We start from the raw sequence: 72089 nt of genomic DNA, 5'->3' as shown, positions 1-72089 counted from the left end.
TCATACGTGATGGTAGCAGCTGCAGTGCGGTACAGTACGGCTACTACACTATTTGTATATGTTAAGGAGTCTCGTGGCCTGCGAGAAGAAACTGTCCCTCAAGCGATTTGTGCATGCTCTTGGGACCCTGTATCTCCTCCCTGTGGGTAGCAGGGAGAACAGACTTGTGGGGGTGGTTTGTGTCTTTGATGATCTTCATGGACCTCCTGAGGCACCGCTGGTTGTACAGATCTTGCAGTTCTGGCAGCTCACATCCTGTTACGTGCTGGGCCACGCGCCTCACCCTTAGCGCCCTGCGGTCCATGGTGGTGCAGTTCCCATACCAGGTGGTGAAGCAGCCAGTCAGCAGGCTTTCAATGGTGCCTCTGTAGAAGTCCCTGAGGATTTTTGGCCTTAGCCCGAATTTCTTCAGGCGTCTGAGTCCGTGTAGTCGCTGTTGGGCCTTTTTCACAACAGTGGCGGTGTGGTTGGCCCATGTCAGGTCCTGGTGGATATTGACTCCCAGGTACTTGAAGCTGTCCACCCTTTCCACCACTGTGCCGTTGATGGTGATTGGGGGGTGGTCCCCAACTGGTCTCCAACTGCCACCACCACCTGTCATCTCCAGGAGCTGGAGATGACAGCGAGGCCCTCTACAGGAAGGGGCAGAGCATGTTCTTCCTGAGGAGGCTGAGGTAGTTTAATGTATGTAGAAAGCTGCTACGGTTGTTCTACCACTCTGTTTCCAATGTCTTCTTTGCCGTGGCATGTTGGGGGGCTAACACCAGCATGAGGGACACTGGCAAACTGAACAAGCTGGTGAAGAAAGCCAGCTCTGTAGTTGGAGCTGAGCTGAGCAGTCTGGAGGCGGATCGGAGAGGCAAGGACGAGGAGGAAACTACACGCTCATTCCCCCAGACACTCCACTAAGGGCTCAAGTAACAGTACATTTGCGTTGCTTTGAAAATGTTTTATATTTTAATAATTTACCCTAATGTAATAATAGCATTTCACACATCCAGCACTTTACCAGTCATACCCAGCCTCGCCTGTGCTGTTACAATATTAATAAAAGTGGTCCTCATTTGTGAACATTATCTTGCTGAACACAAACTGTTTCTTAAACTTTTGTGAACCACAGACCTGTGCTATACAGTAAGTTCTGGACTGATTTCTGTGATACTCTATGGGGAGTGAACAGACTATACACTCGTTTTGTGGCGTCCCGGTGGCCTGGTAGAGCGCGGACCATAAAGGCTTACTTCTTCGTACGGGTGGTCCTTTGCCGCATGTCATCCCCTCTCTCTCTCCCCACCTTTGCTGTCTGCCTAACTGTCCTGTTGATAAAGGCAAAAAATCCCCCCCCCCCCCAAAAAAAATAATGTAAAGATTGTGCCGTTACCATGCCACAGACTAACAGAGACATTCACCTTGTTGCCGCGGGCCCTCTTAAGACTTCAGAGTTGCCGTAGTTTCCGGGGTAGCTCAGTCCTCCTGTTCAGCAAGCTACAAGTGAGCATGTTTAGCCATCATGACAACATGTATTGTTCGTTGATAGGACTAGTTGTTGCAATCCCTATAGTGTCCATCACTTCTAATTCATGGGGAGTTCTTGAAAGATGGCTGCTATAAGGCTTTACCACCGGGACACATCGTCAGTTGTGTGCCTCAGCATCACAGGGTGTTTTCGGCCGTTTATCACAAGACACCCTCTGCTGAGGCAGGCCCACCACAGGTTGATCAAGCCTGGGTGTGTGTCCCTCTGCTGAGGCAGGCCCACCACAGGTTGATCAAGCCTGGGTGTGTGTCCCTCTGCTGAGGCAGGCCCACCACAGGTTGATCAAGCCTGGGTGCGTGTCCCGGGGTTAGCTGTTCGCCTTAGCAGCCCAGATGGTGTCGTTCCTCTTCAACCACAGCCAATGACTCGTCCTCTCAGCGGTGTTGGCCAGCTCTTTGATGGCTCTTTGATACATGGTTGAGTGTCGAATAAATGCAGTTGGATCATAAAGCACATACTACATACAACCTCACTTCACAGGGCTCTATCTTCTCCCTGGCCTTAAATTTGCGTTTATGGCTTGGCCTAGTGCTAATAGTGGGCGTGGTCAGGCGCATTCCCTAATTTTTCCTCACCGCTAAAGCCGGCGCTAACCATTTAACCACGCCTTTTTAAGCATATAATTATTCACAGCTGTGGCCATCGGTGACCTCCTGTAAACCAATCACATTCTTCCCTTCCAAGCTCCAATCCAGGAGAAAGCGAATCCAGTCCGGTTGCGGCTGCGTGCTGTCATCTGTTCATGCCAATTTGGATATCTCAGCGCATCACAGATCATAGCCTGAATAAAACGATTCAACCTACAGGCAAATACAGATCTGATCAGCAGGGCTGATGGTCTCCCTGTACAAGAACGTTAACTATCGGTGACATTCCTGATACCATCCACTTCCATGATCTTTATATGTTGTAAAAGCATAACTTTCACAATAGTGAACAAGCACCCCCACTCGGCTCATTCAGGGCAGGCTTAGTTTTATAAATGTGTAGGCTACCTAGTAGGGTCATCTGTGGCACTTCCGTGACCGTGGAGAGCGAAGGTCCGTTTCTCAATGGATTTGTCATCTAGGAGGGTTAATAAACAAATTTAGCCGGGGTGTATTTTTTAAAAAGGCGGGGAAAATATTTGAGAGACCAAAATCCAAAATGTCTGCCGTGGAAATTAACTTTTTAATGGTTTGACCTACAATGATGCACAATACATGGTTTCAGAGCTTATTCTGGTCAAGGAATACATATTTGGTGTTTATATAATGATTTGACTTATTTTTTACCTTCAAATACAAGATGGCTGCCAATTTTGAGCTCTAAAAGGCAGTTTTTTTAAAATCGTCATAGAGCCTTCATATTAGGCTTGAATGACAGGTCTTCTCATGATGAGTTGAATAATATACAGTATAAGTACACAGAAGTAATCTCTGAGGTCATTAAAGTCAATGTTTGTGTGTAAACAACAGTTGCTGATTTGCGGTTTCCCATTAAATAGGGTAGGCTACTGAGAATATGGTGTCCAGTTCATTCCATCACATTTTCATAATGAACCAAAAACAATTTTGCACTATAGCCTAACATAAAATAGTATTCTGTATGCAAAGCTAGCAAGGTTAGTTGCTTGAGCTGAATTTAAAGGTCAACTCAAAACAAACAATGAAATTAACTTTGAAATTAAAACTGAATCCTAGGCTATTAAATTTCATCAGCACACAGTAAAGGAAACTTGTCTTTGAACTCAGCTGACTGTCTAGTCCTAACTAATGTTAACATTACACACTTTAAGACACTTTGTTTGAGGATATAAAAGGAGGTACGGTGGTGTAGTGGTAAGCACTATCGCCTCACAGCTCGAAGGTCGTGGGTTCGATTCCCACCTGGGACGATGTGAACGCTGAAGGAATGCGTGCCCGTCCGCATGTCCTCGAGTGCCCACCGCCCGGGTGGGGTCATCAAAAGGGCCTTTCTGTGTGGAGTTTGCATGTTCTCCCCGTGCCTCCCGGGGGTTTCCTTCATATAGGAACCCCCTTCACCAAAAACATGCAATATCCTGGTTGCTAATGTGGTTCCTCCTCTGGTCGTTAAGGGGGTTCAGAGGGAGGGGAACTGGTTGGAATAGTGTGAACCTCCCACGTGCTATGTCCTACCGGTGAAGCTTCCCCTGTCAGGTGAAAAGAAGCGGCTGGCTAACTGCCCATGTCTCGGAGGAAGCATGGAGCCAGTTTCGGCTCTCCCCAGATCGGCAGAGGGTGGAGTAGCAACCAGGATAAAGAAATTACGTTAGCACTAATGGGGGATAAAAATGGGATAAAAAAATCGGGGGGGGGGGGAATATATAAAAAAGAAAAAGAAAACTTTGTTTGAGGTTATCAACGTTATTCACTAGTCTAAAGATAGTTCTACCATCAAGAACATATAAAACAAAAGCAAAAACAATTTTTATTTGCAGAAGTCATCATTGATATTTGGTGTTAGCTAAAGTTAGGTAACGTTATTATTTTTAGCTAAAGTTAATGTTATCTGTCTCCACAATTCTGTCAACTGACATATGCATTTGCTTTTGAAAATAAACAGCGTATAACAGCAATATAATATAACAGTAATATAATAGCGAGTTGCTTTCCCTCCCAATGAAAGACAAAGCACACAATGTCCTATGAATGTGTCCTAAAATGTGACAAGCCTTGCAAGCCCACCGATACAATAAATCAAGGCAAATGGGACAGCTTACAATTAAAAGCCCAAGACTGGTCAGGACTTGATAAATTTGATGATGTTCACACCACCACCTCCTGGGAAGATGGGGCAACCAATCGGTACATGCATTCGTCATGTTATATTTCTATTTAATCTTCAGTTATGCTTAAGCAAGCCAGGCTGTTTATTTTCAAAAGCAAATGCATATGTCAGTTGACAGAAGTGTGGAGACAGATAACATTAACTTTAGCTAAAAATAATAACGTTACCTAACGTTAGCTAACACCAAATATCAATGATGACTTCTGCAAATAAAAATTGTTTTTGCTTTTGTTTTATATGTTCTTGATGGTAGAACTATCTTTAGACTAGTGAATAACGTTGATATCCTCAAACAAAGTCTCTTAAAGTGTGTAATGTTAACATTAGTTAGAGAAAAAGCGAGCTCGCGCAAGTGCTGACACTGACTGCTTCACAGACTGACTGAGCTAATCTGAAAATGCTTGACTGAAAAAGGGCCGTTGCCTACCAACAAGGTCAAGATTAAAAGTCCATACTCTTAACAAAAACAAAAACTTCACTGAAAAGGGACATTGCACAACAGGGATTAGGACTAGACAGTCAGCTGAGTTCAAAGACAAGTTTCCTTTACTGTGTGCTGATGAAATTTAGTAGCCTAGGATTCAGTTTTAATTTCAAAGTTAATTTCATTGTTTGTTTTGAGTTGACCTTTAAATTCAGCTCAAGCAACTAACCTTGCTAGCTTTGCATACAGAATATTATTTTATGTTAGGCTATAGTGCAAAATTGTTTTTGGTTCATTGTGAAAATGTGATGGGATGAACTGGACACCATATTCTCAGTAGCCTACCCTATTTAATGGGAAACCGCAAATCAGCAACTGTTGTTTACACACAAACATTGACTTTATTGACCTCAGAGATTACTTCTGTGTACTTATACTGTATATTATTCAACTCATCATGAGAAGACCTGTCATTCAAGCCTAATATGAAGGCTCTATGACGATTTTGAAAAAACTGCCTCAAAATTGGCAGCCATCTTGGATTTGAAGGTCAAAAATAGGTCAAATCATTATATAAACACCAAATATGTATTCCTTGACCAGAATAAGCTCTGAAACCATGTATTGTGCATCATTGTAGGTCAAAGCATTAAAAAGTTAATTTCCACAGCAGCCATTTTGGATTTTGGTCTCTCAAATATTTTCCCCGCCTTTTTTAAAAATACACCCCGGCTAAATTTGTTTATTAACCCTCCTAGATGACAAATCCATTGAGAAACGGACCTTCGCTCTCCACGGTCACGGAAGTGCCACAGATGACCCTACTAACCTGCTGCTCCTGCACATCACAGCACAGGCTAAATGCTGTGACATAAATATAGCCTACATTATGTAAAGTCATGGCATAATAAATGTGTTTTTATTGAAAAACTACATGTACATGTAGATAGAGTAAGCTAAGTCTTGTTGGAGCGGACATCACAGTACAACCGTGTTACGGTTGTCACTCGACTATACCACGTTGTTTTTGCGATGGATATACGTCCTGGATTACATGTATGCTTCACATAGGGTTGTGTTTTGATTTTTATGCTTTATTTTGTCCAATATTGAAATGTTCTAGAATTGCATGTTGTGTTAACATAAATATTATGTCTATCTACCACTTAGCCTACTTAGGCTGATTGTGTTGCTTTTTCTTGTCAAAATGTATTAAGCCTCAATGCATGCTGGGAGAGATGCACATGTGTGTCTGTGTGTGGCGTTTGGTAGGGGAGCCGGCGCCATAGGTGTAGTCCCGGTGTAACGCGTGGGAACGGCGTTCCCATACTTCTCCAAGGGGTGTTTTGTGTGTGTCAGTGTGTGTGTGCATGTCGAGCCAATAAAACGAGTGAAACTTGACAACGTTGTCATTCGTCCTATATTTAAGGTGGGCTGAATTATTCACACAGCATCAACTCGCGGCTTGAAGAAAGAAGGAAACATTCCACCTTAACTATATTTAAGGTGGGCTGAATGATTCACACAGCATCAACTCGTGGCTTGAAGGAAAAGGAAACATTCCACCTTAACTAGCTACAGCGCGGGGGAAACCTCAGTTTAATAAAAGCTATACTGAAACATACTGGCTTTTTCAGCATCAAAATATATTTTTTTCCACCAGTACCTCACTATAACAAGTAAAGATGAAAAAGGCAGCCAAACATCCTTTCATTTTTCGGACCAGCTGCTAAAAAGGTATGTTTACAAGCATGAAGAAACAATGTTAAAAGCGTGTTTCTTTTCAACGCGGTTGAATCAAAAGTTAGCATTAATCACCCATTGCAATTTGCATCGCCAGATGCCAGTTGCCTTGTGCAACTTGTGTGATCGCTGGTTGAGAGATTGTTTAGCTGTTTGTGTTGATAACTGACTCTGCTCTGCTGTGCCCATATACGTATTTTAGTTTCAGAGCTGCAAATGTCACGGGCTTCTGCAGTGTTTATAGAGGACACAAGTTAGTCGTGTGTCAGTGACAGTGGTTTGCAGCACTTGAGGAATCCGTGAGTTTGCTCGTTTAATTCGTTGATATAAGCGATTGCCCGCCCCGAACGATTAATTAATGAATAGGCTGCGTGAACGTTAGCGTGTGTACGTGCGCGGGGGGGGCTATTTTGGGACCTGTGCGTGTGCAGGTGCTCCCCATATACATGTAGGTGCGTTCCCCCACTTCTCTAGATAGCACTACACCTCTGGCCGGCGCACTGAATAAGGCCTGGTTTTGAAAAGCGCTATTAAAGCTCTAAATTAACGCCAGTTGGGAAGATCGCTTTAGGGTGCATGGTATTTAAGGCCGAAACGCCCATTCTGGCCTATTCTGGCACTGCGCTACGCCTCTTCCACGTAAATCGCATTTTGGGGCGTAAAAACATGACGCTATCTTCCCGAGTCACGGGTAGGCAGGCGCAAAGCATGTTTTTTTGCATTTAACGCCAGTTTAGCGTCTAAGGCCAGGGGGAGAATAGAGCCCACAAGCTATGACCATACTTTCACCAGTTTTTACACTAAAGTGGCTTAAGAACAAACTGCCTCACTGGGTACCATACATGATCCAAAAATACCTTATCCGGTAGATACTCCATATCAAAGTGTAGCATGACAGATTTCATCTCATATTTTTCCTCATCTACTTGAACAAACCTTTTCATTCTAAAGCTTTCTATAACTCCTTCACACTCCTCAAATCTCCTTGCATCCACTTTATGTGACACTCCATCGACCACACCCTTTATTGGAGCTTTCTTACCTAGCTGGAACACGTCCTTCCCACCACCAATCTCTGTGATTTAATTCTTTCCATCTGGGACTTTGACCGTCCAACTATCAAGTCAGATCTTTAAACATCAACCATTCTTACTTCCCCACCTCATTCTTCATCCACCGTCCCACTCTGTGCTTTTCTGACAAAGCTCCACTCCACTCCAGTCCCTGCCCCTACCTGCCCTAGAATCCACTCCACTCCACTTTTCCCTTTCTCTCTCGCTACTACATTCAAATCTCTACTTCGATTTCCGCTCCATCCGCTCCTCCTCCTCTGTTACTGTAGTCAAATATGTGTCTCCACTGTGTCTTCTCATTCCTCTCCTCTGTCTCTACTCCACAGACTCCCAACAGACCTCACTGTACGCCCTGCGGTTATACTCCATCTCTTCCGTCTCTTATCATCGTTCGTAGTTCAATGATGATGTAATAGACCTTCTATGCTAATGAGCTCATAGACGATGTGACATCATCACATCATCAATGATGTCATAAATCCGCAATGATGTCATAGACATTGTGACATTGTCAGTGATGTCATAAATCCTTCCCGGCTGAGGCTATATAAGTGGTGGGAGGTTGGGTAATGGCCGCCACAACTAGTAGTAGAAGATTCCTCCAAGTAAGCAAGTAGTAGATGACCAGCTTACAGTGACCTCTTCATCTTGTGTCTTGACCAACACCAGCTAGATAAAAACAAATCAACCTATACAGTTCTTTCCAGTCCCTTCAGAACAGACATGTCTTATGGCAAAGCAGACAGCTTCCGCTCCGTGCCACGGGACTTCAATACCTTCATACAGACATGCAGCTCCAACATCTATAAGATCACACAGAACACTGCTCAGATCAAGAGCATGGTGAGCCAGCTGGGGACCAGACAGGACAGCAGTGAACTTCAGGATCGATTGCAGCAGATACCGCGCTATACCAACCAGCTGGCAAAAGAAACCAACAAGCACCTGAAAGAATTAGGCTCAGTCCCTTTGCCTACATCCCCCTCACAGCAGAGGCAGCAGAAGATCCAGAGGGAACGGCTGATGAACGACTTCTCAGCAGCTCTCAACAATTTCCAGGCAGTCCAGCGGCACGCAGCAGAGAAGCAGAAGGAGTCAGTTGCCCGAGCGAGAGCCATTTCCCACCTGTCGCCTGAAGACGGTGCCCATGACGAGCAGCTCATTTCTTTTGATAACCAAGATGACTGGGGTGAGACGACCATCCAGACAGAGGAGGCTGCCATCACAGAGGAAGACCTGGAGCTTATCAAGGAGCGAGAAACCAACATCAGACAGCTGGAGTCGGATATCATGGATGTGAATCAGATCTTCAAGGACTTAGCAGTGATGATCCATGATCAGGGAGAGGTGATCGATAGCATTGAGGCGAGTGTGGAGAACGCCGAGGTTCATGTAGAGCGAGGAACAGAGCAGCTTCAGAGAGCGGCCTACTATCAGCAAAAGTCCCGGAAGAAGATGTGCATCCTAGCCATGATTGTTTCCATAGTGTGTGTACTCATCATCATTATTTGGCAAGCAGCTACATGAGTGCACTGCGTTATCTGTGCCATAACACACACACACACACACACACACACACACACACACACACACACACACACACACATACACACACACACACACACACACACACACACACACACACACACACCTGTTTGTTTGTACTCATCATCATTATTTGGCAAGCAGCTACATGAGTGCATTGCATATCTGTGCCATAACACACACACATGCACACAAACACAAACACACACACACACACACACACACACACACACACACACACACTCAAATACTTGCTTGGACTCAAGATAAGAGCAAGAAGAGATTTGTTTAAAGAGGCAGCCCAGTGATGGAGTGAGCAGAAGGATGTGTTGCGGAAAAAATATAAAAAAAAATATATATATCGGAACCCAATCGAGCCTATTTGTAAATTATGTCGCTGGAAAACAAAAAACAAAAACAAACTGTGATAACGGTACGTGTCAAACTAGTGGACTCAAGTGCAGACACTGACGGTGAACAGTTTATTCAGGATCAGAATTACCACATTAACACTACATCTAGCATTCACTATGTTTCTAAATGCAAATAATGATTATCGCTCATATTTCTGAATGCTTTATATTTGGGAAAATGGAGAAACCGGCGTTGCTACTTCCTGTCTTTTCCAATGCTCAATGCCCATAGTTTCAGATCGAATGGCCAAACAGTTGCGGGCGCGGAGATAAATGGATCCAGACAGAAGGAAGGACAGACAGTTTCCTTGATTCTGTAAAGTTAGAAGATAGTAAGGTGGTTCTAGCTGTGTTGAGTGCCTCCTCCCCCTCTCTCTTTCCTCCATGAGGAGTTTGTATCGATCATCAAGTCTTCCCAAGGTCAGACCCCATTCCTGATGCCATCATATTCCTGATGCCATCATTCCTGATGCCCTCATATCACCCAATGGACTGAATTTGTTGACAGACAGGAAGTTGTTGGAGTTGGATGCTTTGGGATCTGGCAGCTGACACACAAGCTCTGCTGTGTTGGAAGATGCCAATACAATAATTAGGGTGGCGGCCAGCCACAACGAGGTCATGCACAGGGTGCCATGTGGCCTTGATGATCATGCACAAGGTGTCATGTGGCCTTGATGGGTGAAACACAACCTAGAAAAGAATCCCTCGTGTGTGGATGTTGGATGATATGTTGAGACCAATCAGATGATGAGTAGACGCAGATCTGGTCATGGTGATCTGTGGTGAGCAGCTTGGAGCAGTCAGGACTGAAAGAGGCTGAGTTGACAAAGCTGTCATGCGGCATTTCATGGAGGAAGCTCTTGTTGTCTTTAATGGTCCCAGAGCTTGAGTGCGGTCGCCAGAGACTCCATCATCCAATAACAACAGGGTTTGAACTCTGCATGGGTCACTCTGACTTTGTGCAACTTGTTACTGAAAATCTTTTGGCCGTCCGTACCCAGGAGCACGATCTGTTCCATATTGTCCCCCGTCACTGGATGTTCAGCCCTCAAAGCTGTGCCGTCCCCGGAGGCCATATAGAGTTTGGAAAGGTCCGACAAAACTGAATCCCTCCGATAGTCTCCAACTGCTTTCCCTTGAATAAAAGTTATGTTGTTGAATGCATCAAATTTGCACAGATCCCCACGCATGGATCCAACAGCCAGTGTGTTGGGATGGGCAGGGTGATGTAGCAGGCTGGTCGATCAAGGGCTGTGTGTGAGACAGGTGGTGTAGCAGGGGCTGTGTGTGAGACAGGTGGTGTAGCAGGGGCTGTGTGTGAGACAGGTGGTGTAGCAGGGGCTCCGCTCCGTGTGAGACAGGTGGTGTAGCAGGGGCTGTGTGTGAGACAGGTGGTGTAGCAGGGGCTGTGTGTGAGACAGGTGACAGGGGCTGTGTGTGAGACAGCAGGTGGTGTAGCAGGGGCTGTGTGTGAGACAGGTGGTGTAGCAGGGGGAGGAGCCTCCTCTAGCTGTAGGAGGGATCAGACAAAGGATTCCTGCAGACACTGTCTCATTTGATAAAGACTTTGCCCCTTGTGGTTGTGTAAATGTATTGCAAGATGCTCCTATGAGCCTTTCTGGTTCATCGATTCATCGGTTCATCGATTGAGATGCATCTGACTGTGCAGGTCTGCTTTTCACTTCTCGCCCTTTAAATCATTTTCAGTTTTTATAATCAACTCTAAATCTAACTAATACAATTACTGTGAACAATTTGCCAAAACACAGAGGAGTTTGGTGACACACTGCACACAAGCACACACACACACACACACACGCATGCACGCACAAATGTGCCCATAGGGGGCGCTACAATAATATTTTAATGTACATATTTTATGCATTCACAATAAAAGTCCAACAGCCCTCCAAACTGGTCTCCACCTTCTGTCGGCTGCTGCTCATCTTTCTGTATGAATTGAGTGTAAGAGGGAATAGGCCCTACCAATGCATTTATTAAAGTGACCCCTGACCCCATTTGTATTTGTATATAGTTGACCTTAAGGATGGGAGAATTCACCGATTTGTTGCATCGGCATAACAATTCAACATGCACTGATTTTTAAAAGTGTATCGGAGACAATTTGGGATGAACTTCCACTGCATCATTAGGCCATGTGTCCATCTAGCGTCTTTTTCCGACCGTTAAACGCTGGAAGTACGCTGGGGGGTGCTGATCTCAGCGCACAATATGCAAGGAAGCAGTCTGAAAGTAACGTTATTCAGTGCGGTAGCTAGCTTGATAGCTGACAGCTAACATTAGCTAACAACACACATACAGTGATTTAGCTCAACACTCACCAGAAATATTAAGTGTCTAGCGGCCAATCTGCTCCCACAATTGAGCCTTTCTGTTTCTGTTGCGATAATTTCTCCATGTGATTAGTTGCCAGAAAAGGAGCTCCCGACACCAGCGTCTTTCTGAAAAGTTAAAATATTTTCAGCTGGAAGCGTTGGGAGCCGGCGCACAAAAGTCGGTAAGTCATATCGTATTGCATTGGTAATTACTTCAGATGTACATGTATCTTTAAAGTATCCAATCATTGGCAATGCCTCGCAATGCATATCACATGCCCTCAGTGATGAAGATTCCCATCCCTATGACCTCAGCATAAGACATCATCATCCAGCAAGATGTTTCTGCAAGTATGCATTTAAAGATTTGCTTGATAACTAAGTCACTCTGTTGGTTGGTCAGGTGGTCCAGAAAAAGTTCACTAAACTTAAACGGACACAGTTTTCGGTCTCACAAATAAACTAAATACGTGCAGTCGATACATCAATATCTCACACAAAAAAATCACAATAATAGGACTTACTTCTTGTATTCAATATCATGTTGTCATATAGTGACTTGTAGACACCCCCCATTCCATTACTGCAGGTTTTTCCTGGCATAGGCATAATGACATTACTCATAAAAATACATTATGCAAATACAGCTTATCAGCTGCATGCCACATGGGTGATATTCATGTAGTAGTCCTTGTTTTGGCCTCTAACAGTTTGACATGTTGGTGATATTCATGTAGTAGTCATTGTTTTGGCCCCTAACAGTCTGACATGTTGGTGATATTCATGTACAGTAGTCATTGTTTTGGCCCCTAACAGTCTGACATGTTGGTGATATTCATGTAGAGTAGTCATTGTTTTGGCCCCTAACAGTCTGACATGTTGGTGATATTCATGTAGAGTAGTCATTGTTTTGGCCCCTAACAGTCTGACATGTTGACCCAGTTGGCCTCGTTCTGTTTCCTAACTGTTATTTCCAGTTGGCTGCATTCCAGGTGGAGGTAAGATAATTTCTGTACGGACGCATGCACGGATGCACACACATACTGTACACACACGCACACACACGCACACACGCACGCAGGCACGCAGGCAGGCAGGCAGGCACGCACGCACGCGCACACACACACACACACACACACACACACACACACACACACACACACACACACACACACACACACACACACAGGAGAGACTCTACTGCCTCTGTAATCTATCTGTCTCAGCACCAGCAAAACAATAACAACACAAGGTCTGAAGTCCGGTACACAAATGATATAGGAAAACATGAACTGACTGAACTTAAAGGGGCGTTAAATCCTTTATCGACCTCTACTGGTGAGCAGCAGGAACTACAATAATGTGGATAATTGACCCAAATCTTCAGCAAACACAATAACAGTGAGTACAGTAACAGTGAGTGGAAACTGCAGTGGGAGTGGAGTCTTTGTTCCAAAACAGAGTCACGCCAAAAAGTGATATTTTGAAAGGCAGAAAATGTCAGCACTTGGCCTATATCAACAAGCCTTTGGTATTGATCAACAACGTTAATTGCAGATGGTCATTCTGTGCTATGATAAGTCAATATTATGCGAGGCATATTGGATCCACACTCTGAACACAGTGGAGCCCCTATAGGTGTCAATGAATAATTCAGGTTTCCTTTAATTTGGCACACTGGATGATTGTATCTATCTTTGTATTTTTACCTTTGCAACCTTATGAGAGGTCTGCCTTCCAGTGTCATGTGTATTGTTATGATGTTACCTTTGTGGCATTTATGAGGAATGTAGTGGAAAAATCCTGTGGAATGTGCCAGACAGAATGGAAGCGTAGAAACAGTAAATGTCTTTTGAAAGTGAGCTTTTAATAAATCAGCTGACTGAGTAATTCACAAGTCACATAACAGTGTGCTCTTATGAAGAACTGACTTGACATGCACAGGACGAGTAACTTATAGAGAAACAGAAGGTGGGGGCATCATTACGTAATGAGGAAATGTCAAATGGAAACCCTAACCCTAACCCTAACCCTGGGAGGGAGCGGGGATCGAACACGAGGACGCAACACCCTGACCACACCTGCCTGAAATGAACGTCCCTATCACTTCAGAGAAATGTCGTTGCGACATCAGCATACAGAATGGGGACACAGGTCATGTGTTAGGGAGACAATATTTTCCTATTACAGGAACTGTATTTCATGACTTCCTCTGTCAATTTACTTTTAAATTTTTTCCCTCTGTATCTTTAAGATAATTCTATGCTCTGTTGTCTGTCATGGTACTGGGGGTGGGGAACTTGGACATTGACCGGCAACTCCCTAATAGATAAGCACAGAAGCTTCCAAAAAAAAGGCCAAACCTTCAAAATAAAAGCCCAAAACATTCAAAATAAAAGTACAAAACTGTAAAAATAAAAGTACAGATTGAAGAACCTTCAAAATAAAAGCCACCAAACCTCCAAAATAAAAGTGAATAACCTTCAAAATAAAAGCACATAATCTTCAAAATAAAAGCACAAAACCTTCAAAATAAAAGCAGAGAACCTTCCAAATAAAAGCCCAAAACCTTCAAAATAAAAGCCCAAAAGCTTAAAAATAAAAGCACAGAACATCAAAATAAAAGCACAGAACCTTCCAAATAAAAGCAGACCCTTAAAAATAAAAACCAATAACATTAAAAAGAAAATCACAGAACCTTCCAAATAACAGTCCAAACCTTCAAAATAAAAGCCCAAGCACAGAACCTATAAAATAAAAGCACAAACCTTCGAAATAAGAGCCCAAAACCTTCTAAATAAAAGCATGGGACCTTCATAATAAAAGACCAAAACCTTCCAAATAAAACCACATGGCCTTCAATAAAAGCCCAGAACCTTCTAAATAAATGTGGAACAACAACAACAACAACAACAACAACAACAACAACAACAACAACAACACACACACACACACACACACACACACACACACACACACACACACACACACACACACACACACACACACACACACACACACACACACGGTTGTGTGTGCTGTACCGGGCTGGAGTCCCACCTAACTAGACTTGAAGGCTGCGTGATAATCTATTATTCTAAAGAGTTCTGGCATCATCACATTTCAGTATGAGGAGATATTGAACCAACAGTTCATGCCAGGCCGAGCAGTTAAAAAAGGGACAATCTCAGCAATGTTTACCAAAGGTCAGGCCGAGCTGAGGCCAAGGGTCAGATCATTCAACCTCGACCGCTTTGAACTGTCACCACCAAAACATCACTGCTGCCTCCCGCCTTAAAGAGAACACTACCCACAGGAAAGAGAGGAGGAGCTTTGACCACCAGGGATAACAAGCACAGTCAGAGAAGACTGGGAACAGACTGGAAGCAGACGGAAGAGACTGCAAACAGACTGCAAACCGACCGGAAACGGCCTTGAAACAGATCATCTGCCACCGGCCGCCAGACGTCAGCACCATGCCACTGGAACTTTACCTGGATCTGATCTCCCAGCCATGCCGCTCCGTCTTCCTGTTTGCCAAGAAAGTGGGCATTCCCTTTGAGTACAAGTCTGTGGAGCTGGCCTCAGGTAGGCCCAGACCACCACATGAAGCAATGGAGATGTGATGATGCCATTTTGTTTGAGAAATATCCAGAGTTGGTTTCTGTCTCTTTAGACAGGGTTTCACTTCAACTGCTTCCACATTCTTTTAGTTCTTTTAGTTTTTAGAACTGGAGTTTGCTGAAGTGCAGATTTGAATGTCTTGCGAATGTTGAACTTGTTCATTCTTGTTACATGAGCAGCAACACTTGAAAGATGTTTTCACATATTTAGTTAACCTACGCATTCTGATGCTAGTTTGTTTTGACTTAATTTTGAGTTGAGTAACTGTAGAAAAACAGTTTGCAGCACGACAGAGTTGAACGACCTGCAGACTGAATTTGTTACATAAGCAACAGCATCACCCAGTGGGCGTCCTGGGTTAGAACTAATCATTTCACCTTTTCCTTTTCCTTTTTTTTTTTTTTTTTTACGTTTTATTCATTTAGCTGATGTTCTTATCCAGAGCGAATTCCAGTTAGGTCAATGGTAGAGTTGAAGCTTCAAAGTAGGTCAGCAAGGAGGTCAAAGGTCACAGTGATCATGTATAATAGTGACATGCAGCAGGCCTGAGGCATTTGAGAGCAAGTAGAGGAAGATATGAGACTTTAGTTAGTATATAACTTTAAGAAAGAACCAGAATTTGTTTCAAATTTGTGCTAATAGATATAATGTATCCCTTTCTGTTCCAAATCAATTTCTTAACAACAATCTTCATTCATGTATGTATTTATGCATGCATGTATGTATCGATTTGTCTGTCTATTTACATTTTCATTTCCCCATCACTGTGTGTGTGTGTGTGTGTGTGTGTGTGTGTCAGGTCAGCAGTACGGTGAGGAGTTTGGCAAAATCAGCGTGGTGAAGAAGGTTCCTGTGTTGAGAGATGGCAGCTTCGTGCTTACAGAAAGGTACAGTGTGTGTGTGTGCGTGCGTGCCCACGTGTGTGTGTGTGTGCACACGCGCATGCTTGTACGGCGCATGATTCATTTTTAACAACAAAGTAGAGACTAAGGTCGGTGTGATCATCCCTGCCCAAGGCTAGAGGCTTTTTGAGTTAAAACAGGAAGTACAAAACATTAAAGTTATAATCCATAAGATTTCAGTTTTGTTCTCTTGGGTGACAGCTACTGTATGTCGGGAACCTACAGTAAGCTGCAGAGTAAGTCTATCGTGTTAGCTCCGCCCACCCTGTGAACCTACAGTAACCTACACAGTGAGTCTATTGTGTTAGCTCCGCCCACCCTGTGTCACCACAGACACCAAGTTGATAAATGCTGCAAAACTGAAAATGCAAATGCTTCCATCAATGAGCCATAGGCTCAATCATCATTGTGTTAACTCACTATCAGATAGAGAGTGACTTAACAGACATTTATTTAGATGGAAATCTTTCAGATTGTCACTGATTGGCCCGAGGGCTGCCTGCATCACTCATAGGGAACATTACAGACTTGTTGCTGATTCTCCTCGTCTGTTTGTTTCTCCTGCAGTGTTGCCATCCTGAAGTACCTGGCGGAGAAGTTTGCGGCCTCGGTGCCGGACCACTGGTACCCAGCCGACCTGCAGCAGCGAGCGCGGGTTCACGAGTTCCTGTCCTGGCAGCACGCCGCCCTCAGAGCCCACGGCTCAAAGGTCTTCTGGTTCAGGGTACGACTGCACTGATACATGCCCTACTTCTCCAGATAACGTGTTACATCATCTGTTTTGCTGCTTCAAATAGAATTTCTGTATTTTTCAACCTGGACTCTATTTTTCTAACCTTTGGTGAGTAAGTGAGTAATCTGAACAATCATTTCTGAATTAGATCCAGTATAGAGTTCCAAAGTCACGCCCTCTTCCGGGTACTGCGCATACATCCTAAGGGAAATCATGCGCCATTCATTTTTCCATAGATGTTTCGTAAAATGCTTATAAAAATAGTTTCATTTGGACAAAGAAATCAAAAATAAAATAAAATAAATGTTTGAGTGTAATGTTATGGTATGGTCTCTCCTCCTGATGATTCTAAATATCTGCTGAATTGCTTGGTTTGATCAAGTAAAACTATTTTTATAACTATTTTATGAAACGGCGGGGCATACGCACACCACAGCTAACAGCTGAAGTGATTTTGGTCAATACTGGACCAAATTCAGAAGGGTTCAGGTTTAAGGGCTTTTTCTTTTAATATTTTTTCTTTAAGTGTATTTCAAATGATTATCCCCTCATACTGCAACAGTCCATACCCGTTTTGGAGTTTTATATTGAAGGGTTATTCCAATGCTCAATGGCCATGTGCAGTATCAGATCGATCGGCCAACCCGTTGTGGACATAAATGGATTCAGAGAGGACTTAAGCACTTATGTCACATTGTGATGACACTGTTGACATTGTGACATCATCAGTGATTATCAGTGATGAATCATCCCAAGCAGGAAAAATGCCCACAAACAGTGGAGTGTTGTCACAATGCCTATTATATGTACAAGTAAGTGAGAAGGCCTACAAAAAGTAAAATGTCACTGTAGTGCCCCCTGTGGGTGGATTATTATTATTATTTTAACAACAGTCATTCCAGACCGAGAAAGACAGATACATTTTGGAGGCGATTAGAGCAACGGCTGGAGAGATAAATGTGCTCAGACGGCACGGACATTTCATGATTATAATAATACCTAACTCTGTGTGTGTGTGTGTGTGTGTGTGTGTGTGTGTGTGTGTGTATATAATATATTATATATATATATATATTATATATATATACACACACACACACACACACACACACACACACACACACACACACACACACACACACACACATAGAACTCCTCCCCCTCCTACTACTACTACTGCTACTGCTACTAGTGCTGCTCCTATGACCACTAATCTTATTATCATAAAAGCCTATTACTACATGTCTCTCATGCAGGCTCTTATTCCTATCATAACGGGCTCAGACGTCCCGAAGGAGAAGATGGACTCTGCTCTGGAGGATCTGACTCAGTCCCTCAACCTGCTGGAGCAGAAGTTCCTGCAGAACAAACCGTTCATCACAGGAGACAACATCTCTCTGGCAGATCTGGTGGCAATAGTGGAGGCTATGCAGGTAATACTATACTAGTACTACTACTACTACTACTACTACTGCTGCTGCTGACGCTATCGCATGTCGCTTCTTGTAGTTGTGTTGCTGGTCTTTCGGTCGGTGTTTTTGGAAAGAAAAGAGGTAGCCGGCACTACTTTCCAAACATGACCGCCGACGACCTTTCCTTCCAAAAAGACCGATTATGTGCATTTTGGATTAATATTTCATCGTGTGGTGAGTACCTGAAGCACAACATGTATTTTGGTGACGTGAGATGTGTGTTTTGGCGGATTTTTAACAGCTGTACCATTAGCCTCCATTCTATGGTGATACTAACTAACTTCATGACTGTAGCTCACTGTAAACTGAGCGGACAGTGCCGGTAAGGCATGGTGTATCTTGGTTTTGATCTCAAGTGGTTTTTCTCAAGATGGTTCTATTCTTCAAGTGTTTTTCTTCAAGTGCTGCACTGTTTACCTATAGTCTCGCTGGCCAGCCTCCTCTCCCTTCAGTCTCGCTGGCCAGCCTCCTCTCCCTTCTGTCTCGCTGGCCAGCCTCCTCTCCCTTCTGTCTCGCTGGCCAGCCTCCTCTCCCTTCTGTCTCGCTGGCCAGCCTCCTCTCCCTTCTGTCTCGCTGGCCAGCCTCCTCTCCCTTCTGTCTCGCTGGCCAGCCTCCTCTCCCTTCCGTCCGAGGTCTCCATAGTGGGATTGCGATGGGCGGCGCTTAGCGGCAGTGCCCTTGGAAAATAGTTTCAAACAATCCAACTTGCCGTTTTCAGCGTGTAGCAACGAGCTAGCGTGTAGGTTTCTGCCGTTAGCTTGCTAGCTAGTTAGCGTTGTTGTTTTCCCTGAGGCGGCAGGGGACTATTTACAGCAACACACAGGGAGGAGGGAGCAAGCCACTCTGATTGAGATGGTCGGAGCCAATGACAGAGCCGGGGAGCGGACATCCGGCTGCCACCGAAACCGACGCCTCCAATGCGAGAGCAGAGTAGAGCAGGGGAGGGTTTATCCCAGTTATGGAGACCTGTGGCGCCAGACTCCTCGGACGGGAGGGAGAGGAGGCTGGCCAGTGAGACTACTGTTTTCCTAACCTGACTCCGCCAGATGGGGGCAGTATTGTTTTCACATGTATTGTTGTGAAAACAATATCGCCCCCATCTGCTGTGAAAAAGGCCTAGCTCTAGTCTGGTAAACCAGCCGGTCACGTGAACTCACATTTCATTTTGTTCTACCAGACCGTCTGGTTTCTGCAGAAACGGCAAAGCGGACGAGCCAATCAGCGACCCGCCTCATAGTTGACATTGTAACCGGCCAATCGGGAACGTCGCTAGCAAAACAGTAATGGCTGCCTCCTTGCCTGTCTGCCTCGAGGAGTAATGTCAACTTTGACTAAAACAGCCATAAAGTGCAGTTGTGCAGTTATTGCAGAAATAGACTCAATAACAATTAAACAAGTACAAGAGTATGCAACAGCAGAGTTTCTGGGTGGAAAATATGTTTTTGCGTTTGCATTTTTGTTTTTGATTTGGGTTTGACTGGAGTTGTCTGTCAAGGCAAGTACACCCACCCAAATCCTGCCCACTGCAAAGACATGGTGAAAGCTCAGGCCAGACGGGAACGAAGAACGAAATGAAATGTGAGTTCACGTGACCGGCTGGTTTACCAGGCTACTATAGCTCTACTTGCCAAACTAGCCCAAATCTCTGTAGCCTAAATAATTTCCTGACGACACGACTGAAGTTTCCCTTCCTGTTACAGCCGGTTGGAACCGGTCTGGATGTGTTTGAGGGCCGTCCGGCACTGAGCGCCTGGAGAGACCGGGTGAGGAAGGAGATAGGAGGAGACTTGTTCGACGAAGCCCACAAGGTCATCATGAACGTGGAGAGCCTCCCGCAGACCTTCAAGGACAACGGCATGCTGGAGATGCTTAAGCCACGGCTGCAGAAGATGTTCAACTGAGGCTGACTGTCTCATGGGCAGGGGACATCTGACTGTCAACAATGGTCCAAAGTTTCTTTCGTTTCATCCTGTGCACGTTTGACATAATGGACCCGTTTCAGCAAACCTTTTGAGGCGGTAAAGCAGGAAGTAAAGCAGATGTAACCAATAACATTAATGATGGTTCGATTCCATTTAGGTGTTCCAGTGCCACGGCCCTCATTAATGTTATTGGTTACACCTACTTTGCCACCTCAAAACGGTTGCTGTGAAAAGGGTCCATGGAGATTTAATTTAGCTATTTACAGGTTTGTGAAAACCTGCAAAAAACAGCCTGGAAGGCTATTGAAAAATGTTCAAATGTGCTGAGTCCTATTTGATTTTTTCTTCAGATTCCATTAATCGATTATTGTTCAGTTTACACAATGATAATTTAAAATAATCCATCCAAATAATAAATTCATAACTGACATTTCTGCATTATTATTATTATTATTATTATTATTATTATTATTATTATTATTATTATTATTATTGTTGTTGTTGTTATCATCATCATGATGTGATGATGATCATTATTATTGTTATTATTATTATTACTACTATTATTATTATTATCATTATTATATTTTTTTATATATACAAAAATACATTACAGAACTTATTACAGTCTCTGGCAAGTCTATTGACTCATACAGTATATTCAAGACAATTTCACAGTGAAATAAATGCGATGTGTTTTTAAAAACATATTCCACAATCAATGATCATGAGTAAGAGTCTAGATTGAAAGTAAGTAAAGTCAGCTCAACACATTTTGTCAGCAGAAAATGGAATCATATAATATCATACCATATCATAGTAGTAGAATACTGACTGTCTGTCACCAGTGCCACTGATACTGATTCTCACAATTGCTGCAATAATTTTGTCACATATAATCTAATTTCTTTCCTGTTTCGGATTAAAGCTGCCAATAGCCGTTATTCAATTTGGAAATGCCCATTTCAAGAAGGCACAAAATGTAGTTTTCCCCAGCCACATAACGTTAATGTGTTTTCCTGGCCACATAACGTTAGCTGAATGTGTACTTTTTTCTTCTTTCATGCAATTAACATCAACATCAAGCCTGTTATGGTGACAGGCGCCCCGACCAACCAGAGGAGGCGCTAGTGCAGTGACCAGGACACATACCCTAATCCGGCTTCCCACCCGCAGACACAACCAATCCTGCTGGTATGGATGCCTGACCAAGCCGGAGGCAACATGGGGGCGCAAACCTGCAACCTTTGTATAGGCAGGGAATCTACCGCTATAGCCTACTACCGGGACCTTTATAGTAGGCTATTTGAAAATGAAACAAAACGGTATGCTAGCCTATCATTTTTAACTCAACAAATAAAAAAGCTGCAAAAAACATTGATTCAAGTGTTCTTTGTTTAATGTTTTCATTTAGAAAATCCCGCATGGCGCTGATGGTCTGACTTCATGTGATTGTTTTGTGTCTGTATTTTCAGGCAAGGCACGTTTATTCGTATAGCACATTTCTGTTTTGTTTCGATGTAATTGTCAATAAAGATGTAAAAAAAGGGAAGAAAAGCACAATGCGCTGTGTGTGTGCTGCTGATGAGAATGAAGAGAACAGCTGGGAGGGAGCCTGGACATATGACCCACCCCGCAGGCAGGAAGGAGAGTTGACTCACAGCAGATTCCTCCAGGCACCGCAAGCCCACAGACAGACACTCCAAGCCCGCAGAGAGACACACCAAGCCCGCAGAGAGACACACCATGTCCCGCAGACTGCTGGCTCTCTGCCAATACGAGACCAACAAGCTGGTCCGGATCAGCAGCGTGCGGCTCGGCTCGCTCAAGTGGACTCTGAACGGATTCATCTTAACGGTCATCTGGTGAGTCACTTTAGCCTGCACAAGGAAACTATTAAAGAAGGATAAGACATCATTACTTGGGGCCAGTTCTATTGAAGTGAATGGGACAGATCAGGGTAAGTCTCACTATAAACCATCATGTGTTGTTTCACCTTTGATTGAAAAATGCTTCCACCAAATTAAAGAAAATATTTTTTTAATCTAAAATGTGCACGTTAGTTTTCCTTTATTAGCCTTTTTCATTTCCCACCCAATTCACTCATTTTGTGTCTAAAAGACAGGAAGTAACACAGGTGCAAGCAAAACCTTAACGAGGGTTTCCAATTTCCAATCCATTTAGGTGTCGAGTTAAAGTAAACTTTATTGTCGCTGAGGGGAAATTTGTCGTGCAGCCACACAAAAACAGCCACGCAGTTCCATTTCGGCGGCCTTGTTAACAGGTAAGACCGTTCACACCAGCCACACACCACGCCACGCTGAAGCCACGCTGAAGCCGCGCCGAAGCCATCGCTCAGGATTCAGTCCTATTTTCCAGGTGTGACTGAAGCCCTTGTTCACACAGGACGCCGAACGTAAGTAGAACTGAAGCTTGAAGCTGAACTGACGCCTAACCGTTCACACAAAAAGCCTTCTCTTTTCATGTCAGCGCCTACTCTCCCGCCTTGAACCCGCCCACAACTCCCATTGACTTCATGCCTGGAAGCTTCATGCGTCACGCTTGGAAAATAGGCATGAATCCTGAACGATTGCTTGAGCAAGGCGTGAGCGTGGCTTCAGCATGACACGCGCGGGTGGTGTGAACGGCTTCACCTGTTAACAAGGATGCCTAAATGAAACGTGTGGGTTCAGCATAGGTTGAGCTTAGGTTGGCGTTGCTTCGGCGTATGGTAGGGCTGGGTCGGTTTGAAAATTTTAAAACGGTTCGATATTGCCGTCTAAACCGGATCGAACCGGTATACCGATTTTTTTTGTAATTAAATTTTTTTTTTTTTTTTTTTTTTTTTTTTTTTTTTTCCAAGCAGGGCTCCCGAGTGTGGCCCATAACTGTCTGTAGTGCAACTTCAGTCCACCTGATAGCGATAATACACCTCTAAGCTGGTATTGTCAACCAGCAATGATACTGAATAAAAAGAAGCAGGACACCTGTGTAACAAACACCCTGTATTTATTTCTCATAACTATTCAGCTCAACTTTTCTTCTAAACATCAAAATAATAAATGAAATAAGACTTCTGCCTATAGTGCAACTTGAGAAAAAGGCTAATAAAAACACAAGCAGTGCAATCAGAATGGATTGGCTTACAGCTGAGCTGCCTTATAAACTTCAAAACTCACAAATTCACACAATATAGGGCCTAGGCATGGGTCGGTTTGAACATTTTGAAACCGGTTCGATATTCCCCAAAAAAACGTATCAAAGCGGCTGCAGTTGGTGGCGATAATGCACCTCTAAGCTGGTATGCTGCCAACCAGCACGAACACTGAATACAAATAAGCAGAACCTTTTAACTGTAACAACACACTGTTTTTATTTCTCATAACTATTCAGCTTAACTTTTCTTCAAACATCAACATAATAAACAAAATAAGACTTTTGCCTACTAGTGCAACTTGAGAAGAGGCTAATACGAACAATAGTGCAATCAGAATGGACTGGCAAAAAAAAAAAAAAAAAAAAAACTTAAATTTTTTTTTTTTTTTTTTTTTTTATTTTTTTTTTTTAGGTTTTTTCGGTTTGCACGTGATCAAACCGGTTTGGGCTCGTATACCGAACCTAACCGGTAAAACCGGAAATCGACCCATGCCTAGCGTATGGTGTGAACGGGGGCTAAATGTCTGTCTGGAGGGTAGGAGCTCCAATTTAGCATTGAGTGCTCGAGCCTTAGAAAAATATGCAAGACAGATCAGGGAGTTTGTCCTGTCTGCACGGCAGCTGACACATTGAGACATGCTGTGAATGAGCTCTATTCACGAGCTTCATGGTGAGACAGTGGGCGCTTCCATGACACCCTCCCTCCCTGTTTCCAGCTGCCGGTTGCCTGTTTCCGCCCAGGACCGTTCATAGCGAAAGAGACTGAAAATAATCATAATAATTGTTGTGACTTTGTACCTACCTATGTCTTGTAATGGAGCCCCCCAGCACAATAATTTCAAATGTGCATAATTGTACAACAGACTGACAATATCTTGAATCTTGAAAGAGAGAGACCGCTAAAGCTGCGTTCAATGACCAAATAATAAGAGTTCCGGTTTGGATGTTTAGCCTTCAAAATAAAAGCGGCTGCTATATGCAACCACATAGCAATTTCGGCTAAAATAAGCCCATACAGTACCAGTGAATTGACATTCACCTCGTTTCTGTAAAATATCGCCGCTATGCAACCACACAACGCTACGATTTTTAGCCATTTCGGATCAAATAAGCCATAAGTGCCCACTCTTTGACAGCGGCGCGAACCTCCTTGCTAGTGAAAAAAAATTGAACAGGAAGTTGACAACTGGCTACCGCTGAGAATCATGGGAAACGTAAGTCCAGGAAAAAGGTGAATACCTAAACTTGGCTTTTTTAATTTTGGCTCTAACCAGTCGTTTTTCGTCCCCTTTCTCTTCGATACTTGAAAAAGCGCATGTTTCTTCCTAATAATTTCTTTCAAACGCTTATTAATCGGGGGTTTGTTATTCAGATACTGTTTAACCTGTCGTGTAGGTATAACAGTCTCCTCACAGAATCTGATATACAGTAGCTGCACATTTGAAATAAGTTAATCCATGTCCATAGTGCTTGTAGACCCCTCAGATCTGTTTGGATGGGTGAAAACAGACCAGTCTCTGCACTCCAGGCTGCCTTGGAGGCATTGGATAGTGTCCTTTGACCATACTTTCACTGATTTGGTGTGAACAGCCTCCCTTTTTAATACAGTCTTGTAAACTGGTTCCATATGGTGTTGTGGTCTGATGATCCAACACGTTCTCACTCCGACCACGTAGCATATTGACGCTTTGTCCCGTCCCTTATGCGCCACTTGTTACTAACATGGTACCCTTGAGCGACCCATGAAACGACTTGGGCTTTCCGACTAAACTCAATGCAAACCCTTAGAAGTCAACTTTGACGCTTATGGCAACTGCTCCCCCATCAGCCTAACTGCTCGCCCATTAGTCAACTGCTCCCCATTAGCGTCTGGGGGGAGGTTAGGTTTAGGCGTGGGAGGTGGGAGAGGTTAGGTTTAGGGTCTGGGGGAGGTTAGGTTTAGGCATGGGGTGGGAGAGGTTAGGGTTAGGGTTAGGGTCTGGGAGAGGTTAGGTTTAGGCATGGGGTGGGAGAGGTTAGGTTTAGGGTTAGGGTCTGGGAGAGGTTAGCTCCTCCAGACCCTAATGGGCGAGCAGTTGACTAATGGTGGAGCAGTTAGGCTAATAGGGGAGCAGTTGCCATAAGCGTCAAAGATGACTTCCATGGGTTTGCATTGAGTTTAGTCAGAAAGCCCAAGTCGTTTCATGTGTCGCTCAAGGGTACCATGTTAGTAACAAGCGACGCACAAGGGACAGGACAAAGCGTCAATATGCGACGCGCTCAGAGTGAGAACGGGTTGGATGATCCTATAGGGGGCGACATGGTTGATCTGTATGCTCCTTTGATGGACCCATAACAGAGATCAAGAGTCTCATTGAAGTGCATGTGACAAGTAACATACTGATAAAAATGACTTAATAGTATAATATAATATATTTATAATATATATAATGCAATGTCAAAAATGTGTCTCTAAACAGCTCTGTCCAGCAGCTGCCTAGCTTAGCCCCATTATGTTTCCCTCACCCATCACCTTTGGCTCCGGGACGTCGAGTCATATTGCAAATTTGAAGATATTCAGTATCAGTAGTTGGATGTCAGCAGTTTAGTCAGGGGTGTTAAAATGATATTCTGCTGTGAAACAACTGTTTAAATCCAGTATTTCCACAGCCAGGTGCTGAATTTAGGAGAGGCGGCGGCCCAGTGCCGACTAGTCTCTCAAGCCAGACTCTCTACTAGATTCTGTGAATGCATCATACTATGATGCATTATGATGCATACACACTGTATATGATGATCTTATACAGTGTGTACTTCCCACCCACAGAGCCTGCTGGTCAAAGGAAGTTGGGGGGGAAACGCTTCAGACCGGAGGAAGTTTGAACTGATACAGGTGATTGGAGAAACATCTGTTCAGATTTCTCCAATCACCTGCCTTTAGGCGGGACATCCGGGCCATCGCCCTATCATCGCTCATTATTTTCCCAGAGTTTCTGTTTTGACCAAGTTTTCCCAGCTTGAAGTACAGACATGTAGGCAGAAGCATTTGAAAATTGCGGGAGCCAACTCGTCTGTTTTAAGAGACTAAGGCCATGTTCAAACTAGGAGGCCAAATCTGATTTGTGAACTTTAGTGACCTATTAATGATTCTATCCAGATTGGTTTTATGGGTCTGGATGCTCCAAGTGTGATTTGTGTCACTTGTCCCAAACCACATGTGGAGGTAGTTTCCAATCTGCTTTCGACTTATGTGACTTCAGTGTGGACGCGCTGATCACCCGAATCAGATTTGTGGCAGTGCGGACACACTCCCAAATCAGATTTTGGAAACCAATCAAGATAATGATGATTAACGACTTTAGCAGCAAATCAGATTTGCCTGTAATGTGAACATGGCCTAAGTGCCGACATGAACCGTGGGAGTTTGAGTATTCACAATGTGTTTTGCTTCCCAGGTTTATTGTTCACTGCACCGTCGTATCCGAATGACTGCTATGTTGTGTTGTATGCTCACCGCGTGCACTGTAATGGTAATATAAAACACACACTGTTGTAAATTCAGTACAGGGGGCAACTCACAGTACACATAATGGGCAAAATGCAGCCCCAGGGCCGGCCCCGGCCCCTGGACCATCTCAATCCGGCCGCCAAAGGAAAACGGCAGAAAAAAGGCAGAATTATTTGAGTGAATTCCAGCTGCTACAGCCATTGGATTTGTATCACTATTATATTGGGAGATTAATGAGAAATTACCAATAACAGTGGGAGAGAGGGTTAAAAATAAGAAGACTCCTGCTGAAATCAGGAATGTTGGCAGGTATGCTGTCCAATGTGTGGCCCTTCACTTACTTGCCCACCCTCGGATAATGTGACCATGTGAGACTTATGTTAGAGTCTCCGAGCCAAAGGCGATGGGCGAGAGAAACTTCCTGCTATAGCTCACCTCAGGTTAAAAATAAAGCTAGATTAGCTAACTACATCATGACACATGAGCGAAACAATACATCATGTGCTGTGTTTTCTTTAATCTGGTGAAAGCATTTTTTTTAACCAAAGGTGAAATGACACAGATATCTCACTACTATAATAAGGCAGAGAGGTACCAACAGTTGAGCAAGTGACATGATGAATGCACACTATTTCTAGTGATGGTTTATTTAGTGGGATGTTCCCTGCCCGCCCCATTCACTTCAATAGAACTGGCCCTAATGCAAAATTTGAACGCTGTGACGTGAGTCTTTTCTGTCGTATCCTTCTTTTGTAGGCTCCTTGTCCTTGAGCCTACACAGGAAATATCTCAGCCCCCGCATCTGTGCATGACGAGGGGCGGACAGTTCCTAACAATTCACTTCCACAACTCTGTTGAACTGTGAGATTATTTTGCAGAAGTTGGCATTTTACTAGAGAAAAACAAACCAAAAACAAACCAACTTTTAAATACCGGTACATTAACTCATTGAGTGCCAGCCACTTTTGGAGAACGGACGCTCCCAGTGCCTGAGTTTCAGAGCGTTTTCAGTGATTTCTCGAGGCCCACAGAATATTGTGTGATATTACTATGTAAACACCGAACACGCACAAAGAACGGGGAGACTCTCTTCTATCATCTGCAAAAAAAAGTTTATTGATCCCATTTTCCGTTCTTTAGTTATGAGCCGGAGAAGATAGCTTGATTTAACCAAAAACAGCAATTTTTTTCTAGAAGCTGAGATAATGAGCCTTTTGTGAAATTAAACATTCAAGCACATCATTGACTCTGAAGCTAATATTTTCTGATATAATGACACCTCAAAAATAATTTCCTTCAATAAAAGAGTGAAAACAAAGGAATTTTGTTTGGCCAAATAATATTTTTTAGCTGCAACCAGCAGCGCTGGCCCCTGCGTGCGCAGACCCTACACCTTCTTGCTGGTCTTGATTTACTGCTGGTGGGCATCAGATAGCCTATTCTAGCTTGTTTGCTCTCTATGCATCGAGCGTGCTGCCTGGGTCTGTGTGTACTGTCAATGGTTGTATGCTGTAGTGCCCTGCGTGCCCCACCCCCCTCCTCCTCCTCCTCCGTGGTGGGAGGAGTGTCTCTGCTGCGGTTTGCTCTGAGTTTGATCTGCACTGAAAAGTGCGCTGCATCCCCCGCTTTTTTACAGCGTGTCGCCAGCTGAGAATAATGTAACTTTTCAGAAAGACGCTGGTGTCGCCGTGTCGGCAACTAAATCATATGGATGGGCTATCGCAGCGGACACGGATGGGGCTCAATTGTGGCAGCAGATTGGCTGCTGCAGGCACAGCTAACGTTACAGTATGCTTCATGCATATGGATGCATATGGATGCGATGCGATTTCCGTTTCCACAACGACTTCTTCTTTGTTTTTTACTCCACTTTCTCTCATCTGGACAGCACTGTCGCCACCTAATGGATCTGTAAAATAGGTTATAGACCTCCAATAGCTACAATATTTGTACAGGAGATGTATCAGGGATTGATCCAGGTCCCACCGTCAAAAAACGCAATTGACGACAATCGTCGTCTTTGGCACTCTACGTTAGTATTTGAAATGACGACAGCTGTCGTCATTGGCACTCAATGAGTTAATTAGCTATTTATTCATGTGTGCATGCCGACTTCCAAAATGAAATGAACCATCCCTAATGAAAATAACACTGTTTTGCCAGGTGTTATTTCTCTATTAATTTATTATTCATATAATCCCATAGTAGCATGCCTGCAGTAGGCTACTCGATACAGTTTATAGTGAATTTTGTATATAAGTTTTATTCCTGCTAGTAGGCTAGTAGGTAAATAACAACATTTTTCTAATTCATATAATGTTCCTCCTCTTCCTATAATATCAACATATTCTAGTGCTGCTCAATAGAGTTTATAGTGACCTTTAATGACTAGTCCTTTTTTAGGGCATCCAGGTGTAGTGGTAGATATGCAGGTTTGCGGCTTGGCTTGGCGTCCATACAGGCACAATTGGCTGTGTCTGCAAGTGGGAAGCCGGAATGAGGGTATGTGTCCTGGTCACTGCACTAGCGCCTCCTCTGGTTGGTCGGGGCGCCTGTTCAGGGCGGAAGGGAACTGGCGAGAATAGCGTGATCCTCCCATGTACTACATCCTGCCGGTGAAGCTCCCTGCCGCCAGGTGAAAATAAGTGACTGGCAACTGCACATGTATCGGAGGAAGCATGTGTGTGTCTACGGCTCTCCTCACATCGGCAGAGGGGGTAGCGACCGGGGCAGCAGGGGGAATTGGCCATGTGCAATTGGGGAGAAAATAGGGGGGGAAATCTGAAAAAAAAAAAAAATTAACCCCTTATATTCCTATTATTTGTATAGTATGCAACATATGTAGCATATGTAGCCTACAAAGTAGCAGTCATATAATGCACAGAATAGGCCTACTGTTTTTATTGGGTAAGGCAAGTATATTTCATACAGGTAATAATTTAACAAGGTATATTAGATTTAAAAAAAAATCTACTGGATAAGATGAAAAAATAAATAAATTGTATAAGAAGAGAGAAATAGCAAAGAATTAAAATAGTAAATAGTAGGGGTGTCACGATACACTCAGTTCACGATACGATACGTATCACAATACTGGGTTCACGATAACGATACGATACGATACGATTTTAACAATATTTTTTTTAACTTGAATAATGACAATATATGACTGGAAAAGTAGTATTTTATTTGAAATGCACAAATACAAAACATGCTGTTGTGGGAAATTGTTATTACAATAACAACTAGAAAACATGAGATTGGAGATAAGGCTTATCTTGAAATAGAATGAGTTACACCGTCACTTAGATTTACTTTGAACTAAAAGGTTTCTCAGCAGTATAAATTCTCATTATGCATCTTCAGCTTTTCTTCAAACTCAAACAACAAGACTTTTCTTAGTCTATTTTTTATGCATCTTCAGTTTTTCCTGTCAAGTAAACAGTTTTGCCAGAAACTCAATTGAATGGTTTCTCTCCTGAATAACTTCTCATGTGTCTCTTCAGAGACTTGTTCAACTGAACTACTTTCCACACATTGAACTTCAACAAACAAAGACGTTTCTTTGTCTATTTTTGAAGATTTTTTTTTTTTTTTTTTTTTTTCACGATATGAGATTTCATCTCAACGATACATATCGTGACATTTTACTATCGCGAAATTTCGTGGGACGATATATTGTGACACCCCTAGTAAATAGTAATAGTAAAATAGTAAAAAAAAGAGTTGCATAGAATTTTCTGATTTGTTCATCTGTTTAGCTACTAATTCAAATGTGAACCGACCTTTTGTGTCTGCAGTGTTTCTTTGTTGATTATTGTTTTGTGTAAATGGTATTTTGCAGCATCATGATGCTGTGGAACAGAAGCTACCAGGAGTTTGACTTGGTGGTGAGTTCAGTCACCACCAAGGTGAAGGGGGTGGCTCTGACCCGGCTGCCTGGTGGGGAGGAGGTGGTGTGGGACGTGGTGGACTACAGCGGGCCCTTACAGGTGGGTGCTGCCCGGAGCCTCTGGGTGCTGTTTCTAGGGTATATACAACACGCTCTCACGGGCACTTCATGAAATAGTTCAAGAAATGTAATAAATAAATAAATTAATGGAATTTTGTTTTCATGAAATGAACACAATTACCTCAAAACAGGCCATTTACAAGGTGAAGTACCTTCATTTGAATTCGAAAATGTAAGTTTAAAGTCGAGCTGAAATGAAAAATCACTTTTTAACTATTTTAGATCACATCCCTTAGACTCTAAGGGAAGAGTGCACCTATTTAACAATGCATGCCACACATTTCACCAAAATTCAATTTCTTTGGTTGTTAACATCAAAAGTAAACCATGTTGTCTTCATCCATAATGAAATCTATAGTGTGATTACATCAGCTAGTACGATCAAATGAATATCATGACATGGCAGCTGTCAATCAATCTTCATGCCTATAGAGAAAATTGCAGTTATTAACTTAAATGACCTCAACTAACTGTACAATGGCAAGCCATAAAGAAGGCCCAGTCTATCCTTGCTGACCGTAGCCACACCCTGTTCAGCGAGTTTAGATTGCTTCCATCTGGTCGCAGATCTTTTTTTTAACGATTATCTTTGGGGCATTTTCGTCTTTATTTAGATAGGACAGTATAGGCAGACAGGAAAGGTGGGGAGAGAGAGGGGATGACATGCGGCAAAGGACCTCTTATTCAAACCGGCGTCAGCCGCGTGAAGGACTGAGACTTCATGGTACGCGTGCTACCAGGTGAGCCACCAGGAGGCACTCTGGTCACAGATTTATCATACCAAGATGCAGGAAAAAACGGGTTAAAAATTTGATTTGCTATTTGGCCTTTTAAATAACATGTAATTCTATATTGTTTGTTTTTCTTTCTTCTTGTGCTTAATCGGTTTGTGTGTCATTTGTTGACGATTGTTGAAGGAATGCCTGGCCGTCCGCATGTCCTCAAGTGCCCACCGCCCGGGTGGGGTTGTCAAAAGGGCCTTTCTCTGTGGAGTTTGCATGTTCTCCCCATGCCCTCTGGGGGTTTCCTTCATATAGGAACCCTACACCAAAACATGCAATATCCTGGTCGCTGAAGTGGTGCCTGCTCTGGTCATTAGGAGCGCCTGTTCGGAGGGAGGGGAACTCGTTGGAATAGCGTGATCCTCCCAAGTGGTATGTCCTGGCACCACATCACCCCAATCCTTCAACAACTCCACTGGCTTCCCATCTCCTCCCGGATCACCTACAAAATCCTCGTCATCACATACAAAGCTCTCCACCAACTGGCCCCCCCATATCTCACCAACCTCCTCTCCCCCTACCAACCCTCCCGTTCCCTACGATCCACCTCTGCCGGCCTTCTCTCCACCCCCTATCCAACCTCCACAGTTTCGGCGACAGAGCCTTCTCCAGGGCAGCTCCCAAGCTCTGGAACTCTCTCCCCCCGGAGATTAGAGAATCAGACTCCCTCACTGTCTTTCAGTCCCGTCTCAAAACCCATCTCTTCTCCTCTGCCTTCTCCTAGCTCCCCCTGCCTATCCCTGTGTGCCTGCGTCATGTTTGTCCATTGTCTGTTGCACTTACGTCATCCCCGCCCCTTTTAGTGTTTCTTTTTGTAAAGCGTGTTTGAGGCCTTGAAAAGCGCTATAAAAAGGTGAAATATGCTATATGTCAGGTGAAAAGAAGCGGCTGGCTAACTGCCCATGTCCCGGAGGAAGCATGGAGCCAGTTCTGGCTCTCCCCAGATCGGCAGAGGGTGGAGCAGCAACCAGGATAAATAAATTAAGATTAGCACTAATGGGGGATAAAAATCTAATTTTCAATTTATTTTTTGTTTTTGTACGAAACCGAATGTTTTATGGTCACTCATGATTCAGTAGGTCATGGGTTGGCTTGGTTCCAGCCTTAAAACTCGTTATATAAGGATATTTCTAAATGTCTATGGAGAAAATGAATGGGGAACTTACTTCCCGGGCAATGATGTCACGGAAAAGGTCACGTGACTGTTGAGTTCTATAGACCAAATCAGCTATACCTATTTACTTCCGGGTACCCCTGGGTCCACACATTATAATGGCGGTGAACGGCACAAACGGACGTGTTGAAGACAAAAACAGACAAAGAAGACAAAAATGGTTCGTCCGTGTTGTGTTGTTGTTTAATATCATTCATAACAACACTTTCACTAACGTTAGTGGACAGGGCCGATTTTACCAACGGGCTTACCCGGGCTGAAGCCCGGGCCCGGGACATCAAGGGGCCCAAAAAAAAAAAAAAAAAAAAAAATTTTTTTTTTTTTTTTTTTTTTTTTTTGGGGACCCTTGATGTTTTTTTTTGGGCCCCCTGTCCAGGGTCTTCGCAAAAAATGTTTTTTTTTACTGACGCCATTCAATTTTTTTTGCAGAGTAATATCCACTGTGAGAGGGTGTCCACCCGCTATGCCGACTCGCAATGCCGACCTTAGGTTTAGGCGTGGGGGGTGGGAGAGGTTAGGTTTTGGGTTAGGGTCTGGGGGAGGTTAGGTTTAGGCGTGGGGGTGGGAGAGGTTAGGTTTTGGGTTAGGGTCTGGGGGAGGTTAGGTTTAGGCATGGGGGCTGGGAGAGGGGAGGTCGGAACAGTGAGAGGTCGGAACAACGACATGGAACCCTGTCAGAGGGCTCCCGAATTTATCGTGCTTAGGGCCTAGGGCTTAGAAAAGGAGAAGATACTGAATAATGACATCACAACAGTATAATCCTAATGTTGATTTAAAATGAGATATTCCTTTAAATACGGCTAAAAAAGGTAAAAAAAAAACACTCAAATTTTTTTTCGACGGCGCCCGTTGGGCGCCGTCGAAGCCCCCCCTTCCGCTTGAGGGGGGGGCCCTGCAGAGATCAATAGCCCAGGGGCCCATGAAGTGTAAAATCGGCCCTGTTAGTGGAGACCAGACTAGCTAATTTACCTGTTGGACCAGACCAGAGTAGACTTGACGCTAAATTAAATTAACGTGGCGTCAGTAGCTCTGTCTGTAACGTTAATGAGTCTGCAAAAAAGCAGCGAGTTTGACAGACAAACAAACGTTATTAGCTAGCTAACACTACATAAAACAAACACAGAAGAAAGGCTAGATACGTCGGACAAGCATGTTTACCAACCGTTTAACCATTTAAATTGAAAGTAGTCGGCCGAAAACAACGAGAGGGTTTGACAGCATTTATTTGACAACACGCACATTTACACCTGCCGCCTTCCCCAAGTGGTACCCGGAAGTAAATTTGTTTACATGGTGACGTCACGGTGATTTGGTCTATTGGCTCCTAAGTCTCCTAAAGGGGCATGGCAGTGGCGAAACAGATACAGGAAGTGACCCCAAACCCCAGTCATTGGCATCGAAGGCAAATGTATACGCTCATCCACCACCCCGACCACAACTCCCTTACTGGCCACTGTTTTATTTCAATGTCACACTACTTCCTGTTTATAGTTCCCGAGTCCCGACTGACAGAAAAAAAAAATTGCAGGCATGAACGATACTTCCAATTAAAATACATGAATTTGAAAGCCGCGAGCTCAGAAAACTATCAAAGTCATTCTCCACACAAATCTATAGATTACAATTTCATGATTTTTCACTAACTGCCGTGAGACCGGGTTGGTACAGTATATGCTGTAGGAGGGTCACATGGTCCTTCAGGTGAATTTGAAGATTGTTTTTCTTTTCTTATAGGACAAAAACTCCTTCTTTGTGATCACCAATGTCATTGAGACAAAGGACCAGAAGCAAGGGAAGTGTCCAGAGGTGCTTTTTAAAATCATCATTACCACCACCCTCATTAGTAGTAGTAGCAGCAGTAGTATTTATGGTTGTAGTAGATTTTACATCATAGGCTTTACTTCATTTAATTATTAAAAGCCCTCTAATTGTGCAGTAGTGTTGACATTCCAGGTCCCCTCGTCCGGCAGACTGTGTCAGACTGATAAGGACTGTGAGAGAGGAGCCTGGGACCAGCACAGCCACGGTGAGACTCATTTCATTCACTCTGTTCCACTGCTGGTTAGGGCTGCAGCTAAGCATTCTTTTCATTGTCGATTGATCTGATGATTATTTTCTCAATTAACCAATTAGTCATTTATGGATCAGTGTTTCCATAAATGACTAGTTTAACTGATTAACTTAATAGTTGATCTGGTATAACACCACAATGGGTTCAGCATCAGGTAGCAGCCATTCACATCAGTTTGCACCTGTTAGTCCACCCGCTATGCCGACCACCCGCAGTGCCGACAGCCGAACACATTTCTCACTCCCAACTCGTCAAGCGTCCGATGTTAGGTTTAGGCATGGGGGGTGGGAGAGGTTAGGTTTCGGGTTATGGTCTGGGGCAGGTTATGTTTAGGCGTGGGGGGTGGGAGAGGTTATGTTTAGGCGTGGGGGGTGGGAGAGGTTAGGGTAAGGGTCTGGGGGAGGTTAGGTTTAGGCATGGGGGGTGGGAGAGGTTAGGGTTATGGTTTGGGGGAGGTTAGGTTTAGACGTGGGGGGTGGGAGAGGTTAGGTTTAGGCATGGGGGCTGGGAGAGGTTAGGTTTAGGCGTGGGCGCTGGGAGAGGTTAGTTTCAGCTGGTCCACCGACACGCTGCACGCTGCCTCGCTCAGCTGGTTCTGCTTGTGGCCTATCGGCATTGCGGGCTGTCGGCACTGCGGGCTGTCGGCACATAGACGCAGCACCGAGAGAGAGACCAGATGACCCGGGTTCTGCAACAAGTCTACTGAAGTGCCTTTGCGCAAGATGCTGAATCAGCTCTAGGGTTGCTGCTCTGTAGCTGAGCCTAAAGGCCGAAACATGGTCGTCCGTCAGAGCCTCGCCCCGCCCTCCCCGTGTGACGGCGGGGGGAGCGCCGTCCTACGGGGAGGGGCCGCCGTCGGCTGACGGGGGCTGCTCGAAAATGTGACTCAACGGCGACGATACGTGCGTGACGACAGCTGCAGGAGAGTTGTGATTGGCCGTTGCCCTGGCTCTTCGTGGTAAAGTCGCCTTTCAAAGCATGATGTTAGATTATAACAACTAGTTGTGTGGCTTAGCCTTCCCAAATGTTGAGGGTCGTTTTTTAGAATTTAATACATAGAATTGGGAACGTTACATTCAATTTAATTCAGACTGCCTGGCACACAATCTCCGCCATTTTCACACGGAGCTTCCGCGGGGGGGGGGGGAGCGGGGGCGTAGTGGCGTCCGAGTATGTGGGGCTCGCTGGCGCCGCCAGACGGCGAGACGGCTCCAATTCGAGGCGGACGGACGACCATGTTTAGGCCTTAACCTCTGACCTCCCCTGTGGAGTGGCCAAGTGAAAAGATAATTTTGCAAAAGAATCGCATCTAGCACCGGCTAGTACATGGATTTTGATATTTTTCACTCACAATCCCCTTCCTGACTTGTTTGATTGGGTGCTCGGCTGTTATTGTCAAATTCAGACTAAATCATCTCTGCTCTGTTTATCTATCAGCCAAGGGGTCCTTGGGCTGAAAAAGGTTGAAGACCTCTGGACCACACGATACGAGCCCTCGGCGGAGCTCGCTGACAAACCTCCCAAATCACAAATGGGCATTTGGCTCTGCGTTCGCAAATCTCCACTCGATTATTATGTGTGAACTGTTCATTAGTGGTGACGATACTAAACTGTACAGATATGATCATGTCTTTTTTGGCTTGGTACCAGTTAGCACCCGTTTCCACAAGAAGCAGAGGCATTTGTCAGTGATGTGTTAGAATTTGACACTATCAGCACTTCTGCGCCGTAAACACTTTAGGTCCCAGTTTATGTCAGACACAGAGTGACCTACCTTGAATGAGCAAGCAGGAAGGAGTCGTATTATGCTAAGTAATAATAATATTAATAAGAATTGTTTATATAGTACTTTCCTTAGTCAGATTACCAGGGGCTTTACAATAAAATGAGAATAGTGATGGCTCTTTGAAGGGAGTGGAATCTTATGGCTCCGTTCCTTCAAAAATAGTGGCTCCTCGTTGCTGTTGGGGTTTTATTAGGGGGCGGAGGCTACTGTTTATCTGCGAAATAATCACTAGGATATGATATGATATCACATGTATATGGTAACTTAAGATTTGAATTAGATTCGATCTTAGACATCCCCCCAATATAGTTTAAATTCACATCTGTGCACTTTAACAGCACTAAATGATAAATGTCAATGATGTAACATTACACAAGATGAAGCCTTATTCATCTGCTTAGTCAGTGAATTTACTTCTTCTGTATGAAATGTGTTGTGTAAATAAAATTGTCTTGCCTTGAATCCAACACCTGGAAGCTCGGAAAGTCGGCAGATGCACTCCACAGCGTAGCCCGTTTTGATATTAAGCTGAGTCCGCTCACCCAGGCCAGCTACAGCATGCGCCGGTAGCAATTAACGAGTGCAGCTATCCTCCCTGCTCAGCGGACTAGCAGAGGGAGGGAGGGAGGTCTAACCTGTGTGTGTGCTGGGGAGCGGCAGGCAGTGAAATTTGGGCACAACGATAAACAAACGGCTCTCAAGTAGGACACCTCAACAACTGAAAAAAGATGCTGGAGCTTAGGAAAAGAAGCTTAGTGGACACACGGCCTAACAGCTTTGCTTTCCTCTCGCTGACTTCATAGCCTCAAACTAAATCACAGAATGTGGTGAAGTTTAAAACAAAAAAAAGGAGATTATCACGTTGTCCTTATGTAACCGAGTGAATCAGAGTCCTTGAGGGGTATAGCACCAGTTGTTGGTTAAGCTCACTCCCCAGTATAAAGGCCCATTAACTCATTCTCTGCCAGGGTCATTTCGGTCTGTGTGCTCCCAGTGCCAGGATTTTGAGCATATTTCCTGATCTTCCAGGACCCACAGAATATTCTGTGCTAGTAATAAAATTACACAACATATCTCACAATAAAGCAGAGACTCTCTTCTTACCCCTTGTAAAAAACTGAAACTCGACCATGTTTCCTTGTTTAGTTACAAGCAGTGGAAGTTAGCTTGTTTTCACTAAAAATGCCCTCCTTTGTAACAGAAATAGGAGAAAAAGAGGTTTTTAGTGAAGGACACCGTTTCAAGCAGAACTCTCTTTTGAGCCTTTTATTTTTTGCCTCAGTGACACATCAGACACATTATACAGTATTTGTTTTCCCAAATAAATAAATAAAAAATAAGAGAATGTATTTGAGGGAGCTGTGTCGGTCCATCCCGCCCAGTGAGCGGCTACAGAGAGAGAGAGAGAGAGAGTCTGGCCCCTGGGGTTTCTTGACAGATGAGGCTTGGCCGCAGTATTTATCAAAGTATGATAAATATGTGCACAAAATCAAATAAATAATTTACTTTTACAGTTGCCATGTGGATTTTTAGCTTAGCTTGATAAAAGCATAAACAAATGGAACGAACCCTTATGTGGTCACACTCACACACTCTCTCTCTCTCACTCTCACTCACACACACACACACACACACACACACACACACACACACACACACACACACACACACACACACAGGAATAACGAGTGCTGTAACGTTACCTGCTGTCACGTTACCTCTCATAACTAACGTTAGCACAGAAGATCACACAATAGCTACGTTAGTGTTGTAAACTTTGAAATGTTTATGTGACACATGTTTCGCCTTGGTTGCTGGGGACGGGTGTGTGATGCGGTTTGACGCGTTTGACGTATCCATGTGATTCCCCCTCCCTTGAGTGTGACAGCTCTCCCTTGAGAGGGAGAGCTGGCAAGAGGAAACGTGAAGCGAGTCATGCCGGCGGCATAAGTTATAAACAATGCGTGACAATTATACTCGAATGTTGTGTGTGTGATCATTTCATCTCAAACGCGATACAAAAAATAGGCTACTTTTTACCATCGTCATCGCTCTCTCCAAGTGGCACCCATTTCTCCTCCTCCGATTCATCTGTGTCACAGAACGCTGTGAAGGGGAGCCTTCGTCGCCATGGCGCTCCGTCGTGGAGCAATAACAAAAACGCTGGCGTCTTCCTAGCCATCGTCGCCAGCCGAGAACTCTGGATCGGACTCTGTTTCGACCACAGGCTCCACCCATAAATACTAGCGGTTCCTTTTATCAGTTTGACTTGAAACAATGTCACAGGCTGGGAAAGTGTCTGATGTAATGTAAACAGCCAAAACATGAAAGTACGTCCGAGTACGTCTTTGGCACAGAACGCCATTGTTAAAAGTACGTCCGGGTACGTCTTTGGCAGAGAATGAGTTAACCAGCTCCGCCAAGGGAGCTGCTGAGTTTGAGTAACAACAAAGTGATATCCATTCTCCTGGCCGATTGTCACATTTGCCCATGTACACTGTAGTGTAGGTCATTTAGAGGCACCAGTATTCCAGTTGAAAAGTTCCATGTATGGATTTAATTTTAACGTTATACGTTATAGCCTACTTCGGCTATGGGCGGAGGGCAGATATGCGGTCGCTATGACGACCAGGTGTGGGCGGAGGCGAGTAAACTTGCTATGGAAACAGAGTCTATATCAAGTAGAGACGAGTAAGGCCAGGTCGAGTAGAGCTGTACTGTGCTGTTATATGTGGTGGAAATAAGCCATTGGTGTAGCGCTTTGGAAGCAGGAGAGCTTGGGTTCAAATCCCGCCTCCACCCCTGGAGAAGCCCTTAACATGGGTAAATCGGTGCCGTGGCCTGAATGGCCAGTGGGTGTGGAGTGAGTTTCGGGGCCTGAGTGTAACTGGCTGAATCAGTGTTCTCCTCGTGAGTCCTGAGTGCTGGCGAGTTGTCGGTTACACTCTCTCCACAGCATATTAAGCATAAAGGCCTGTTAACTAGCCATGGAGAGTATGGGTTTGAATCCCGCCCCACCCCTGGGCAAGCTATAGCTTAAAGTGTAACTTCCCACATGGAAAGAATCTATATGAACATATATGCAACTATATGCAACCTATATGCAACCTATATGCAGCATATATGAGCATATAGGCCATATATATGCCGCATATAGGTTGCATATAGGCCAGATTTAGGTGCATATATGCGCATATAGGAGCATATAGGCCATATATATGCCACATATAGGTTGCATATAGGCCAGATTTAGGTGCATATATGCGCATATAGGAGCATATAGGCCATATATATGCCGCATATAGGTTGCATATAGGCCAGATTTAGGTGCATATATGCGCATATAGGAGCATATAGGCCATATATATGCCGCATATAGGTTGCATATAGGCCAGATTTAGGTGCATATATGCGCATATAGGCCACATTTATGCCGCATATAGGTTGCATATAGGCCAGATTCAGGTGCATATAAGTGCATATACCGGGCATATAGGTCTCCTATAGCTTCTTTATATCCACATATAGGTACTATATGTGCACATACAGGGCATATATGTCTCCTATATAGCTTCTTTATATACACATAAAGGCCCTATATGTTCATAATACAGGTCCTATAGGTCTCACTTCTTTATATCCACATATAGGCCATATATGTACACAATACAAGGTATATGCCTCCTATATAGGTCATTTACAAATCTGTTTGTATACACTGTGTCATAATCCATATATACCCAGCGAGCACAAAACGTTTTTTCAACGTTGATTTTTAGTTTAAATCTGGGTGATATTGGGTTTGAACGTCTAAGACCTAATTTCACCCTCTTTTCAACCGGCTAAAATGCGGTTACAACGTAAACGTGTAAAAAAACACAATTTGGTTCATCATATTGTTAAAACATTTGTTGTAGTTTGGAATAGAGACAATATTGATAGTGTGTGAATTGGCATTTTATTGTCTTTTATTGTGTAACTGAGAGTTGAAATCTGATCTACACGAAAACTACATTTCAACGCATTTTATGTCACATGAAATATCATAAATATGGGACTATAGGCTATGTGGTGCCAGCAAAAAGCTTCCAGGACACAACTATGGTTAATAGTTTAGCGCAATACTATAAAATAATGAATTCAGTTCCTGCAGCAACGAGCATGCGCAAGTACTTACTAGCTGTGACTGACTAGACCAAAGCAAGTCTGCACCGGTCTGCACCAAGTGCGGAACGAGGTGCTCTGGGCACACTATGTTATTGTGAGTCTCTGGTGTTAAATGAAGTTAACCTCTGAAGCCGTACAGCCTACAGACTATAGATGCACACACACACACACAACATCATTTTAGTCTGTTACGATCATACGCATCACATAAAATAACTTCCCGATCGCTGACAATTGTGGTCTACGTTGTGTGCGAGAGAGTATATAATGTGCCCGGCTCTCTGGTTAGTACAAGAAAATGTATAGCTCAGCACTAGAGCGCACGGCTTGAACCTTGGAGAACGGGGTTCGAATCCCGTGTGCGCTGCTATTTTTATTTATTTAAAATCCTACATATAGGTACATATATGTACATATAGGTTTCCCATATATGGTGCATACATAAAATTGGCCGATTTCCTATATTATATGTACATATAGGTACATATATGTACCTATACATATAGGTACATATATGTACATATAATATAGGAAAACGGCCAATTTTATGTATGCACCATATATGGGGAAACTATATGTGGCCCTATATTAAAACATATAGGGTACATATAGATTCTTTCCATGTGGGTTAGCCCCAAAACACTTTTTTTTCAGCTTTTAACCAATATATATGGCTTTTGGGGTGGTATGTGAAGGATTCTGGTCAAAATCTCTACATTTGAGACCAATCTGTTACAATTTTACAAACCCCTATCATTTCAGCAGCATAAGTGCCCTCTATGGGTTCAAACCTGCTTTTTTTTGTGCCCTCAAATGAATGGCCGATTTGGTACATTGATACGTCATGGTGGTATTTGCGCGTGCCCCACTCATGTGAATATATTTTTTTTTCATGTGATTATTACTGTAGTTCACGCGAGCCCTTTAAGAGCAATGCATCATGTGTAATCGCCTACTGTGGCTAATGTTAGCGGCTAGCTAGTTATGTTACATGGCAGTAAAACGCCACTGAATGACCAAATTGATATAACTTTTAACCATTTCGAGTAACACTGTTTCCATACGGATCACCAGCGTTAGTTTGTTGTTCATAACGTGGCTATATTTATCACGTTCTCTATCTATCTATCTCTGATACACTGAAAATACTGGGAGGCGGGCCATAGCGTCTCTGTCGATGATTTGATTTGACTGTTCTGGGCACTGGCGTTGGCGTTGGCCAATCCTGGCGTGTTCCACCCCCAAATCGATTGTGTTCTGGCGCAAAGCGAGTGGCTTCCAGGACGAAACAGTCTCGAGCCAACTACGTTATCTTTAGAGCAGCGCAGTAAATACAATATTCCTGGAATGCGAGTTTAACTAAACAGTTACATGTCCTCTGCATTCTACAACAAATAAAGACATGACAATTTGTTTTATTTTGTATCTTACATACTTATTGGCCAAGTTATGATAGTTTATTCTGCCAGGGTACAGAAGGGAGTATAGGCGGCCATCTTGCCTGCAGAGTTTTCAAATCAAGTAGAATACCATTTTGCAAGAAATCACTTGACTTGACTTGTAATAAACTAATAAATGCCTTTATGGAAAACAAAAACTGTCCAGTTTACTTCACATTTGGGATGTAATGTGTTTACAGTGACAGTAATCATTGCCTCTAGGAAAAGTTGAAATGGCAAAACAGCCATGTGAGCATGGTTTATATCGGTTGCCATGGTGATGACGGCTTCCAATTGTTCCCGGTAGAGTGGCGAGGGCGTACTGGCGAGTGAGTGTAGTGAAGCAGGTAGGGGCAGGTTTGAGATTGGGCCACAGACTCTCCTGTGTGTTGTCTTCATGCAGGTGTTCAGACGGGCTCCTGTGTGAAGTTTGGTGTGACGAGAAAGACCTGTCAGGTGTCTGCCTGGTGCCCCATAGAGACCAAAACCAAACCACCCAGGTAAAGACATCTCAGGTGTGTGCCTGCATGGTGTCCCATAGTGACTACCAGCAAACTGCCCAGGTAAAGACATCTCAGGTGTGTGCCTGGTGTCCCATAGTGACTACCACCAAACTGCCCAGGTAAAGAAATACCTGTCAGGTGTCTGCCTGACGTCCCATAGAGACCACCACCAAAGTGGAGCGATTCATCGGAAAAAGCACAAGTGACTTATTTTTTTTCCAATTATGATTGGCAGAGAGTTTCAGTTTCACACCAGCAGTTATTTTGGAGCAAATCACAGACGTTATTTTAGAAAGAAATTATTCAAATCAGAGCAAAATTGTCAGCATTAATTGATCTCTGAGAGTGTAAAACTCACACCCATCACAGTTCATTTAAACACTTTTTAACAGTCGCCCCCAGAGCCACATCTGTGGATAAAAACAATGTCCACCCCAAATAATCGTTACTGAAAAATCACTTTAAAACAATAGAAAATTATGTTATGTTATGTTATGTTCATGTGTGGAGACATGATCACTTTATTTCCTCAGACAAACTGGATATGTAATGTTCCTTCAAAGTGGACAAAGGTGGCTTGACGTGCTATATATCAGTACCCCCCCCCCATTCACATTTTAAGAGGCTGTGTGTGTGTGTGTGTGTGTGTGTGTGTGTGTGTGTGTGTGTGTGTGTGTGTGTGTGTGTGCGTGCGTGTGCGTGCGCGCACGCGCGTGTGTGTGTGTGTGTGTGTTGTGCAGGCCCGCCCTGCTGGCAGCAGCAGAGAACTTCACCGTCTTGATCAAGAACAACATCAGATTCCCTGCGTTCAACTTCATCCGGTGAGGCCGCTGCTTTGATCTTCTAGATGCATTAAGATGACTGCAGTTACCAACCTGCATGAGATGATAGCTGCTTTGTTAACCTGCTGTTCTGCTTAAGCCCTCCACAAATCCATTTATATCACATCATATCGTATCTTATCTTATCTTATCAGAGAAAATGTTTCATTCTCATTCAAACTAAACAGGGCCCGCCTAAATATCAGCAACTAACTGTGAGCTTTTTTTTTTTTTTTTTACAATTAACTCATTGAGTGCCAAGGACGAGTATGTTCGTCAATTGCGTTGTTTGACGGTGAGACGTGGATCAAAGCCTCAGGCATCTCCTGTACAAATATTGTAGCTATTGAAGGTGTATAACCTATTTTACGGACTCATTAGGTGGCGACAGTGCTCTCCAGATTAGAGAAAGGTCCGGAAAACAGCAGGAAAAAGCCCCGTGATCAAAGAGAAACCGCTCATGCTGCAGCCAGAGCCATATAGATTGCTCTGTCTGCAGCTGACGTTGGCTGCGAACAGCAGTCAATCCGCGCCCACAACTGAGCCCCTCTGCCTCTGTCTGTCTGTCTGCATAGGTTCTCCACACGATTAGCCACCAGAAAGGCAGCACCCGACGCCGAAGGGCCAAACCTTTCCCTGCAGTCCGGTTTGACATTTCCGTGTCGCGCTGGGAGCCGGCGCACAAAAACGGAGCGCTCCGAAAATAGACTGGGTGCGTGTTAGGCTGTGTGTTAGTGTGGGGAGGAGTTTGCAGCTGAGGGGGGGAGAGGGGGGTGGGGCACGCAGGGCACCACACAACTACACCACGTCACTACATCAGAAAATATTAGCTTCAGACTCAGTGAATGTGCTTGAAATGCTTCATTTCACAAAAGGCGGAATAACTCAGCTTCTAATTTGAAACGTGTCTTTTTGCTCAAAACAACCTATCTTCTCCGGCTCATAACTAAAGAACGGAAAATGGTATCAATAAACTTTTTTTTGCAGATGATAGAAGAGAGTCTCATCGTTCTTTGTGCGTGTTCGGTGTTTACATAGTAATATCACACAATATTCTGTGGGCCTCGAGATATCACTGAAAACGCTCTGAAACTCTGGCACTGGGAGCGTCCGTTCTCCAAAAGTGGCTGGCACTCAATGAGTTAAATACTTTAGTCAATCAACAACTAACTGTGAGTTTTATGAACACTTACCGTAAATTCCGGACTATAAGGCGCACCGGTCTATAAGCCGCACCTTCAAAGGTGACTATTTTTTTCTTATATAAGCCGCACCGGTCTATAAGCCGCGGGTGTTTTGATGTTTAATTACCATATGTAAGGCTTCGTGCACAGAGGGGATTGTCGGGAAAGAGATGGCTGTTTGGGGAAGCTCCCATTTATTAACATTTCAACAAAACAAAAGTCAGGTCACTAATCCCCAGACAAAATCACACATTGTGGTATTTTTTGTTTTTTTTACAGTGCACACAGTGTCCGCGGTGTGGTGAAAAGAGGGCAAGAGAGGAAATTAAAACAGAAGTGGATTTATAGTTAGAAAGAGTGCTAAAGAAGAGAGAATTCCATTTTTTATTTTTTTATTTTAGTTACTCACAGTACTATTGACCAGTCCAACTCAAAAGATATTCGGCAGTTTCACTTTGAGCTCTTGTTCCGCCGCTGTCCATCAATGGTTATGACGAGTCTCGCTGGGTACAGTACGCCAAAGCGATATCCATTGACTTTAACCTTTTCGATGATGCTGTTGTATGTTGCGCGTTTCTGTTGCACCAACGCGGAGAGGTCCTGCCGGACGAAAAAGCGCGTACCCTCCCAGGTGAGGGGCTTCTTCCCCGCAGCCTGGAGGATGAGTTGACGGTCGGGCCAGCGGAGTAGGCAGATGAAGATGGCCCTCGGTGGCAGGCCGGGGTCTGGACGTGGCCGAGGCGCCCGGTGTGCCCTGTCCACCTCTGGTGGTTTCTCGCCTTCCTTCAGGTCCAGGATGTAACACAGGATTTTGCCACGAAAGCGTCCATGTCACCAATCTCAGCTCCCTCTTTTACATTGATCAGGCGAATGTTATTTCTTTTACTCCTGCTGATTAAGTCATCAACCTGCGTGTGCAGGGGTTCGATTTGTTTTTGCATTTTATCCACTTTCGGACTCACTGTGTTGTTTTTGTCCTCCAGTGCGCTGATGCGCTTTTCCTCATTAGAAACTCTGTTCGCTTATTTTCTTTAGTGAGTGAGTGGATGGACTTCTGCACGTTTTCAAACTTGTTTTCAAGCTGCTCAAACCTCTGAGCGATGTCGGACTTAATCGATAGTGTTTCACGGAGTAAAAGTTTAGCCCAAGCCGTGTATCTCCAGCCTCCAGCAGGTGAGTCATTTCCTCATTCATGGCGGTGATTTGCTTCGTCTTTTTCTTTCTGCTTACCTGTGTTGTGTTATGTTATGTTATGTTATGTTGTTAAAAGAGGGCAAGAGAGGAAATTAAAACAGAAGTGGATTTATAGTTAGAAAGAGTGCTAAAAAAGAGAGATTTTTTTTTTTTTTTTGAAAAAATCCATAGATAAGCCGCACCGTTATATAAGCCGCAGGGGGCAAAAAAGGCCAAAAAACGGGAAAAAAGCCGCGGCTTATAGTCCGGAATTTACGGTAAATACTCTAGTGCAGTGATACTCAACCCGAGGCTCTAGAGCCACATGTGGCTCCTTTATGGGTAGTTGTGGCTCTTTTAAGTTCTACTTAAAATAAATAAATAAATTAAAATCTAATAAAATAATGGGAGGAAAGGGACTTCTTTGGATTGTGGCTCTTGCAAAGCTTTTGTTATGGTCAATGTGGCTCCTGATTATGGCAAGGTTGAGTACCACTGCTCTAGTCAAAGTATATTCTGCTTAGCAATAACTGTATTTGGTATTGTCTCCCCAGAGGGTTGTTCAAGAAAATGGGTGGTATAGAGTTTCTCCTTAAATGTGAATTCCAGATAGAAAAACTGCCAGTTAAACTGTCCTTATTTCACAAACAGGTTCTGTTATGTTGGAAACTCGTGTACACATAATTTCACCCCACATCAAACCCCCATTTGGAACAACAGATATGTACTCTGCAATCGTAAATCTCTCTACTTACAACATTGGATGAATAAAAATGTCTGGTCCATAACCCATCTCATTACTGATCAGGGACACTGGCTATCTTATGGAAACTTCTGTCTGAAATATGACATAACTTGCACGCCTGCTCAGTTTAACAAAGTGACCAAAGCGATTCCTGCTGCAGTTAAACTGTTGGTCCAAAACATGGACACTCAACCGTGTGTGATAAACCTGCCAACGCTCCATTTTAATGGTCACGATTTTATGATTGAAAAAACTGATAACAAATTGATGCAATCACCTGAACAATATTCTGTACCCAATAAGATCAAATAGGAATTCCATCATCCAACTATGTTCTCAGAATCACATATCAAAAAATGGAGAACTAACTATATTACTTATGCTTTAAGCCCCAAAACAAAAGAAGTCCATTTCAAAATTCTTAACAAAATGTATCCATCCAATGAATTGCTAAGATTGAGATTCGGTGTCGATCATAAGAATTGCTGCTTTTGTGACACTGAGATTGAAACGACAGATCAACTGTTTGTCAACTGTATACCCGTATGCTTCTGGGAAGATTTACATTATTGGCTGTCGACCAAAATCCATCCTCTTGCTCCTCTCATAAGAGAAAACATTTTGTTTGGGATAAACCTGGAGGACAGTAAAAGTGACTTGGTTTTGAACAACCTGATACTCTTAGCAAAATGTTTCATCCATGCATCTAAATGGAGGGAAATGAAACCCCTTTTCTCTGTTTTTAAAAAGGACCTTGTGGACAATCATCTAAGTGCCTTAAAACTAATGAAAATAAAACATGCAAAGTCTCTCCTCAAAGCTTATACAGATCTGAAAATATTTGAGAACCTCTAGCATAAATATGGATGATTTGTTTTATTTATTTCAATTTAACTTTTATTTATTTTAGTATCATTTTTTTCCTATCATACATGTTGTACTGTCTTTGTTACTAATGTGCCTTGTATGTTAAATGTAATATTGCCATGATGTTGTAAATGACTACCTTCAAAACACACACACACACACACACACACACACACGCACGCACATGCGCACACACGCACACAAAACAAAAAACACTGCTCTAGTCTATGACTTGTGTTGACCTCTATTGGAAACCAGTAGGAATTACAGAGGGGTACACACTTCACATTGTAGATATATACAACTCATTCTGACTAGTTAAAACTTCATTTAAGATATCTAAAAAGGACAATGGAGATAGGTATCTTGAATTTAAGGGAATTACAGATATCTTGAACTGGAATTACTACTCAGAATTATATTTACAGTAGATACGAGGGCCCATATTCACAAAATGTTATCTTAGGACTCTCAAACAGCACTAAAGGTTCTTCCAAATTAATGAGGGCTGGCACTGGAACACTTAACACATTCACTGCCAGCTGTTTTTTTTTTACTGTAGGTAGGTTCTGCCAGAGGGTTTTTTTGAGGATTCTGGCTCATCTTTCAAGACCCGAGGATTCTTTTCTGCTAAGATTTTGTGAACACACAATATCTCAAAAGAACTAATAGAATGTGTGCTTTCTCTGTCTAAAAGAGTTAGTTTGTAGAGTTAGTAGTTATGTAAGCATTAGCAGTTGAATACAGCATGGTTTCAGCGTCAGAAAAATTATTCTGAGATAAACGGCTTTTTGTGAAATTCGATAGAACAGTCACTTTAACCATTCATTTTTGGCATCAGTAAGACGTCAGACATCTAAACAATAGTTTTGAACAGTAATTTCCTCCATAACAGCAGGAAACCCCCCTCTGCTTCCAACTCCTCCCTCCGTGTGTGTCTTCTTGGCTGCAGCGGCCGTGTCACAAGCTCGTTTCTGTTGCTGCGGTAACCTCGCGTCACCAGTCTCACTGCTTTGCTGCTGCTGTGCCTGTCTGCGCGGCCACTCTTTGAGGAAGTTTGGATGGACTCGCTCGTTTCTTGGAGTTTTGGTTGGGGGCTTTGATGAAGCTTTTGCGATTCTGGTCATATTTATGCTGCGTGTTTCAAAGTGTGTTCCACCCGTAATCTATTATGCAAATTTGCAATCCCGCACCGCCAGCAATCAGCGCGAAAACGAAAGCGTTTTCGCCAATCCATTTTGATGAGAATGGCTTCCTCACACTGCTTTTTGCTTGCCTTCCTCAAGTCAGGAAAGCACTGTCGCCACTTAGTGGGTCGGTGGAATGGGTTGTAAACGTTCGGTGGCTCCAATAATTATATAAGAGATGTAAAAGGGTTAGATGCACATCCCACGGTCAAAAAAAAAAAAAAAAATTTTGACGGAGTAATACGTCACTGGCAGTCAACCGTTGGATTTTCTTTGACGGAGTAATACGTCGTTGGCAGTGAACGTGTTAAATGGAATCGAAGTTGGAAACCATCATTAATGTTATTGGTTACACCTGTGTTTACCCTGTTAATACCATATATGTCGATGGTTAATACACAAATTAGCTGCTGTGAAAAGTGTCTATTGGTGAGCCTGGAATGAGGAATCTATATAATCAGTCATCCCTGGTTGCTTGCTGCAGGAGGAACATCCTGCCGGAGATGAACGATGCGTACCTGAGGAGCTGTCAGAGGAGCAACGACTCGCTCTGTCCCATCTTCAGACTGGGAGACATGGTGCACGAGGCCCGCGAGAAATTCTCTGAGATGGCAGTGGAGGTGAGCTTAGCTGTTATAAAGTTTCTTCCCTTAAAGTCTACTATTCCATACCTGGGGATTGCCAAAATGCTCATAAAAAGCTTAAATTAGGGAAAATGCTAAATTCTGCTTTGCATTCTGCATTTTCGGGAATTCACATATGTGGTCGCCATTATGTGGTCGCAGCTATTGTGAATTCACGCTTGTTTTTATATAGTAGGATGTCAGTCGTGTCCAGTGTGGCCTGGATAACAGCATGGCTAATTCCCAAAAATGACTCAAGCTGAGGTTACACTACAAGACTATTCACCCGATTTTAGCAAGGATTCCCAGTTGGGTCTGTCTTTGTCTACACTAGTCATCAGTTCTTGTGGGCAATTGGCATCAAAATCTGTAAGTGTATGATAATAGGTACAGATTCTAATCGTCACAGAACAGACTGTCCCGACACCAGCCAGAGCCACAACTACGGCAACCATTTTAGGGCATCCTCCTCCGTCAGAGTAAGCGTTGTCAGTTGTCATGTCTCCTAGTAAAACCATGTCGAGTGTGCTCTGAAACACCTTCAGTCCTCACACGAAAACGCTGTCATTCTTCCTGCATTACTGTTTCACTCCTCACGCGTCAGTCATTGCACAATACGGCATCACTCGTCAATCATCAGTCCTCCACACACACACATATATCGTAAAACTTCCAATAATGGCCTGGTCCCCAATTGCCGCCGGGTCAAACTCAATTGTGCACATAAGCGCCGGTCTTCCAATAACAGCCGGGGGCGGTTATTAGAATTTTCTTTTCAGTGATCCCAATAGACTACTTGCACAACTCCACTACTTCCTGAAATGAGTAGGGCATCTTGGTTTCCTGTCCTACACTATAGAGAGCCGCAGTAACGAGTCCGGAAATCATCGATGCTAACAGCCCTGGTTCTTCACAGTTTTCGCCTATGGGAGTTTTGAATGGGTTTTTGGCGCGATGCTTCTAATAATCTCTTAATCAAACGCGAACCAGTGTTTAGTAACATCATCTTCACACATGAAGACCACTTTTATGAGTTTTGAAGCTTTTATGTGCCGTTAAAAGGGTGGCTAGCTAGCAAACGGCTAAATGAGACTACAATGTCGACGCGGATATTATACGTCATCACGAGTGAACGCGGAAATTCTTTCTCTCGCAATCAATGCGTGGACGCCTATGCGACACTGTGTGTAGTTCTGGATTATTTTAGCACGAGCTTTTTACCTCTAGGGCTCGCAGTTACGCTTAAAAACTCATGAAAGTGGTCCTCATGTGTGAAGATTATCCCGCTGAACCTTGGTTCGCATTTGATTAAACTTGCGTTGCCCACAGACATTATTTGAAGCATCGCACCAAAAACCCATTCAAAAATCCCATAGACAGAAACAGTGAAGAACCAGGAAGTTCGGGACTTCCGCATTCAGCCTACAAAAATACGTCATCCCTGCGGCTCTCTATTGGATGAACTGATTAATGTCAGGTGTGCCTTACTGCTGCAGTCACAACAACAGTGATCAGGCACACCTGACATTAATCAGTTCATCCAATAGTGTAGGACAGGAAACCAAGATGCCCTATACTCATTTCAGGAAGTAGTGGAGTTGTGCAAGTAGGGGTATATTTACCATATTATGAGCATTTTGATACTGCTGACCAGGAAATCTGTACAAAAAACAATAATCGCCTGGGTCAATTTTGTACAATAAAGAAATAACCGCCTGACTCCAATTGCCGCCTGGTCTCCTTTAAACGCCTGGGGTCAAACTCGATTTAGCATAATAAACGGCCGGGCCCTTATTGGAAGTTTTACGATATATATATGTATAATGAATGATTTAATCAAGTCTAAATGGGGGGTTTGGGTCTCAGTCTGATGATCTGTCCTTTACATCACACGCAGCACAACATGTGACACTGGTGTCACACCCAATGACACCAGAAACCAAAATGGAGAACAGAAACAAGCAGCCATGGACACAAAAGTGACACGTCCGCTGGCACAATGGAAGTGACTAAGATGATACAATTAATTTTAGTTCCCTATTTGAAAACATGCCATCAGTTACAGTATCGTACGTACACACCACACGCCTATGTTGTTACAAGTCAAGTCAAGTTTATTTGTGTAGCCATGGGGGCATCCGGGTAGTGTAGCAGTAGATTCGCTGCCTACCAATACGAGCGTCACAGGTTCGCACCCCCACGTTACCTCCGGCTTGTTCGGGCGTCAATACAGGCATGCATGATTGGCTGTGTCTGCGGGTGGGAAGCCAGATTGGAGGTATTTGTCCTGGCTAGCGCCTCTTCTGGTCGGTCAGGGTCTGTTCAGGGTGTTGAGGAATAGCGTGATCCTCCCACGAGTCCCATGTGCTACATCCTGCTGGTGAAGCTCCCCGCTGTGAGGTGAAAAGAAGCGGCTGTTTCTGAAACGTAAATGCGTTTTTTAAACACGATTTTCAGAAAACACTTCAAAAGACATAAAAGGGATTATCCTGCTGAACACAAATGACCACTTCCATAAACTTTTGTTAACCACAGACCTTATTTTATGCATTTAAGCGAAATCCCCATTCTAAAAGCCCATTCACTTTTACCCTGAAGATCCAACATGTCAGAGACTTCAGCCTTCCAACTACAAAAATACATCATCCCTGCGGTACTCTATACGCCCTGCTGTCCCGGTCGTTGCGCCACCTGATCTGCTGATCTGGGGAGAGTTGTAGACTAGCACATGCTTCCTCCGATACATGTGCAGCTGCCAGCTGCTTCTGTTCACCTGACAGCGAGGGGTTCACTGGCTGTATGTGATAGGAGGATCACACTATTTCCCCCAGTCCTGCATTTCCTGCATTATAGCCCTGGGGGTCTGGGTAAACCTTTCTCACGGTTCCCACAGGTCCTTGAAATCCTTGAAAGTTTGTCATTTTGAGGGGAAAATAATTAAAGTGCTTTAATTTATTTATTTTAATTATTTAGATTTTCTTTTAACTTAATGTGTAACACAGCATAGTTGGGAAGTGCTGAAACATTCTAGCCTCTCTCTCTTCTTAATAGTTGTCTGTGAGCTTCTGTAAAGCTGCAAGTTCTCATTATAAAAATTCTCAGTGTTGTAACGGTAATTAACCTTCAACCGTGTCTCAAACTGCCTTGTTGGGTCCATGAATTGGGTTTGGGAAGTCCTTGAATTTGATGTTTAAAGCCCCATTCAGTAACTTTTCCAACTGCGCCCTCTGCGTGCATTAGTATCGATAACGATATCGCCGTTCAAAGTCAACAAAACACAGCGCCAGAAAGCTCTATGTACATGTTGTGACATCGGGTACTCACCACGTGATGAAATAATAATCCATAGTTCCGTGAAACATCATTTTCGTAGCAAATCCGAATCGAGTTACTTCCTTGCTTTCAGGCAGACAGCGCTTACACTGTACAGCGCATGCGCACATCCTTTTATTTTTTCCGATTTTATTGACACGGGACGCTGACAGCAAACTGCTTAGTCCCAGTGCTGGCCAATGGAGGGCGGTGTGGGATAAATAAAGCCGAGAGTCTCCTTATTACCAGTCAATCTACCATGTCCTAAGACTAAAAAGATCTTATATTACAATAAAAAATGTCAAAAATCTTACTGATTGGGGCTTTAAGGTGTGGTGGTAATGCTGCTTTCTCCCTCTCGGCCACAGGGGGGCGTTATCGGCATCCAGATCAAGTGGGACTGCAACCTGGACCGCTTCGCCCACCGCTGCCTCCCCAGATACTCCTTCAGACGGCTGGACGAGAAGGAGAGCAACAAGACGCTTTACCCCGGCCTCAACTTCAGGTCAGGCTGCCCGGCCCAAGCCCCGCATGGGGTCAAAGGTCATCAGCCCCGCATGGGGTCATAGGTCATGCTGCCCGGCCAAAGCAGACCTTTAATATAGATAGGGACACACCAACTTCCAGTCACTTACTGTATCTGTGCCATGGAGGTTTTGCCACTGCCATGCCCCATAAGAGACTGGTCAACCAATGAAGTTTCATACCATTGACAGACAGCCAATCACAAGCTGATAACCACGCCCCTTACGGAGACTGAAAGAGTACCATTCTTACAACAGGCGGGACCTGGAATGTCTCCATCTAATTTTAAAGGTCTGTGTGGCCAAAGCCCTGCATGGGGTCAGAGGTCACATCCACTATGCTGGCATACCAGTCATCAGCTGTCTAACACGGCTGCTTATAGACCAAATCATGATGTTTGTTTACAATAACGTCTGTGTAGACAACTGAGATAAAGAGAAAATGGTTACGTCTAATGTTTGATGCTTTCATATCTCTTTAATAATACTTTCACTAACGTTAGTTTGGAGACCTAATTTACCTGTTGGGCCACTGAATAAAAAAATACAGGTTGAGTTCACCCAAAACTAGGTGACATGTCTGTTGGGTAGATTTGCTTTATCAACACAGTACATAAAATAAGCACAACCAAACATCAGGTCGGACCACCGTGTTTAACTGGGTATACATGTTTAACTTTACAATTACGACTGAAAATGACAACAGAAATAAACAAACACGTTTGTGACATCTGCACAATTGAAATCAATCCGCGGCTCCTTCTTTATACTATAGGGTCACACCAGGGGGGCTCCTTCTTTATACTATAGGGTCACACCAGGGTGGCTCCTGCTTTATACTATAGGGTCACACCAGGGGGGCTCCTTCTTTATACTATAGGGTCACACCAGGGGGGCTCCTTCTTTATACTATAGGGTCACACCAGGGGGGCTCCTGCTTTATACTATAGGGTCACACCAGGGGGGCTCCTGCTTTATACTATAGGGTCACACCAGGGTGGCTCCTGCTTTATACTATAGGGTCACACCAGGGTGGCTCCTGCTTTATACTATAGGGTCACACCAGGGGGGCTCCTGCTTTATACTATAGGGTCACACCAGGGGGGCTCCTGCTTTATACTATAGGGTCACACCAGGGGGGCTCCTGCTTTATACTATAGGGTCACACCAGGGGGGCTCCTGCTTTATACTATAGGGTCACACCAGGGGGGCTCCTGCTTTATACTATAGGGTCACACCAGGGGGGCTCCTGCTTTATACTATAGGGTCACACCACGGGGGCTCCTGCTTTATACTATAGGGTCACACCAGGGGGCCTCCTGCTTTATACTATAGGGCCACACCAGGGGGCCTCCTGCTTTATACTATAGGGTCACACCAGGGGGGCTCCTGCTTTATACTATGGGGCACTGGTGAAAGTGGGCCGGAACCGTCCGGTGCGCAGTTCCGGTAAGACTTTTGGTCTGAACGCCGTTGGGGGAAGACATGCAGCTGCCTGTCAATCAAAATCCGATTGCTGCAGAGTGCAGTCGATCCATAATTTCCAACAAGGAAATGCATGGCTGATGTTATGTCATTGAGGTAATAAACAACAGTCTCTCTCATAAATTGCTTCTAAATTGTTCCGTGTTTTAGACCAGGCTGTCAGTGGTTTTTAATCCGTGCTGTGTGTAGGCTGATTTGCGCTTCCAGCACGCAGCTCCTGAATGCCGCTGAGGCTGCTGCACTGACTGGGCTGTGTCAAGTCTAGTCTCGCTTGCGGCTTGCCTCCGCTCCGGCAAACAGTTCCCCCAGGACTGCACGAGTGTAGTTCCCAAGCAAGCAGAAACGGTAATATTTCCAACCACCGAGAGGCAGCGATGTGCCGCAAGGCATGGGTTTACTTTGTGGCAATTGTGGGGCGAGTAACAGCAGCTAACAGGCTGGAGGAGGCGCAGTGAAATGAGTGATACACACACACTGAAGTGCCAGCGCTGTTAACGTGAAATGGATGGCGGTAGGCAACTCTTGTCCAATCAAATTACTCGGCCGGAACTAACTGTTGTATAAAGGTGCGTTTGATTTATTGTTCCCGGACATTTTGCGACCAAATGCACCTACTTTATTAATGCAATTTGCACCGGGCAGCGGGCAAGGATGGATAATAAACGAGCCCAACATGTTTGCCATTGTTTTCAGAACAAAAGGAGCAGAAACATGCAACGAACAATAACTCAAATGTTTAAGAGGAAGGAGAGAGATAAAGAAGCAGATAATGTGGCTAAAGTTAGAAGAAGAGAGCAAATTGAGGGCCTCTGCAAAATGAAAACCCACCCTCAGATGCAAATACAGGTGATGATGCTAATTTTTAGACCAGAGAATGGACATGAAGTTAGCTTACTAGCAAACTAGACAGTGGCTTACTCAGAACACAGTCTGTGTGCATACAGTACAACATTTTGTATGTATCCTACTCCTACACATTGTAGGATACATTTTGAGATATTTTATTTTACTAATAATCTGTTCATTAATTTATCTGCCCACTGTTCTGACAATTCAAAGACAGAGACTGTTTGACTGTTGATGAATTTAGTTGTAAATGCTATTCTAATTTAATTAAAACAGTTGAGGGCCAGAGGGAGGAAGAGGAGACTCAACAAGAAGCAGCAGGTCCCTCCTCAGAAGAAAGAACAGGCGATGGGGGTGGGAGGAGAACAATATGAAATGATGAAGGTTGGGGTAGTAGCCTATAGTTCCTGCAAGAAATTCAAACCACTTTCACCCCTGGCTGGATCAAACCATTCAAATTTATTTGTGAGCGCTGCCATTTCATCTGACATGGTATGGTCTGTTGGGCCGGCACCTGATGCACTTTAAGACTGAGTTGAGCACATCGGTTCTATCGGCTTGACTTTCACAATGAATCCCATCTGTCTGTTGGCTGCAGTTTCACATTATTGTCACATCTGTCTTCTGATCAGGTTTGCAAAGTACAACACAGTGAACGGAGCTGAGGAGCGCACGCTGTACAAAGCTTTTGGGATCCGCTTTGACGTCATGGTGTTCGGAAAGGCAAGTATTTTGGAATTGCTTTGTGTAACTGGCAAGTTGCATGGAAATTGTTTCATGCAATTTGCAACCTGCAGTTTTAGTTTAGTTGCATGAAAGTTTCACCATGTAAAGCCAGCCTTACAATCAGGCCCGTAGCTACCATTGAGGACACCGAGGTCATGACCTCGGTATTTTCCACACCAATTTTTTTTTTTTTTTTTTTTTTTTTTTGTTGGAAAAATAGCCCCGGTCCCCAGATCTATTAATCTGTCATTGATGTTTTAATGCGACAGTTGATCGGAAATGCAACAATTTGCTTCCTCTCTGTGTGCTATAGAAGGAAGAGAGATAACTCACAACATTCAGATTTTGCATTGAGGCTAGATTGGGGCTAGACTCTGGGGACAGTTCTATTGAAGTGAATGGGTAAGTAACTCCCCTGTAAGTGATGTTTGTGTAGATGGGCCATTGTATTTAATTGAGCAGTATTCTGCCATGTGACCTGTATGCAGAATATAAATTATATTATATGGGGAGACATTTATTTTTTGGATCATTCTAAAGCAACAGCACAGTAAAGAGGATATTAATCTAACATGATGTATGTAGTTCTTTATAGATCTAGTAGCCTCTTCATTTTGCTCTCAAAGTGCACCAGATTGAAGCATTTTACTTTAAAATGGACAAATTTTTCTATCCAGGGGGGCACAGCCCCCCCTAGGGCCCCCCACGCCACGCTAAAATGACCTCGGTAATTCTCTAACCCTGGCTACGGGCCTGCTTACAATATTCTCTCTCTCTCTTTCTCACATCCTGTCTCGCTCCTGTACTCCCTCCAACATGGTTAGGTCTCCACTCTATAAAAAGAAGCCTCTCTCTCTCTCTCTCATCCTCCAACTCGTCTCTTCTGTAATTTATCATTTTAGGGACACAGGGAGATTTTGTCAAATCTGTTGTCAAGCTGATGTGGCTTTGAACATTACACTTTTGTCTGTTGCTTGTAATGTCAGTGATCTCTAGGACTTTATTCAGGCTTATTCAGCTCATTGTTAAAGGATAACACTTGTAGTTTTTAATGCATTTCTTACCATCAACAAATCATATGAGGCTATTGTGGTTATTACCTAATAAAATTCTAATTGTAAAGGATCCTTAATTACTCTGGGGACTATTTTCTGTGCTACGAAATACTTTCCTGAGAAAAGGTGTTTGCTGTTCGGCTTCGGCTGTCGAAGTTGTTTGAGGAGAAAGTGGGCGGGGCCGGTGCATGGTGATGATGTAATATAAAGTGGGCGGGGCCATATGATGTAATATGCTGCCAGAGCAGCAGCATGGCTCTGTGATGTGTTTCTAATCATTTGTTTTAGTCAAGCCGCACTCTTGGGCTTGTACAGATGAAGCTAACGTGGAAGAAATTGCCACTTGAGGTTGGTTCCAAAAGGGAGTCAATACCCATTCACTTCCCATGAGAAAATGCCTGACTTTACAGCCTAAATAAACATACGGTTTTGGTCTCTAACTAATTTCACCTTTTATGGCCACTGTATGGGGGTGAATTTTTATGTAATTCATCAGTTTAGAGTAAAATAGATCTTTTTTTGTTGTTGTTTTGGTTGTGATTGACAGGTCACCTGTCCAATGATCGCGTAGGTCCCCGATCACAGACCAATAGCAGGTGGCGCTGTGGCTCTGTGAGCGGAACCAAGATGGCAACGGCCAAAACGCCAAACTCAAGGCTTCAACACAACGGTTTTAGTACAATGAAGTTCTATGGCTGCTGGGACATGGCTTTACTGGGCATCCGCTATATGAATGAGATTATTTGGAAAAACAAAATTGGTGCTTGTTATTTTCAAAGGATTTGTTGACGATAAGAAATGCACCAACCTTATCCTTTTAAGTTGCTGTGGAACAGTGTCAGCAGCCTCATGCTTAAAATGTGAAATGTTTTGTTTTGTGTGCAGGCAGGAAAGTTCAGCTTCATCCAGCTGATCATCTACATCGGATCAACGCTGTCGTATTACGCTCTGGTGAGAGACGACTCCCCAATTCACAGTGTACAGATGTCCGTGCATGCATCTATCCTGTATACATGATGTAAACAGTTACCCCAGGCGTTTCCAATCCTTATTGGCTTATTGACCCAACTTTGACGTGACAAAACTCTAGTGACCACAGACATTCAAACACACACAATGGGCTATTTAATATACTCGATTATCAGGCCGCTACGCTGCCTTCAAATCTAGTTTGCTTCGACTCCAGCCCGGTATTGTGTTGTGTGTGTAAGGTATCAGTAGGTGGCGCTATGCCGTATTGCACAAAATTTGGCACTGAACTCCGTCAGGTCCCCCTAAGTGCACTCCCAGAAGTTGAAGTCGATCTGACGAATAGTTGAACCATTTTTTGTGTTGCCAGTAGGTGGTGCTATGCCGAATTGCACGAAATTTGGCACTGTAATCCGCCAGTTCCCACAAGTGCATTTGATTGCGAAGCCAATCCTACGAACGGTTCTCGAGATAAACAGCCTTTTGTGTTTGCCTGGCACTATGCTGAATAGCACAAGCTTTGGCACTGAACTCTGTCACGTCCCCCCTAAGCGCATTCCCCAAGTTTGAAGTCGATCGGATGAATGGTTCTCAGAATAAACCGCTTTTCATGTTTGCCAGTAGGTGGCGCTATGCCGAGTAGCACAAAATTTGGCACTGAACTCCGTCAGGTCCCCCTAACGCTATGTGCAGACTGCAGCGACGTTTGTCACGTGTAGACGCTGGCTGTTGCTGCAGCCCATTCATTATGTATTGGATTGCGTTGCCATGGTATCCCATGCTTTGCAAGGCGATAAGTGGCGGACGCCAGCGACAAGAGGAGGGGCCAGTTTGAAATCGACCAATTGAAGACGGAAATACAGCAAGAGAGCCAATCAAGCTGCTACACCAAGCGACCAGCAGGCAACACCAGGCGTGTACATGCGAAAAACGTCTGTGCAGTCAGTCCAAGGCCTAAGCGCACTCCCCAAGTTTGAAGCGGATCCGACGAATGGTTCGCGAGATAAACCACTTTTTGTGTTTGACTGTAGGTGGTGCTATGCCAAATAGCATGGAATTCAGCACTGAACTCTGTCAGGTCCCCCTAAGTGCAATCCCCAAGTCTGAAGTCGATCCAACGAATGGTTCATAAACCACTTTTTATGTTTGCCAGTAGGTGGCGCCATGCCGAATTCCACGAGATTCGGCACTGCACTCCATAAACTCATTAGTCATGTTATGCTTCTTAGGATTTAGCAGGTCTATGTTGAAATCCCCACAATTTCTCCCTGTGGCAGAAATGCTGTAAAACACTTGATGAAGGTCCAGCGGGACCGAAATGTATAATGATCCATAAATGGAGATGCTGAGCAAGAGCAGTGTGCAGGATCTTCTTTCTTCAAGACTCAAGAAATCCCCACAAATGAAATTAACCTTGAGATTTAATTGGCATTTCAATGTTGGATCCAGATGCTCGATAAACATAAGTAACAATTATATTTTTGTTTCTTTCCAGGCATTTTCTATGCATTGCGTTCCATCACATCATCAATAGTTATTGTCATGCTTTCTACTACCTTTTAATTGAGGCTTTTGTCTACATCAGGGGTGGGCAACTGGCAGCCCGCGGGCAGCATCCTGTGTGGCCCGTGCTGGAATTGCATTTTTTTTTTTTTTTACAGTGCACCTGAACACAACATACAAGATACCCGCTGAATAAGTGTCCAAATGTTCATGTCATTCTGGCCAATACTCCACTTCTGTTATAACATTTCAGTCTGGAATATGGAATAGGCTATCTTTCAATAATCTTTATGACTAAAAGGCTAAAAGTAATCTCATGTGTAAGAAATGACTGTTCTACATTGACGTAAAAATTTAAATAATTAACTTGTTGGTTTTGGATTTACAGTATTTAGCTTCAAGACTGCATTTTTGTTCTTGTGTGACCCTCAACACAGGCTTTGAGAATAGTGTTGTGACGTTCGCGAACGATCTGAATCTATTGAACGGCTCTTTGCTATGAACGAAGGGAACCGAGTCCTACTTGAGAGTCGTTCATTTGAATGTTGTGCCCAAATTTCACTGTGCCTGCCGCTCCCCACCACACACACAGGGTAGACCTCCCTCCCTCCCTCTGCTAGTCCGCTGAGCAGGGAGGATAGCTGCACTCGTTAATTGCTACTGGCGCATGCTGTAAGTGACCTGGGTGGGCGGACTCAGCTTAATATCAAAACGGGCTACGAAGCGGAGTGCATCTGTCGACTTTCTGAGCAGCGAAGTGTTGCATGAATTGCATTCAAGGAAAGCCAACTTTATTTACACATTTCATAGAAGAAGTCAATTCACTGACCAAGCAGATGAATATGGTGTCACCTTGTGTAGCCTAATGTTTACAATGCAGATCATTGACATTAGGTCTGGAAATACTGTATGAGTAATCTAATGCTGCTGCAGTCCACTGATGCAAAATGAAATAGTGGTGGGTCTAAGATAAAATCTGATCCAAATGCCCCAAATCCTTTGCACCGGCGCCGATCGGCCCCCAGCTCTCAGCAAAACCTGGCCCTCTGGTAGCGAGGGCATTTTTTTGTGGCCCTCTCTATCATCAAAGTTGCCCATCCCTGGTCTACATACAGAGCCACAATTCAAATTGTGACTATAGTCCCCAATGAAATACATTTTTTTTGCCCATTTAACTGTGATGTGTAGGTGTTGTGGATGAACTGACTGTCTGTCTGTCTGTCTGTGTGTGTGACTGTGTGTGTGTGTGTGTGTGTGTGTGTGTGTCTTGTCTGTCTGTCTGCCTGCCTGCCTGTCTGTGTGTGTGTGTGTGTCTTGTCTGTCTACCTGCCTGTGTATGTGTGTGTCTGTCTGTCTACCTGCCTGTTTGTCTGTGTGTGTGTCTGTCTACCTGTCTGTCTATCCCTCTCTCTGTCTGTCTGTCTGTGTGTCTGTCTGTCTGTCTGTCTGTGTGTGTGTGTGTGTGTGTGTGTGTGTGTGTGTGTGTGTGTGTGTGTGTGTGTGTGTGTCTGTCTCAGACCACGATGTTCATTGACTGGCTGATTGGGACCAGCTGCTACTCTGCAGAGGCCAGGCAGAACTACTCTGAGAGGAAGGTGGAGTCGGTCCAGGACAAACAGCAGGTGATGGATGGTTTGATTTGACGTGACTTGATATAACGGAAGATGGGAAATGATACATAGGTTTAGACTCATATACTGTTTCCTGTTACTGACCTTTCAATAGAAATGGGAAGTGGAACCGTCACTTTCCCACCACCAGATGGAAGTCTGTGAAGTCTGTATCCTGTTAGCATTTCCCCAGTTTCTGCACAGCGGCCATTAATTCATGTTTCATATAATCTTCTGACGGGACGCTGGTGTCTTATCCTCTGCAGTGCATCCTCTCTGTGTCCTTCGTGGATGAGAAGCACATCCGGCTGGTGAAGAGGTCGCAGAAGAAAAGTTTACAAGACGTCAAGCCGCTGTCCGTACAGCCCAGCAAGGTTAGCTACTGTGCAACATTTGGACGTGGTGACAATGTCTGATTCACTATAGAGGCTTATTTATTTGCTGTTTCAACACTAGAAGAGCCAGAATTCCATAACTACTAGAACAGCTGTAAGCGGTCATTTTGACATCTCAACTTCAAACTCTGTAACCTGTCATGATAAATACCCAATTGACAGATTCATGCATTTATTGTGTTAAGATATCTTTGAAAAAGACAAAATGCCAAAATGTGAAAAGACAGGATAAAAAATAGGCCTAGAACCCTGGGAAATTCAGTGAGGTCAATGTTCTAGATAAAAATGTACATAATCTTCTTTGCTTTTTGTGTCATTCATATAAAAACACATTTAAATTAAAATACACCGCACCCTGTGCGTAGACTAAATGATAACAAGCACAGTGTGTAGACTAAATGATAACAAGATTCAAGATTCAAGATTTTTATTGTCACTCCATGGTACAAGTATCACGTGTCAAATTCTTGTGCTGTGGACTCCGTGTACAACATAGTACAAATATAACAGGGCATATGAGTGCAAAAACAACAAGAGACACAACAAGCAATAAGGCAGTATAGTGATAAGACAAGTCAGAGACAGTGGCATATTCACTGCACATAGGTGCACATGTCATGTGCATACTTTAGACGTGCTTAAACATTTTAAATTCGGCGTATTTGACATACAGGTGCAAATAGCATATACCTTATTAAACATACAATTAAGCATTAGACATACGTAATGGTAGCAGCCAGCTACAGTACGGTACAGTACGGCTACTACACTATTTGTGTATGTTAAGGAGTCTCGTGGCCTGCGGGAAGAAACTGTTCCTCAAGCGATTTGTGCGTGCTTTTGGAACCCTGTATCTCCTCCCTGAAGGTAACAGGGAGAACAGGCTGTTGTGGGGATGGTTTATGTCTTTGATGATCTTCAGGGACCTCCTGAGGCACCGCTGGTTATACAGTTCATGCAGTTCTGGCAACTCACATCCTGTTACGTGCTGGGCCGCGCGTCTCACTCTCCGTAGCGCCCTGCGGCCCATGGTGGTACAGTTCCCGTACCAGGTGGTGAAGCAGCCAGTCAGCAGGCTTTCAATGGTGCCTCTGTAGAAGTCCCTAAGGATTTCTGGCCTTAGCCCAAATTTCTTCAGGCGCCTGAGTCCGTGTAGTCGCTGTTGGGCCTTTTTGACAACAGTGGCGGTGTGACCGGCCCAAGTCAGGTCCTGGTGGATGTTGACTCCCAGGTACTTGAAGCTGTCCACCCTTTCCACCACTGTGCCGTTGATGGTGATTGGGGGGTGTCTCCTTGGTCTTGGAGACGTTCAGAGAGAGGTGGTTGTCCTGGCACCATTGTTCCAGGGCCCCCACCTCCTCTCTGTAGGCCGTCTCGTCCCCCCCCCGAGATCAGCGCCACGACTGCTGTGTCGTCTGCAAACTTCACGATGGTGTTCGAAGTTTGAGTCGCCACGCAGTCGTGGGTGTAGAGATCGTACCAGAAGGGGCTGGAGACGCACCCCTGGGGCGCTCCTATGCTGATGGTCAGTGGGGAGGAGGTGAGGTTGCCCACCCTCACCACCTGGCGGCGGTCTGTCAGGAAATCCAGGATCCAGTCACACATTGCTGTGTTTAGTCCCAGATCCTTGAGCTTGCGTACCAGCCTGGAGGGTACTATGGTGTTGAATGCTGAGCTGTAGTCCACGAACAGCATTCTTACATAGGTGTCCTTCCCCTCCAGGTGGGACAGGGCGATGTGGAGCACGTGTGCTACTGCATCCGCTGTGCTCCTGTTGGGGCGGTAAGCAAATTGTAGCGGGTCGTGGTCCGGGGGGAGTGTGGGGCGGATCTTTCATATGACCAGCTTTTCGAAGCACTTGCTGGCTATTGGCGTGAGGGCTATTGGGCGCCAGTCATTGAGGCTGGTCACTTTCTGCTGCTTGCGAATGGGGATGATTGTCGCTGCTTTGAAGCAGGAGGGAACTCGTCGGAGGGAGAGAGACTGGTTGAAAATGTCTGTGAATACGCCTGCCAGCTGGTGGGCGCAGGCCTTGAGGACCCGCCCGGGGATGCCGTCCGGGCCGGCCGCCTTGCGTGGGTTGATGCGCAGGAACGACCGGCGCACCTCATCCTCAGTGATGGTGAGAGGGCGGTCTGGATCTGTGGGGGGTGGGAGGTGGGGGGGAAAGGGGAGGGGAGGTGGTCGGGGGGAGGAGGGCAGTGGGGGTGGTGGGGGGGAGGAGAGGAGGAGGGGTGATGGGGGGGAGAGGTAGACTAAATGATAACAAGCACAGTGTGTAGACTAAATGATAACAATACCAAATGTTAGATCTATGCACCTGTCTAGATTCCCTAGAGTCTAGACCATGCGCTTTTTTTCTGTTGCTTCTCATTTGTATAAGATGTGTTATAGTGTTATCCATGCGATACTGATTCTATGGATAAGCACTTTATTATTGTGCGCTTTAATATCCTGCATTTTAATTATAATAACAATCAATTTTATTTGTATTGCACTTTTTATTTGCAATACATCTCAAAAGTGCTACAGAAGTACAAAAACAAACTGACAGGAGCATAAAAGATCGGCGGACACAGGAGCATAAGTTAATTATTACTGGAATCTTACTTTTTTACTCTTTTATACGATATCTAAATGTTTTTACATGTTGTCGGTGTGATTTGTTATGTATGTTTTTAAGCTCTTTGCACCCCAATTCCAATGTAGTTTCTACTGAAACTCTGACTCTCATAATAAACATGCATAAAGCATATTTAATAGTATATTTGTCCACCCCCATGGTGATGAGGGTATTAAAAACTATAAAAAAAATATCCCTTTAAGGTAGGTTTAGAACAGATTAAAAAATTTGATTAATTTGCGATTATTGATTGTTTGACAGCCCTAACCATTAGGGCCGTGTGTGTGTGTGTGTGTGTGTGTGTGTGTGTGTGTGTGTGTGTGTGTGTGTGTGTGTGTGTGTGTGTGCGCGCGCGTGCATGTGTGTGTTTATATGTCTTTTGATATACATACATATTCATAGAACAAAATATTCTGTGTTTCTTGAAATATTAGCCAAAATGATCAAAAACGCTGGCGGTGGCTGGGAACATTTAAAAGAAAACTCTGGCAGAGAAAGAGTTAATCTAATCCTAGATGTGTGTATTGTTGTTGCCCGCAGGAGGACCCAGGACACATGGGGGCCATGGTGTATGAGCTACAGGAGGACGTCACCATAGACCGGCCGACCCCGAGTGTCTCCGACCCTAAGACCAGCCCTGACCGCGCCCCGAACCCCAGCCCGCCCCCCCCAGCCTGGTGCCGCTGCTCCTGCTGCACCTCTTCCCCTCTCCCTCAGGAGGCGCTGTGCTGCAGGCGGGGGGCCGGCCGCTGCCTCACCTCCTCTCCTCTGTTCGAGCGGCTGGTGCTGCGTCGCCCCCTCCTGGAGGCGGTGCTCTTGTACCGGGACCCTCTGTCTCCCCCTCTGGCTGGGGAGCGGCGGTCGGCCGCCCTGCGTCACGCAGCCTACAGCCAGTACATCGCCTGGAGGTTCGGAGTCCCGCCCGCAGACGCCACGCCCGCCATCCCCAGCTGCTGCATGCAGAGGATCAGGGAGGAGTACCCTGACCCCGACACGCAGTACAGCGGCTTCAGCCCGCTGTCCCCGCAGACCGCCTCTAACGGAGAGCTGTGAAGGGGAGTAGAGTACCGAATGAGTCCGGAAGACCTGGATATTAGCACTTGCGGTTCCGTCATCTCAATGGGATTTTTGTATGGGGGAATTTGATTAAATGCAGCACGATAATCTTAATGATTTTTGAAGCGTAAATGCAAATTTTTTAAATTGCGATGTTCAGAAAATGCTTCGAAAGTGATAAAAGTGGAGCTCAGGTGTGAAGATTATCTTGCTGAACACAAATTTTGCCGTTTTATAAACTTTTGTTAACCACAGACCTTATTTCATTAACTGAAATCCCCATACAAAAATCCCAGTGACTTTTAGACGAGGCAACCGGAAGTGCATGACTGAGTTGGCCTGTCCGTTCTGTACTCTTATGTAACACTACCCACAGGCGGAGGTGTCCCAACTCAGGTGAGCTGTGTGAATTAGGGCTGACAGATTGCACACACACACACAAAAATCTAATTGTAATTATTTGACAGAGCATTTTTTGATATTGAAACTGCCATTCATATCATCACAAGTTTCCTTGTTCTGTTTTTTTTTACAACTAAAATTGTTGGACGAAAAGTCATTTTGTCAGTGTGTTCTGTCTGATGAAAGGTTTTCTCCAATGTTGTACTTGGACCAAAGATGAACCTGCAGTTCTAAAACACCTTGTTTAGAAATCCAGTTTAGACCAGTGGGAAGACCTGTAGCAGTGTTATAGTCGAGTCGAGTTTGACTCAGACTCAAGTCCAAGTCCTGGACACGTTTTTAGGACTTATGAATCAAGTTGGACTTGAGCACTGATGACTTGGACTTGGACTCGAACATTCATGCATTCAGAATCTGAAGTTGGATGGGAGGACTTGACTTGTTAATTGATATATATATTTTTGTTTTGTTTTTTTGGAATAGGCCCAAATAATTTGGCATAAGATATTGATAGGTATATTAATATTGTGACATTATTCAACTTTGTGTCAGGGCACATGCGTTGTATTCCACCTACACTCAGACTCGAACACTGGGGACTTGAGACTCGACTCGGACTCGAGATATACTGGTAGTGTGAGTGCAGCCCATCAGAGTTACTGCACCAACACAGAGAAGTCACTGACATACTAGCACCACATGCCTTACAGAGGAGAGAAGGCAGTAACTTGGAGATGTACTGTAGTCATTTCTGTCAGTCAGCCGCGGAGGAGGAGAATAACAGGGTGAAGAATAACCTCTTACTAAGTCAACAAATCACTGCATTTCAAAGATCGTATTTCATATCGCTTGGCTGCGCAGTAAAAATATATTTAAAGACATTTTTCGCCGTTTGCCTTTATAGGGCAGACATGGAGTTAGTAACAGCTCACAAAGGTCTTATCTTACCTGGAATGTGGGCCCTTCCATCATGGTTCCATCATGCCCAGGTGAAAAAGTAGTATACTTTTGTATATTTGAAATATAATTTAAGTATACAAAAGTTATTATAATTATACTTCAATCAATTTAAATGTACTAAAAATAGATATACTCATTATTCCAATACTTAAAGTGGTATTTTAGTTTACTTTTAAAAAGCGTACTTTCTTGCAAGTGTATTATAAATTGTACCTAAGTATACTTTAGCCGGCCAGCCGGCAGGAAAGTATCGCGGGACTTGACGAGACTTGGTGACCGAGATCACGAATGAGGTAATTTGATCCCTGGGAGACACCAGGAAACAGCCCCGGGGGAAAATATCACTCTGGTGTTTGTTGAGGGATGAGATTATGATGATATGTGGCGAAAACGGTAATAAAACTGTCTATTTAGATGCAGGAAAGACAGGCGGCCACTTGGCCCCCACGGAGCTCTATTTTACGACTGGATTGGAGAGGATTGATCTCAAAACAACGCGTAGGACGGCCAGAAACGCTGCGGAGATCACTGGGTGAGTGGTCAGATCATAATTAATGTGAGGAGAGGGGTCCAGGTTAAAAAAAAACGAAATTCTCCTTTAATACACAACTAGTATGATTTATTGTAGTGCACTTTAATTCCACTTCATTAGAAGTGTATTTAAGTAAACTTATAAAGAGTGCACTTAAATGTTAGTTCATTTTTAGCTGTACTTTAAGTAGGATAAGTTGTACATACTTACAGCCGTAATACAAGATGGAAGGAAACTAATTACAAGTACTCAAATGAGTGTAATTGATTAGCTTTTTGTGTACTTGTACTTTTTTGAGTATGTCTTTATTCAGTCATTTTACTTTTTATCTAGCCCTTTATGCACTAATTGCTATTTTTTAAAGTGTGACCCTATAGTTTTTAGACAGTGGGGACAAAAGTTGCTCCCAAATCATTTATTACAACAACACTATGCACTGGCATAGTGTTGAAATGAAAAGTGGAGATAGGTCTGGCTTTGCGAGACTAGTGTTTGTTTTTGTCCTATATATAGGCAAATAAATAAAATGTATGACGTTTGGCTGATTGTTGACGTAACAAGTATACTTTTGAAACCAAATAAGTAAAGTAATTGTATTACTTTTTAAATGAATAATCAATAATAAGTAACTAATTATACTTCCCAAACACTAATTCTCAGAATGTTTGTAAAGCTAGCTGGCTCACATTAAAATAACATGTCTGTCTGTCCGTCTGTCTGCCTGTCTGTGTGAGAAGGTAGCACGGTGACATTGACATTTAGGATCTTAAAATGTACTTTTTCTCTCTCTCAGCAATGATCTCTATTTGTCTGAAATATTCAGCTCTTCAAATAAGAGCAGTAAGATCCAAATTAGCCTGCCCTGCACACACAAAAATCATGTGTCTCAGACTCTCAATCAAATTCAAGTATCAACTCCATGTAGCCTACTGTATCCAGTTCTCAGATAAAATAGATACCACTAAGCAAATAAAACGAGGGTAAACAATAAAATAAGTAGTTACTGAAGTTATTAATAGCCCATACAATTTTTTTTTAAGACATGGAAGCGAGGTACTCCCGGTTCTGCTAATAAACGCAAAGAAGAAGAAGAAGAAGAAGAACAAGAAGAACTAGAACTAGAACTGAGGGAAGCATTTGAGAAAACTCAGACAAATGAGTGGATGACAGAATGGACACTTATTATGTTTTGGAGCACTTTGGGTGGACATCGTTTTGTTTTTCCACACTGTGAAGATAATATTCTGTAACTGCTAAAATTCAGAAGGTGGCGGTATTCTCTCTAGTATTTTAGGACAGGAGAGAAGCACGGTCTGTATGTTTGGCTGGGTTAAGTGCCCAGTCAATAACAGCTGTGCTGTAGCCTCTTTCTAACAAACGTTCTTTCATCTCCTTACATTTGAGATGAAATCCTCATATCGGGGCTGCTGCAGTTTACTTAATCCGAGGAATGGACCCACTGGAGTGTTTTGATTTAGCTGTTCTCGATGATTGCTGTTGGAATGCAGTAGTGTATCTCAAAGGCTTGCGCTAGATAGTCTCCAAACTGTTATCACTATTTTGGGATATTGATAAATAAATAAAAATGAACACTTGTGAGGCTATGTTCCTCTGTGAAAGTGAGACTATGTCTGTGTCATTCACATACTGCATGAAAGAAGAATTCATCTTGAGAACTGTTCCAGATGACCACAATATCATCTATATATCTATGGTACAGGTCAGCCATAATAAACGTGCAGAGGGAAAAGAGCTCCAGTCTCATACTTCAGGTAGTCTGTGTGAATTGCCCAGGTCAAACTTTTTTCTATGTATGCTGTCCCTCACTGTTGAGCACCAGGAACCTTTTTATTCCAAACTTGGCTGAAGCGCGGTGGACTTTATGTTGGACTTTGGCTGAAGGAGTTGTCTGTCAAGGCAAGTTTTTGTAGCCCCGCCCACTGAAATCTCTGTGGACAGCTTCTCGTAACGGGACAAGCCCCGTCTTTTATTGTCACACGATCACCACAACACATGCATGCGGCCACAACACACTCATGTCCTCCAAAGTGTCCTCTGCATTTAACCCATCCAGGCATGTCCTTTCCTCCGGGGGGCAGGCCAGGAGCCGTGGTCGCTTTCTCGTACAGCACCCGGGGACCAACTTAGGATGTTGTCGTCACTGGTCGGATGACGATGACGATCTGATCTTCTGCATGTTTTTAGTGGGGGGGTTATATACGGAGGAACCCCCTGGGGGAGCACGGGGAGAACATGCAAACTCCCCACAGAGAGAAAGGCCTCACAGCGCTCACAGTGTCCCAGGCGAGAATCGAACTCAGGACCTTCTGACTGTGAGGCGACAGCTCTACCACTGAGCCACCGTGCCCCCGATAGGTATGGTGCCCCGTGCCCCTGATAGGTATGGTGCCCCGTGCCCCTGATAGGTATGGTGAAACAGAATGTGAGATCACGTTACCATGATGGTTTTTACCAAGTGATTAGAGCCACACATGCTGAGAAACTATACAATCATGATGGTACTGTCGGGCGTATTGGATGAAAGCATCCACCAAACACCATGTTTCTTTATATTTTATTATACCATGTATAATGTAGTGAGTTTGTGCTCTAACACAGGAGGCCTAGTGTGCACTAAGCTGCTCGCTGAGCCCATCATAATAACTTAAGAATCATAATTACATTGCATTGTTTAAATGGAGGGCTTTAGATAATATGGCTCCCTGCAGGTCCAATGCGCTTTCCATTTTAGCTAATGGATCCTGGCTGGACAGATTCCAGTGTAAAATGAATGAGGATCGAGACTGAACAGTTTGCACAAAAATACACATGCATGCTTAAATATGTGTGTGTGAGTGCGCGCGCACACACACACACACACACACACACACACACACGATTGTGGAAAGTCCCCCAGTAAAAGTGATGCTAATTGCCACAGCTGGCAGACGAGGTCTAATTTTAGAATCTTGTTTAATTAACTTGGCTTGAATTCATCTCAGGGTTCTGATTAAGAAGAAAGCCGGGGCTGATGGGAGTGGGCGGGAAGCAGAAAAGCTCTGTCCTGCCTTTTGATGCACTTCACAGCTTAGCGTGTTGTGGACAGATAGCGGATCAGAAATATCCCAGTGTGTGTGTGTGTGTGTGTGTGTGTGTGTGTGTGTGTGTGTGTGTGTGTGTGGGGGGGGGTGTGTGTGTGTGTGAGAACTAAGGGAAGGGCCAAACAGTTAGCAAGGTATTGTTCAGTGTCTGCTATTATTGACAGTCGCTCAATATGGAGGAGGCGCTGCTTTTTGTACCCATGAAATTGGATACTGTCCCTTATCTTGTATTACAGTATAACTGTATGTCAATCTGCCTTTGTCATCACCCTGTGTGGTATTATATATCTTCTTTGTATGCATTATTGTGGTCGCCAATTAGGCGACTGGCCAGAATTATTATTAGGACAATTCCGCCAGTTTAATTGAATTTGAAAGCCTCAGCGTTCAGAGTTTTCAACAACTGGTTCAACGTTCAAGTTTATGATTTGTCTCAAGAGGGCGAACATAAAAAAACACAGAAAACTGCAAATATATGTACAGTACCATTTACAGTAATTATTAAGTAATTGTCTAGTGTAAGGACATTAGCCATTTCATATAAATCAATTGCTACATGCATATAGGCTGTTTCTCGATATAAAAAAAAAAAAAAAAAAGTCAGACATTGGCATTTCACACAAATCATTGCTATAAAAAATATAATAATATAACTTTATTATAATTGACACACACTTCTGTATCATCCTCATCACCAAGGTCAACAACATTAGGCTAATTAACCAATAACAAACAACAACAGCAGCAGAGTATACTGAGTGTAAAAAGAAAAAGACATTTAGTGTAAAATAGAAAACCACTGCAATTTTCACTGTGAAACAAATGTGTGGAAAACAATGTTTGAACAGTAAATTCCTGAAAACAATTACAGTGTGGATTTATTGCGGCATCAAGGGTTGGGTGTATGAATATTCTCAATTCCATGCCAGAATGTTTCAAATGATTGAGATGTTAATGTTGGCTCTTGGTTAGAGAAAGAAGGACATGGCCCTTCATAACACTCTGAACGATGTTGATGAGAAACCAACAATCGGTTCATCATTGTTCCAACTATTGTATAAAAGATGGACGACGCATTTCTGGTGCAAAAGTGAAGCCCAAATAGATATTTCCGTGAGCTGCCATTTTGCTTGTGTGACGTTAGTTGGAGCCAGAGTCTTTGCATTGGATTCAGGCTGCAGGACACGCCCCCTCAGGAGTCCTACCATCTAACGGAGGTTTGAGAGTGGCTGCCACAGCTGTCAATCATGACGTTATGGGTTACCCCCTTTTCATATCATCAAATACTACAGAGAC

General features: G+C 43.9%; 3 protein-coding genes across 3 annotated transcripts; all 3 read left to right on the top strand.

Annotated features, from left to right (window-relative positions):
- Positions 1-8290: 8290 nt before the first annotated feature.
- LOC310784480 (syntaxin-12-like) lies at positions 8291-9094 on the top strand (the record flags this gene model as incomplete). Its single annotated transcript, XM_083645468.1, has 1 exon — positions 8291-9094. One exon carries the CDS (start codon positions 8291-8293, stop codon positions 9092-9094), a length of 804 nt encoding a protein of 267 aa, XP_083501594.1.
- Positions 9095-15289: 6195 nt separating this feature from the next.
- gstt1a (glutathione S-transferase theta 1a) lies at positions 15290-20913 on the top strand. Its single transcript, XM_083645064.1, has 5 exons — positions 15290-15452; positions 16288-16375; positions 16958-17114; positions 18380-18556; positions 20296-20913. The coding sequence occupies exons 1-5, from the start codon at positions 15341-15343 to the stop codon at positions 20494-20496; spliced, it is 735 nt and encodes a 244-aa protein (XP_083501190.1). The 5' UTR covers positions 15290-15340; the 3' UTR covers positions 20497-20913.
- Positions 20914-22263: 1350 nt separating this feature from the next.
- On the top strand, positions 22264-66249 carry p2rx7 (purinergic receptor P2X, ligand-gated ion channel, 7; the record flags this gene model as incomplete). Its single annotated transcript, XM_083645061.1, has 13 exons — positions 22264-22382; positions 31005-31152; positions 34863-34934; positions 35082-35154; positions 42995-43091; positions 43835-43915; positions 49556-49691; positions 53375-53511; positions 56494-56588; positions 58532-58593; positions 61632-61736; positions 61991-62098; positions 65283-66249. The coding sequence occupies 13 exons, from the start codon at positions 22264-22266 to the stop codon at positions 65793-65795; spliced, it is 1746 nt and encodes a 581-aa protein (XP_083501187.1). The 3' UTR covers positions 65796-66249.
- Between the last annotated feature and the right edge of the window lie 5840 nt (positions 66250-72089).

Source organism: Poromitra crassiceps (assembly GCF_964638095.1).
Source record: "Poromitra crassiceps genome assembly, chromosome: 10".
Classification (NCBI taxonomy): domain Eukaryota; kingdom Metazoa; phylum Chordata; class Actinopteri; order Beryciformes; family Melamphaidae; genus Poromitra; species Poromitra crassiceps.
The sequence above is the reverse complement of the archived record's forward strand: the minus strand, read 5'-3'. Positions and strand labels throughout refer to the sequence as shown.

Bases quoted from the DNA above. Each gene is read 5' to 3' on its own strand.
- gstt1a (XM_083645064.1), top strand. From the start codon at position 15,341: ATGCCACTGGAACTTTACCTGGATCTGATCTCCCAGCCATGCCGCTCC. The intron at 15,453-16,287 runs GTAGGCCCAGAC...TGTGTGTGTCAG, and splicing joins GTCTGTGGAGCTGGCCTCAG to GTCAGCAGTACGGTGAGGAG. The intron at 18,557-20,295 runs GTAATACTATAC...TTCCTGTTACAG, and splicing joins CAATAGTGGAGGCTATGCAG to CCGGTTGGAACCGGTCTGGA.